General features: G+C 45.9%; 3 protein-coding genes across 3 annotated transcripts in view; 2 read left to right on the forward strand and 1 right to left on the reverse strand.

Annotated features, from left to right (window-relative positions):
- Positions 1-2,908, forward strand: part of NKAP (NFKB activating protein) — an 8,647-nt gene extending 5,739 nt beyond the window's left edge. Inside the window, exons 6-9 of the mRNA XM_069942802.1 lie at positions 332-447; positions 812-890; positions 1,059-1,208; positions 2,491-2,908. Coding sequence (XP_069798903.1) covers positions 332-447; positions 812-890; positions 1,059-1,208; positions 2,491-2,665 — 520 coding nt within the window. The 3' untranslated portion in view covers positions 2,666-2,908. The remainder of the gene's footprint in view (positions 1-331; positions 448-811; positions 891-1,058; positions 1,209-2,490) is intronic.
- A 17,613-nt stretch (positions 2,909-20,521) lies between these two features.
- AKAP14 (A-kinase anchoring protein 14) lies at positions 20,522-37,463 on the reverse strand. Its single transcript, XM_069986258.1, has 6 exons — positions 37,437-37,463; positions 24,252-24,387; positions 24,063-24,154; positions 22,003-22,182; positions 21,596-21,648; positions 20,522-20,728 (listed from the first exon to the last, which is right to left on the reverse strand). Exons 2-6 carry the CDS (start codon positions 24,379-24,381, stop codon positions 20,644-20,646), a joined length of 540 nt encoding a protein of 179 aa, XP_069842359.1. The 5' UTR covers positions 24,382-24,387; positions 37,437-37,463; the 3' UTR covers positions 20,522-20,643.
- Positions 31,987-40,817, forward strand: LOC138802690 (putative defense protein 3). Its single transcript, XM_069986259.1, has 5 exons — positions 31,987-32,275; positions 37,273-37,385; positions 38,459-38,574; positions 39,593-39,657; positions 40,647-40,817. Exons 1-5 carry the CDS (start codon positions 32,077-32,079, stop codon positions 40,769-40,771), a joined length of 618 nt encoding a protein of 205 aa, XP_069842360.1. The 5' UTR covers positions 31,987-32,076; the 3' UTR covers positions 40,772-40,817.
- Positions 40,818-72,089: the final 31,272 nt, after the last annotated feature.

A 72,089-nucleotide genomic window follows, 5' to 3' on the forward strand; every position in this document is an offset into this window, starting at 1 on the left:
TTTTGCCCCCACCTCTGAATCTCACTTCTAATCATACAGCAAGGAATACCTGGAGGATCCGAAGCAAACATCCTCAGTGCTTGTACAGGGAGTTTTGTCTCAAGTGTCTCTTTTTAAAGGCTAGGTTCACACTATGTAAAAACAATGGCCATATTTCATAACATTGGTTCTAGCAAAATACTGCTATTTCCTGACTTGTTTTTTTGTTATGAATAATTCATTGTTTTCCTCAGAGTGATGATATACTGTGTTCTTTATGTACGTCAAAGAGGAGAGGTTGACCTGAATGTGACTTTACATACTTAAATATTAAGTATAAATATATTTACAGAAAGAAATCAAAGAAAAAGAGGAGCAAGAAAACAAAAAAAGAGTCGAGTGATTCAAGTAGTGAAGAATCAGATGAGGACCTGACGCAGGAAGAAGATGCTTGGGTGGAGAAAACAAGTAGGTGTTTTAGATCAGATAAGGATCTTGACATTTTACAAAAAAAAATCAAAAAGGGGTTGATGTTGTCTTATATTTCCTCGTTCCTGGAAGTACTTTTGATAAGTCTGGGCTCTACATTTTTCCCAAAAAATATGCTAAGATAACAGAATTTGCCATTTAGTTTCCATAGTAAAAACTTCCATAGTAAAAACATGAAAACTAGTATAAAATTAAATATTTTTACCAGTAAAGTATTGTTTTTCTGACACACCCGACTCACAAAAAAAAAAGTGGCTTTGTACATTTGACTTCATTTCTTAGCTAATGTGTATAGGCTGGATGTGAGACAAATAGTAAAAAGTATCATTTTATTTCCCCACAGAGGTTAATGTTGATGACATGGAACTTGTTGGACCTGAAGCTCCGATAACACATTTATCCCAAGATGATAAACCCTTAAAGTAAGCTTATATTTTATTTAGGAGTTTGATGTTTAGCCTTTAATCATGGCAAAGAAAAAGTTGGGCTAATTTTTTTGTTACACATCTATCATATAACATATGTCACTCAGTAATGACAGGACTTTTTTCATACTTGATGTTCTCTATTCTGTTTCATTTTTTAAACAGCTACGGTCATGCTTTGCTACCTGGTGAGGGTGCAGCTATGGCAGAATATGTAAAGGCTGGAAAGCGTATCCCAAGGAGAGGTGAAATTGGCCTAACAAGTGATGAAATTGCCTCTTTTGAGAAGTCTGGCTATGTCATGAGTGGAAGCAGGTATGTATTTATATATTTCTCAAGATAATTTTATATTTCTATATAAAATATTGCAGCATAAGGGCATTTGTAATCTAGTTACAAGTCACCTGTGTATGGTGGTGGTTTCTGAGGACACATTCTGAACTGAGCTTCATTCATCTCTATATGCCATGAAATAATAAAGTGACATTTTATGATGAAGTTATATAGAACATGTCAGGTGGACAGAGAGCCATCCCTAGGCTGGGCCCTTCCCGGAGGGATATCTGGCTAGTCCTGTGTTTCAAGACTCTTAAATGAGGCTCCACAGGCTTTTTCGCATGTTCATGTTTCCCAGGGAGCAATGCATCTAGGATTTCACTGTATTGAGCGCTTTAACCAGCAGCCGGCAGTGTTATTATTTGGCTGGTCTCCTTGAGATCAGCAATCTGTTTCTCTTAAGGTTCACAGAGAGTCCCCAGGATCTGACAGGTGAGGAGAACAGTGTTTTGATGCTCTGTTCTGCTCTGTGTCATGCTGCAGAGAACTAAAAAATAACTTAAACTGGTGGGCACTATGGCTGGTATCCAATAAAGGGGTTGGCCACTTTATAGTAAAATTTGTTAGTGTACAGTATTAGTAACTGTACTTTCAGACTGCAGCTCCCTGTGTACCTCACAGAGTTAAAATCATACACCCCTCCTTCAGGCTGTGCTGCCCTGCTCTGTGGTGAGTCTGTCCATAAGATAGCCGACATGGAGAAGCATGTGACCATGCCCCACCCATCAGTCACATGCTTCTCTAAGAAAGCCATCTTATGGACAGAATCACCACAGAGCAGGGCAACACTGCCAGGAGGAGTGGAGTCTGATATTGGCTCTATGAGCTACACAGGGAGCTGCTGTTGGTATATACAGTGAGTACAGTTACTAATACTATACACTGAACTATTTTACTATAAAGTGGCCAACCCCTTTAATGGGGGAAGGGACATGGAGGCTTTCAGCCATGCTTTCTGCGCCCTCCTCCCACTGCACTCAGGCTGTCAGTCAAGCCTGAATAATGGGAGGAAGACACAATGAGCATGACTGGAGCCACCATGTCCCCTCCCCTTGTGAATGTTTCCCACTCCAGTTTCCTCACCTGTCTGTGAGCCATCTGGGACCTGACAGTTGAAGATGATAATGTTTTAGCATAGTAGATCACAATTAACATATATTGCTATAGACTGGCTAGTTTGCACAATGTCTTGATTATTTAAGAAAAATTTAATTTTCTAAAATTGTAAGTTTACCTAAGCTACTATTTTGCTGTCTTTAAGGCATCGCCGTATGGAGGCTGTGCGTCTGCGTAAGGAGAACCAGATTTATAGTGCAGATGAGAAGAGGGCATTGGCTTCCTTCAACCAAGAGGAGAGGCGTAAGAGAGAAAATAAGATCTTGTCAAGTTTCAGAGAGATGGTTTACAGGAAAACCAAGGGAAAGGAAGACAAATGAGAACCTGAGTGTGCAAGACTTCACAGTTTTCATTGTACCTGGAGTCCGTTTCAGAGCTGATCAAGAAAACACAAAAGTGGAGCTTTTTTTTTTTTTTTTTTCCAATGGGAACTTCATTACCACTTTGTTTATATGTAGACTCCCACAATTCTTTAATTTCTTCCAATTTTCTGTTCAGATTTATAATGGGAACAAGAGCTCTGTGTAATGTTTTTAAATAACTTATTAAAAAACTGTAAAATATTTCATGAACCACAGAAACCCTTTATTATTGTGTTTGAGAATCTGTTACTATGACATGTCAGAAGATGGCATCAGTAGTCCACAGCGGTCCCCTGCCAATTACATCAATGAAAGAGCCTGGAAAACTTATACCGCTGGCTTCTACTCTATTGTGTCAAAGTTTAAACATTTCTTCATCTGTAAACTGCCTGTGCTGCAGCTCCATTGATGTCAGGAGAGGTGTGAATAGGAAAGCAATCAGCAGGTTTGTACATATGAATTTGCTGTTGTGTACCTATAGGAGATGAGATGCAGATTCCAGTGCTGTTCTTATCTTCCTTGTGGAACTCTTTTGGGGTATTTTTTTCCAAAGGAAATATGTAAATCTGCTCTTCTGGTGCTCTGGGGGGCATACTCTGCACCACCCTGCCCACCCATCAGCTTGTTCATTGCCTCTTACTTATGTATATTCATCTATGCATAAGTAGCGGCATCTCCCTCCTTGGCCCAAATCTCTAGCTTGGTGCCATACTGGTGCTGTTCTTGTATCAGATTTGGGGAAGGAGGCAACTCTACTTATGCATATATGAATATGCACAAGTATGAGGCAATGAACAAGCCGAAAGGTTGGTAGGACAGTGCATTGAGGGGCTGGGGAACATGCCCAGTGCACCAAACAATCTAACTTACTTCCGTTGGCTAAAAATACCATAAAACTGCTCAACCGAGGTAGATAAAAAGACAGTGCTGGAATCAACATCCGCCCCCCTACAGGTACATAACAGCAGGTTCAAATCTACAAACTTTATGCTATTTGGCATTTAAGTTCTTGGCACACAGCATTGCAGCCTGTGGTGGATATCGCGCACCTATCCATGATGGGACATATGTCAAGTATTTACTGCAGATTTTTCATGCAGATGTTGCATTTTAGAGGCGTTAAAAAAAAAAAAGTGCCCTAATAACATTGGCATGAAATACTGTATAATCCCATCTGTTGTCCGCCTGGTAGCTGCGGACACGTGCTGGACCACGGATGTGTGAAAGGATACAGACCCCTGCATTCAAGATAGGGGATTAAGGCCATATAATAGCTCGCTACTATTTTTTGAATAGTTCCACATTCTGCCTGTATCTGCGGACCCACAACTATAGACAGAATTAGTGAATGTCTGAAAGGGGCCTTAGGTAGTTGAACAGAGATGTTGTTGCACCCTATGTTTATACATTTCAGTAACATTAACCCTTTGAGGACCGAGCCCAAAATGACCCAGTGGACCGCACAAATTTTCATTTTTGCATTTTTGTTTTTCCCTTCTAAGAGCTCTAGCACTTTCAGTTTTCTATCTACAAGGCCATGTAAGGGCTTGTTTTTTTTCAGGAATAGTTGTACTTTGTAATGGCATCTTTCATTCTACCATAACATGTATGATGGAACCTCAAAAATATAATTTCTGGAAATATAAAAAAATGCAATATGGTAACATTTGGGGGGTTCCTGTGTCTACATAATGCACTATACGGTAAAAGTGACATGATACCATTATTCTATAGGTCAGTCAGAACACAAGCATATGTAGATTTACACAGATTCTCTAATGTTATATATTTTTTTTTTATGAAATCCTTTTTTTTTTTTTTTTTTTTTTGCAAATTAATAAAATGGCCCTATTGTGACGCTTATAACGGTTTTATTTTTTCACCTATGGGGCTGTATGGGGTGTCATTTTTTTGCGCCATGATCTCTAGTTTTTATTAATACCATATTTGTGTAGCTCGGACGTTTTGATCACTCTTAATTTTTTTTATATATATAATGTAACAAAAAATCTGTAATCCTGGCGCTTTTTTCCCTCTTTTCGTTTACACAGTTCGCGATAACTATTGTAATATTTTAATAGATCGGACAATTACGCATGCCACGATAATATATTATGTTTATTTGTTTATTTTTATATGTTTATATGTCCGGAGCGTGCTTCATAGCAGCATAAACACCCAGGATGTACAGTTATGCCCTGGGTTGTCTGGTGACAGACTTCCATGGTGTAACTGTACGCCCAGGGTCGTCTAGGGGTTAAAAGAAACTCAACTTGCTGGGGCACACATTTTAGTATATATGAATATATATAGTTGTTGTTTTTTTTTTTTTTTTTTTTATGGGGAGTATTTTAATAAATTCCTTGTTACCAAATGCTTCAACAGCGTTTCCATGGCCTGTCCCTTCCCTCGCCAATCCCTAGAGGCACATGTGGTGGTCTTGCCCAAACCTGGCAAAGACCCTAAATATTGCAAAAACTACCGCCCTATCTCCCTTATCAATTGCGATCTCAAACTTTATGCCAAGGTATTGGCCTCTCGTTTGAGCCCCCTCATCTCTCAAATCATCCATGTTGACCAGGTCGGTTTTGTTCCTGGTAGGGAGGCAAGGGACAACACCCTTAGGACGCTCTCGCTACTGTCATGGGCTGGCCGTACGGGATCTCCCTTGTGCTTGCTCTCCATTGATGCTGAAAAGGCTTTTGATAGAGTGCATTGGGGATTCCTGCGGTCGGTCCTGGCGGGGGTGGGGTTGGGCCCGCACTTTGTGGAAAGAATCATGGCGTTGTATTCTTGCCCGTCAGCCCGGGTGCGGGCCAATGGCGTACTCTCTAGTCCGTTTGCAATCCACAACGGTACGCGCCAGGGCTGTCCCTTGTCTCCCATGCTTTATATCCTCACGATGGAGCACCTAGCTGTAGCCCTTCGGCAGAATCTAGCGATCAAAGGGGCGATATTTGGGCAGGATCACCACAAATTGGCTCTCTACGCAGACGATCTTCTTCTGTACATATCTTCCCCCATCACTTCTCTCCCCTCTATTCTACAGGAATTCCAACGGTTCGGTGACCTTAGTAATTTCAAGGTTAATCTGTCCAAAACTGAGGGTCTTAACATCTCAATCCCACCCAATGTCTTTAGCACGGTCAAGGCCTCCTTCCCCTTTCAGTGGCGGGAGGACTCTCTCATCTACTTAGGTGTTAGAATCCCCTCTGCTCTTAGCTCTCTCTTCTCTTTGAATTACACCCCCATGCTGAACAAGGTCCTTTCGGAGATGTCCTCATACTTTTTGAAACCGGCTTCCTGGTTTGGGCGGATGGCTATTGTGAAAATGGACATTCTCCCCAAACTACTGTACATTTTCCAGACCGTCCCCATTGTTGTGCCGGTGGCCTTTTTCAGGACTCTACGTCGAGCTGTCTCGAAATTTGTGTGGGGCAAGAGCAGGCCACGGATTAAACATGCAGTTCTCACGCAGTCCAAATTTTTGGGCGGCATGGGTCTGCCTGATTTGCGCTTCTACCACGAAGCGGCGGTTATGCGTGGAGTCCTGGACTGGGTGCACTATAGAGGCATGAAAAGGTGGGTAGACGTGATGTTTTCTTTGTGTCCGGTTAGCCCCTCCGCTCTCCCCTGGATACCCCCCGGGGACCGATCCGTTCTTCCAGGCCTTCCTTTTCTAGTGTCACATACACTCTGCGTCTGGGATAGATGGGTCACTAAACGGGGGTTATCCACTGTCCCTGGGCCGCTCTCCCCAATACTTCAAAACCCGAAATTCCGGCCCGGATGGCAGGCACATACGTTCCTGCTGTGGGACCAGTTTACATGTCCTAGAGTACGGGATTGCATGACGGATGGAGCTGTATCATCCTTGGCCTCCCTTCAAGCCCAGTCTACAAGGGGCCTGCTATCCTGGCTGGAATATGGTCAGTTGGTTTCTTTCATCCGGGCCCTCTTTCCGCGGGGCACCCCCATACCTGCGCTCACTGATTTTGACAACCTGGCTGTCTCTGCTTCTCCGATCCCACATTGCATTTCGGTTATCTATCAGATCCTGATCAGTACTGTCAGTCCCGATAGAGCCCCCTTCTTTGCTAAATGGGAAGCCGACCTTGCTGCCTCGTTTGATGCTCAGTCTGTCCGGAAGATGTGCGAACTGACTCATGGTATCTCAATGTCTGCTAAGGCTAAAGAAAAAAACTACAAAATCATCTCTCGGTGGTATTACTGTCCGGTCACCTTGCATAAAATGTTCCCTGAGACATCTGATCGCTGCTGGCGATGTCTGGCGGACGCTGGTGACATGTTGCACATCTGGTGGGCCTGCCCGGGAATCCATGATTTTTGGGACAAGGTCTTAGGAATATATAGCGCATATTCTGGACAGACTGTCGTCAACTCGCCTCAGTTAGCCTTGCTGTCTAAAATTCCCGGCTCTCTTTCTAAGGCCAAAAAGGGAATCCTGCGACATTTTCTGACCGCTGCACGCTTAGTTATCCCCCGACATTGGAAATCCCCCCTTGTGCCCACCATAGCAGAGTGGATAGGTGAACTCAGGGACCTTGGCAGAATGGAGGAATTGGTGGCTGAGGCCCATGATAGATCAGACAAATTCGAAAAAGTGTGGTTTCCTTGGCGCCTATACATGGACTCTGAGGAGTTTCTGGCTCTTATACGATAGCCCCTGGCGTGCGGGGGCTCTGGGTTTTAAGGCTGCTAAGCTGTACCGGCGATGGTGTCCATTCCCCCACCCCATGCCCTCTTCTTCTCCCTCTCCATTTTACCCTTATCTCTTACCTTCCTTTCTTACATTCTCTAACCTTTTTCTTGGAGTTTGCACTTCTATAGTTGTTATTTTATGCTGTTTTCTTATGGTGTCCTTGGGCACCCTGCCTTGTTCTTATGCCTGTTGACGGTTTCTACAAATTCCTTTTGTTATACTGAAAATCTGACACCGTGTGACTTGCAGGTCACGTTTTGTTGCTTGATTACTGAACCTGTATCTGTTACCTGTGCACGATTGTCAATAAAATCAGATTACACATAAATTCCTTGTTCAACATGACAGACTTGCTACCTCATGTTTCTTGATCCTTCTTGCCACACACTTTCCAGAACAGAGAGAGATTTTAGTTTGGGACCCTGGCCAGTCTTTTGTTGAAAGCAAGTCAATTAAAAGGGTATTCCGCTTAAACATAACAATTTCATATGTTGCTGCCCATGGTGAGACCAAGAATTTATTCCATACTTATTATTATCTATTCAATCTCCTTCCCCCAGTTTTGAAACTGTATGTGAGCTCTTTCTGCCCAACTCCCCCTCTCTTTCCGAGACGGCTGATGTAAACAAGTTAACATTTTGGATGTTAATGTGTTTTCCCTGAGTCCTATCGGCAGCACAACAGATGGGGGATGTCTCCGCCCCTGTGAACCCATGGACAAGGGAATATTTTAATGAGTTAAAATCAAAAGCTCCACCCCCTCTAGTATAAATACCCCCCTCATGCATCCACCCCCTGAGTAAATTTTAAAATACATTATAGGGAGGGGAGTCTTGTGCTGCCAATAGGACTCAGGGAAAACACATTAACATCCAAAATGTTAACTTCCCTATCGTCCTAATTGGCAGCACAACAGATGGGGATATTTAGCAAGAAACGCCCCTTATAGGGAGGGCTCTGTGCCGAAACAGAACTTAGCATAGATCTAGCAAACAATGTTTGCCTAGAAATTAAAGAATTGATTCTATAATGTTTTATGAATGAGTGGAGTTGACCAGGTCACAGAATTGCATATTTGGTCTAAAGGAACGGAACACCTTTCCGCCCATGAAGTGGACACAGCTCTCGTAGAGTGTGCCCCGGTAAATTCTGGAGGTTGTTTTCCTGTCGTTGAATAGCTCGAATTAATGCATTCGCATATCCAGCATAATATGGAGGGCTTTGATGCCTTCTTGCCCTTGTTACGTCTTCTTTCCTGAAGGAGGAAATTCTTTGTAGATACAACTTCAGTGCTCTGACTATGTTAAGGGTTGAAAAGTCTTCTCCGTCTTCCAAAGATTCTGGAGCAAATTGTGGTAGCACAATGGAATGATTTATATTGGAGAAGGAAGAGTATTTCGGACGGAAGTCCGGTAGGTACCTCAAAATCACCCTTCCTTCCAAAAAGGTAGTGTATGGCTCTTTAGCTGCTAGTGCTTGCAGCTCCCCTACCCTCTTGGCTGTAGTCACTGCTAAGAGAAAAGCCACCTTTAGCGTTAGTTTCTTAACCTCTACAGAGTCCAGAGGTTCGAATGGTGGCTTACATAGCTGCTTCAGGACCAACCCGAGGTCCCAGGTAGGCACAGGCTTAACAACAATAGGACGCAGTCTGGATATTGCCCTTGTGAAGTCTTTCACCTCCTTTATCTGAAGAAGTCTTCTATTAAGGAAGGATGACAAAGCAGCTATTTGAACCCGGATGGAATTGGGTTTAAGTCCTTTGTCAAACCCATCCTGAAGAAAATCCAGAATCTGCGCCACTGTAGGATTTTCTGGATGAATCTGCTTTGTGTTAGCCCAGCTCTGGAATATTCTAGAGATCCTTCTATATGAATTATTGGTTGCTTCACTCCTAGAGTGAGTAAGCGTTTCCAATACCTTTTGAGATAGCCCACCCGCTCTCAGTATGGTCCTGTTAGTCTCCAGGCTGTCAGATTGAATGCCTTGAGACTCTGGCAGAGCTGGTTGCCCTGGGACACTAGGTCCCTCCTCACTGGTAATTTCCAATATGTCCCTCTGCTCATGTTCAGGAGCTGTGGAAACCAGCATCTCTGCTATCACATTGTGCAAGCCTTTGATATGGACTGCAGATAACCTTGTTATCCTCCCTTCTGCCCATACGAAGATCCTTTCCACTTCTCTCAGGAGTGTCTGGGATCTCGTGCCTCCTTGTTTGTTGATGTTACAAACGCACGCAATGTTGTCTGAACGCACTTTTACCGCCTTGCGATAAAGTATGTGCTCGAAATGAGTTAGTGCCTTGAAGATTGCTCTTAACTCCCTTATGTTTGAGGAGAACTCTTTCTTCTTGTGTCCAGGAGCCTGAAATTTTCATTTGTTGAAGATGGGCTCCCCAGCCTGTCCCGGAAGCGTCTGTAGTTAGGATTTCGTAGATCAGATCTTTGAGATCCATTCCATCCTTTACCTTCCGCCACCATCTGAGAGACAGTCTTGTGTTTACAGACAGGACATGTAAGTTGTCTAGTGTGGCCAGGTCCCTGTTCCACACTTTGAGAGTTTCCTGCTGAAGTCTTCCTAGGTGCCACAGCGCCAACGGTACTGCTTCTGCTGTTGACGAAAGGTGTCCTAACAACTTCATCAGGGTCCGTAAAGACACCTGGCGTGGAGGAGATAGAAATTGACAGCCCTGCTGGCTCTTGTTCTTCTTCTGAGGAGAGAGAAAGAGCTTCATCTGGGTCGTATCTACTACGAATCCCAGGAAAGCTTTGACTGTTGCAGGCACGAAGTCTGACTTGTCTTGATTTACCACCCAGCCTAGCTGATGGAGGAAATCTAAAACTATGTTGGTTTGCGTGCTTAGGAGGTTAGCTGTTGGTGCCATAACGAGCCAATCGTCTAGATAAGGGACTATCCTTATCCCCTGAAGTCTCAGTACCGCCACTATTGATGAGACCATTTTTGTAAAGACGAAAGGCGCTGTGCTTATCCCGAAGGGCAACACCTTGAACTGCAGGTGTTTGATTTGTCCTTGTAGGGGCAAGGCAATCCTCAGGTATTTCCTGAGGAGTGGTAGAATGGGCACATGGAAATAGGCGTCCTGGAGGTCCAGGGACGCCATGAAATCCCCTGGAAGAATTATGGATTTTATGGTTTCCATACGGAACCTTTTGGTGGCGATAAACTGATTTAGGTACCGGAGGTCTATTATCAGCCTCCATTTTCCCGACGGCTTCGCAACCGACAAAATAGGGGAATACACTCCTTTTCCCCTTTCTAGTGGAGGAAATTAAATGGAGGACTTGCTGCTCCAGAATTTCTCCTCTGTCACCATCTAGTCATTTTGAAATGAAAAACCTTCCTACGGGAAGGGGTTCTAACTGAAGAGAATATCCATACGGATAGTACTTATACCCAGGGATCCTGAATTGTAGATGCCCAGGTTTCCCAAAAATTTGTAAGCCACCCGCCTACTGGAATCTCTGTAGTCAAAAATCGGGCTTCTTTGTGCCCTCCTTTGCCACCTGTCTGGAGGTGCCTCTTCTATGGGAAAAGGTGCCTCTATTGGAATATCTGGACTGCCTTCCCCTTTGTGGGGATCTCCCTCTTTTAAACTGCCTCCGAGCTGTAGGTAATTGAGGAAGGGACTTTCCCTTCTTATCCGACAGCTCCTCCATAAGGGAATCCAACTCTGCACCGAACAACCTCCCTGGGTGATACTCAAGGTTGCAGAGATGGTACTTGAATGGGTTATTCCCCGTCCATGGCTTTAACCATAAAGCCTGTCCACCTGCAGTAAAAAGGGCCATTGTTCTGGATGCCAGCCTAATCTTTCGGGAGGAGGCATCACAAAGAAAATCAATAGCTAGATTGATTTTCTTAAATTGTGAGACAATCTCATCTCTGTTCACTCCCTTCTCTATGTCTTCTTGAGACTTAGCTAGCCACCTCCTTAGTGACCTAGCTACCTCAAAGTAGGACACCGAAACCAACGTTTGAGCGGCAGCGGCTGAGTATGATCTCTTTAGGGCCACCTCTACTCTTCTATCCATTGGGTCCTTCAAGCTGGACCCATCCTCCGCCGGTACTATGGTGCGTTTTGAAAGCTTTGCTATGGCCACATCTACTTTTGGTGGAGCCATCCAGTACTTGGACTGCTCCTCCCTCACATTATACATCATCTTGAATCTTTTACTGAGGAACGCCGATCTCTCTGGCTTCCTCCATTCTTCCTGGATGATTTCCATAATTTTGTCCTCCAGGTAGAAAGCTCTGCCCCTGGAGGTGGATGGTGCTTCTGCATTTTCAGCGGGACTAATTTCCGCCAACACAGCCTTTACCAGCTTCTCAATCCTGTCAACTGGAAAATAATTATTTTCTGGTCTGACCTCCTCTTCTTCTGATGCAGATTCTAAAGCGGATGATCCGTCAACTTCATCAATTACAATCAGTTCCTGATCTGAATGTGACTCCGGAGGAGAAGAAAGGCTCCTACGTGCTCTCTTCCTTGGTCTACCCCTCAGGGAGTCCTTCAATTTCCCAATGGACTGCCAAATGAAGTCCTTCAGCCAGACTACGACATCTTGAATGGAGGGCTCGTCCCTGCTTGGTAAGTTGCTGCGACAGTCTTGGCACAACATTGAATCTATGTATCTATGGTAAAAACACATTACATTGCAGCTACCTATAGACCCTATTGGTATATAACTGCGAGGTATAAACCTCGACGCCACACCGGATACAGGATAAATTCTTGTTTTTTGAAGTGGTTTTGTGTCCAAGAGAACCTCTGCCAGATTCCAAGGAAGACATCTATAACACATATGTGGCATTAAAATATACTGTCAAGAATATCCCCAGCGTGTCCATCAGAGTGTCATTTACCTTGCTTGTAGAGTTTCCTCTGCTAAACTTTCACCAGAATAAGGCTAATCAATGAGAGCTGCGACACAGCATGCAATACAGCAACTGGGAACGCCAAACAGCGCCTTGCCAAGTAAAGCACCTGGTTTAAACAGCCTCTTTTGGCGCCGACTCCGCCTCTACTCTCGCCCACTTAAGGGAAACTTAGCACCCAGGTCACAGGCCTGTACTACGGGGTAACTTTTTAATACCAATACCGGTGATGCAGCGCTGCCGCCAACATTCTCATACCTGTACCATGCAGTCCTGCGCCTCGTGCGGCCTGTGATGTGCCGGGGAAGCCTCCGTTCCGGGTAACGGAGAAACCGGAAGTCGTCCTCTGACCCTGTGACGTCACTTCCGTCCATATGTCACAATGAAGATGGCCCGCTGCTACAACGAGCCGCGCGGTGCGCCCGGTCTTTTCAATCAAACCTGTAAAGGAAAAGCATCCCAGCTGAACTAGTAAGTTACAGCCTGGGAGCGTAAACATGTGGGAGAGACATGCTGAAACAGTCAGTCTCCCCCCCAGAGTTGTTTCCTAATCCTGAGCACAGCTAAGAGAAGCTGTGCACCCAAATCTATGGATTACAGGACAAGAAAAAAACTAGTTATACTAGAGGGGGTGGAGCTTTTGATTTTAACTCATTAAAATAATCCCTTGTCCATGGGTTCACAGGGGCGGAGACACCCCCCTTCTGTTGTGCTGCCAGTTAGGACGATAGGGAAGTCCCTGGTATACTTTATCTGCAACTTTGTAATGCTAGGAATGTTAATCTGAGGTCAAGTTGCTGATCAACTCACTGTCATTAACCCTCCTGCCATTACAAAAAAGCTACAAAGTTGCAGATATAGCCGACCGGGGACTTGTTTACATCAGTCGTCTCAGACGGTAGGGGGGGGAAGGGGGAGAACAAAGTTCATACACACTTTTTGTGTTCTCAGCCGAAAAGAGCTAGGGGAAGGAGACTTGACTTCAGTTTGGGTGGGTTTTTTGGCTCAACTACTGTAGCTGTAGCTGGGTTTTCTCTGATCCTGGATCACCTCATTAAAGGGATTGTTTTAAAGACACAACCCCATTTTAAATGGTAGCTCATCACTTCTGGTCCGGCTTCTCTAACTCCTGCTAACTACAGCTGTTATTGGCCATTGTAGAGTAAATACAGCATCACACGTTGGCTATTCAGTTAGAGGGGGTTACGTTCCAGAAACAGCACCACTTTCATCCTTAGTTTGTGTGTAGTATTACATCTTGGTTCTATTGCAGTGAATGGAGCTATGTTGAGGACAGGTGTGGATGCTGTTTTTGCAAGAATACTGCTATAATTTTCTAAACCTGACAAACCCCTTTAACCCCCTAACGACATCGGGCGTACGTATACGCCCCCGCAGGGTGGGCTTTAACGCAAACGGGCGTATACGTACGCTCGATGTTTCCCCGATCGCTGTGTGTTCACACACAGCGGTCGGGGAAGATGGTCTGCTATAATGTATAGCAGGCCATCTCTGCTCGTCGGCACGGGGGGTGATTAACCCCTCCCGTGCCGACGATCGCTGCTATATGCTGATCAATACAGATCAGCATATAGCAGCTGAAAACAGCTTTCCGGGTCATCGGTGACCCGGTGGCCCGGAAAGCAATGGCGATTGGTGCAGTCCGAGATAGCACCAATCGCCATTAGTGTCCCCAACAAAGATGGCGCCGATGCCACCCCCACGATCGCTGTGGTAGGCCGGCCAGTACATGCCGGCCCATCACGGCGATCATACTGTAAAAAACAGTGTTGCTGAGTTCTGCACCCCTCAGCTAGGTAGCTGAGAGGTGCAGAACAGGTGTGTGTGGTGCAGGTGTACCATACTCACCTGATCTGGCCGTCCGGAGCGAAGATCTTCGGTCCGCGCCGTCCTCGCGTCTTCTTCGCGTCGCTTCCGGGTTCGTTCGTCCAGTGTCGGAAATCTTCGGAAACACTCGGGTCTTCGTGTTCGGCGGGCCTCGGTAATCTCCGGCAATCTTCTCTCTACTGCCCCCTAGCGGCTGATCAGTGAATATCATTCACTGATCAGTTGCTTTGGGTTAAAAAGATTATTATTTTTTTTCCCCAATTATTTTTTTAAACTTTTTTTTGCTTTTTGCGCCCTAACGCCGCTGAGTACTGATCAGCATCGCACGTAAGTGCGCCACTGATCAGCAACTCCTTCTTTTTGGCGTAGGAGCGTTTTTTCCCCCTATATCCTACCGCCACTGTCTGCTGATAAGTGCCGCACATAAGTGCGGCATTTATCAGCAGCTCCTTTCTTGGCGTAGGGATATTATTTTCTTACTGTCAAAAAAACTTAAAAAACACAACATTTCACTACACTACATGAAATAAAGTTTTACAATAAACATTTACATACCCCATATACTAGTCCCCGTATAAAGATGGCCCCCAGGGTGTTTTCGGCGTCGAACGCATATGCTATTATTGCCTCCAACACGAAACAGCCAGTGAGAATGAATGGGGGAATCCTTCTTTCCTCCATTCATCCTCATCATCATCATCATCATCCTCATCATCCAGTGACGTGTCTGGGGGTAGCGTAGCGTACGTCTTTTCCGCCAGTACCGTCCCAATAAGAGATCACGGTATGGCGTGAAATTCTACAAACTCTGTGACAGTACCTCAGGGTACTCTTACAGATTTAGGGTAGGTGCATACTGCGGAATGGCGAAGGATAACACTTTGTGCATTCCGCAGCTAGCACCCGCCGGCGGACTGATGCAGGCGTGCGTTTCCGCCCGTGTCATAGACTCCATCCTATGCACGGGCGGATTCCGTTGTCCGTCCAAAGAATGAACACGTTCATTCTTTGGACAGAGGGCGGAATCCGCCCGTGCATAGAATGGAGTGTGACACGAGCGGAGACGCACGCCTGCATCAGTCCCCCGGCGGGTGCACGGATGCACAAAGGGTTATCCTTCACCATTCCACAGTGTACATGTACCATTACAGTGTATGAAGGAAGGGACACCCGAATCCAGCCCCAGATGCCCCCAAATGAACCCACTCCCCCCCTCCCGTCCTCAGAGTTAGTGGGGAGATCGTCCGGGAACTGATCTTCCCACTGCTGGATAAAGGTTACCACCTGTACGGGGATAACTCTTATACCAGCACCCCCTCCTCTGGTCTCTCGCTGCCCGAGCTACTGTAGCTTGCGGCACAATCCGAAAATATCAGAAGTAGTAATAAAGCCCTAATATTTAGCAGCCATGGAGCGGACCCAGCGCTTCTGGATATGAAGGACCCCGGATCGCACCAGGACAACATTTTCCAGGTGACGTCCCCCACACTGGAAAACAGGAGACCCCAGAAGAAGTGCAGAGTGTGGCGTAACAGGGGGATCAGGAAGGACACCATATTCCAGTGTGACGCCTGTCCTGATCACCCCGGCCTCTGCATACTGGATCGCTCCAAGGCGCACCACACGTCATTGAAGTTCTACATTATCTAAATTCTGTCCCTTATTCCTATTTCAGGGGTCACGTTGATCCAGGGATTATTCTGATTGCCATTATGGAGTCGGGAAGGAATTTTTCCCCTGTGATGAGGCTACTGTCGTGTGCCTCACGAGGGTTTTTTGCCTTCCTCTGGATCAACACAGGTTGAATTTGATGGACACCTGTCATTTCCAACCTTATAAACTAATAATTGGCCTAATACCCCCAAATAAATTAGAATTGTCCCTTTTCCCCAGCTAAGTAGGTATGGCCTCCATTCCCATTAGAGGATGCCATGATGCAATTACAGAGCCTCCATGCTGCCGGGACAGAAGAAAACCCCCACAAGTGACCCCATTCTGGAAACTACACCCCATAAGGAATCTAACAAGGGGGGCAGTGGGGATATGGCCCCCTGGTGACGGGCACATTTGTGGCGTGAAAATAAAAAAAATTATTTTTTATTTTCACGGCACATGTTCCACATATGTGCCCATCACCAGTGGGGTCCATATCCTCACTGCACCCCTTGTTGGATTCCTTATGGGGTGTATTTTCCATAATGGGGTCACTTGTGGGGGGTTTCTACTGTCCTGGCAGCACAGGAGTTTTGTAAATACGACATGGCCTCCATCCTCCATTCCAGCCTCTAAATGGCGCTTTGTCCCTTTGGTGGCTTGCCCTGTGGGGTATTTTCGTACTCAGGGGAAACTACCCTACACGTTTTGTGTTCACTTTCTTTTTTAACCCCTTGTGGAAAAGGAAAAAATCAAGGATAGACCAACATTTAGTGTAAAAAATGTTTAATTTTTACACTAAATCATTGATCTTGTCTTGATTTTTTCATTTTTACAAGGGGTTAAAAGATAAAAAAAAAACACTAAATGTGTAGAGCAATTTCCCCTGAGTACGGAAATACCCCACATGTGGACATAAAGCGCCATGTGGGTGCAGGGTAAGCCTCCAAAGGGAAGGAGCGCCATTTGGTTTTTGGAGGCTGGATTTGGCTGGAATGGATTCCGAGGGCCTTGTTGCATTTAAAAGGCCCCTGTGTTGCCAAGACAGTTGAACCCCCCCCCACAATTGACCCCATTATGGAAACTACACCCCTCAGGGAATGTAACAAGGGGTGTAGTGAGCATATGGACCCCACTTGTGACGGGCACAAATGTAGAACAATATGGCGTGAAAATTAAATATTACATTTTTTACACTATAATGTTGGTTTAGCCTTAAATTTTTCATTTTCACAAGGGGTTAAAAGAGAAAAAAACACACAAAATGTGTAGAGCAATTCCCCCTGAGTCGGTAAATACCCCACATGTGGACATAAAGCGCCGTGTGGGTGCAGGGCAAGCCTCCGAAGGGAAGAAGCGCCATTTGGATTTTGGAGGCTGGATTTGGCCAGAATGGATGATGAACGCCATGTCACATTTACAGAGCCGTCGTGCTGCCAAGACAGTGGAAACCCACCACAAGTGACCCCATTTTGGAAACTACACCCCTCAAGAAATCTATCAAGGGGTGCAGTGAGGATATGGACCCCTTGATGACGGCCACATTTGTGCCGAGAAAGTGAAAAAATGAAAATTTTCCCTTTCACGTCACATTGTTCCACATTTGTGCCCGTCACCAGTGGGGTCCATATGCTCACTGCACCCCTTGTTAGATTCCTTGAGGGGTGTAGTTTCCAAAATGGGGTCACTTGTGGGGGGTTTCCAGTGTCTTGGCAGCACAAGGGGTCTGTAAATGCGACATGACCCTTGAAACCCATTCCAGTAAAATCCAGCTTGCAAAGGCCAATTGGCGCTCCTTCCCTTTGGAGGCTCGTCCTGCGCCCGCTTGGCACTTTATGTCCACATGTGGGGTATTTCTGTACTCGGGAGAAACTGCGCTACACGTTTGGTGTTTTTTTTTTCTTTTATCCCCTTGTAAAAATGAAAAATGAAGGCTAGAACAACATTTTAGTGTAAAAAATAGAATTTTTCCTTTTTTACACCACATTGTTCTGAAAATCTGCGAAGCACCTGTGGGGTCCAAATGCTCACCGCACCCCTTGTTACATTCCTTGAGGGGTGCAGTTTTCTAAATGGTGTCCCTTTAGGGGTGTTTTTAATGTTTTGGCACCCCAGAGCCTCTGCCAACCTGAAGTGGTACGGTCAAAAATAACCAAATATAACGGAGGCGTTGAAATTCACTGGGCGCTCCTTTATATCTGAGGCTTGTGGTTGCGTCAAATAGCGCAATAGGGCCACATATGGGGTATTTATATAAAATGCAGAAACGGGACAATCAATATTGGGGTGCATTTCTCTGCTAATAGGTTTATCATTATGAAAGATATTGGATTACAATAAAATCTCTGCACAGAAAATAAAAATTTTCAAATTTCTTACACACTTAGCTTTTATTTCTGTGACTCCCCTAAAGGGTTAAAACACTTTCTGGATATGCTTTTGCAGAGTTTGGGGGGTGCAGTTTCTGAAATGGGGTGCTTTGTGGGGCTTTCTAACATACAGGCCCCTCAAATACACTTTAAACCTAAAGAGGTCCCTGAAAATATCTGATTTTGAAATTTTACAGAAAATTTGGAAAATTGCTGATAATGTTTTAAGCTTTCTATTGTCTGAAAAAAATGAAATATAGTTTAATAAATGCTGCCACCATAAAGTAGACATGTGCTAATGCTATTTAATATATAATTTATGTGGCATAACCATTTTCTGTATAAGCAGGAAGGTTTCAAAGTTGGAAAAATGCATTTTTTCACAATTTTTCACGTTATTTTGGTGTTTTTCATAAAGATTCGTTATGATTATCGACTCCATTTTACCAGAAATGTGAAGTACAATATGTCACGAGAAAACAATCTCAGAATCAGCCGGATAGGTAAAAGCATCCCGAAGTTATTAATGACTAAAGTGACACAGGTCATATTCATAAAATTTGTCTCTGTCCTTAAGGCCATTTCAGGCTCTGTCCTTAAGGGGTTAAAGGTGTCTCTCTATTCTGGCTAAGGGTGGGGTCAGGTACAGAGGGCCTTATATGACAAAAATAAATGGACACTTGAAGATGCATCAAGATCTGCACTTATCGCAAATCTGCAAAAAGTTGCAAATTTTTGTGCAAAGACTACCCTTACACAAAAATTGTGTGTTTGCACCCCATTCGTCATGTGGGTGGAGAAGGGGGCAGGGGTGCCTCTCCGCGTTCAGATTTTATTAACATAGCATCTCCAATAGGAAAATATCAGGCAAAATATCTACGCCAGTTCAGAAACCAAGGAAAATTGAAAATAAGTGCGGCGCAAAAAAGCAGGGTATTGATGCATCTGCCCACAGTCTACAAATCATAGTTTACCAATTTGTAGCAAAGACAGAAGTATCAGAGAATAGTGACCTTGTTGTCTATATAAAAACAGATAGTATATAGAGAAAGAGAGCAGGAGAAAATAAAGATGGTATGAGCAACAAAGATGCCTTTTCCCAGAGACCATGATAAAGCAGAAAAGCCAATATTTAGGTTTTCGACAGGGGATCGAAAGGGGGCCGAGTCCGCTGATCAGCCATTTGGTGGCGGTACTACAATAGGAACGAAGCCAGAACTAGTTGAATCCATTCCCTTTGTAGCAGCAGCGCCAGTGTACTGTTGCCTTAGCTCCTATTGAAGTGAATAGAAGCCGAGGCTGCAGTCTAGGGGTGCTGTGTGTGGATAGGCTATTATACAGCCTTGCTGTTACAAAATGTTCATAAGATTATTTTATTTCAAATACAACACTGGTTTTACACATATTACAGTATTCCCATCTCCATATGTATGACCTATGTACAGAATATGCTAGAAATGTCTTATAGATGCCACCTGTGGGACCAGCACCTATCACAAGTACATGGGGACTGCCTGGCCCATAAAGTCAACTTACCATGACCAGAGCTGATCAGAAAGTCCAAAACAGCTGATCTGGATTTTATGTGTATGTAACTATATAGAGTTTAGGCTAAGTTCACACTGCGTTTTTGCATCCATTTCACTGTATCCGTTTCAGTATGTTTAATTTTAACGTAGAGAAAAAAATGTAGTCAACCATGTCTTTGTATACGTAAAAAAAGTATCAATTTGTTATTATAATGTGAGTCAAAGAAAAACGGATCATGCAGTACAGCATACAACAGCATCTGTTTTTACCATGTTAATTGGACAGCAAAAACGCAGTGTGACCCTGGCCTAAATTTGAGTTGTATAAACAGTGTAGTGCTATGATTCTTGCTGTTAACGTAACTCATAAGGTGAGACCCACATCTATCCTGTGGGTGTGCATGTCGAGATGGTTACCCCTTTAATGAGACCCACATCTATCCTGTGGGTGTGCATGTCGAGATGGTTACCCCTTTAATTAGACCCACATCTATCCTGTGGGTGTGCATGTTGAGATGGTTACCCATTTAATGAGGATGTGCCAGCTTTTCTGGGATCTCTGAATACATGTGAAGTCCATGGTAAGTCACATATTACTGCACATATTTTAGTTGTGTGCCTTGATGTACCAGGATTGAAGTTACCTGGTGGCTCTAGTCTAGTCTGACAATGTGATGTTACCATTCTTTTTCAATATGGTGCACAATCTACCCCTGGCAGGCCCTCTTTATATCCCATATATAATATTGTTATCCTTTTGACTTTCTTTGGTTGCAACAAATTCAAAAACATTACAAGAATTTTCAAGTCCGAGTGGTTTCCAAACATATGCATTTAAGGCTCCAACCTATATACTCACATATGTTTTATACAGATGATATGCTTTGGCATGAAGGTGTTTACTATGACTGGTGCAATAAATTAAAATGTGATGCTGCTCATCATTATCAGCTTGCTTTCTATAATGTCCTTCAGCCACTTCTCTCTGAATCTTGTCTCCCCAGGCCTGTGGAAAGTAATGGAAAGAAATAAACATGTTTTTAAGGGTGTGTTCACATATATCCAGTCATCCTAAGCCACATCAGATGCAAGGAGCTGGATGCATTGTACGCAGTTCTCCCCCTTGATAAGGACCCCCTTTCTGATGAAAGATTGTGGTCCCTGGGGTAAGACCCACATCTGCCAAATATTTATGCCATATCTTAAAGCAACTCTGTACCGACAATCTGACCCTCCAAAACCGTTTGTACCTTCGGATGGCTGCTTTCAATTCATGATCTGCCCTGGGATCTGTTTGGCAGGTGATGCAGTTATTGTCCTAAAAAACAACTTTTAAACTTGCAGCCCTGTGACCTACGGGCGTGGCTTACAATATCTGTGTCCTAACCTTGCACCACCCAACCGTCCCTCCTCCCCACCTTCTTCATCATTAGGAATGCCACTGGAACATTTTCTCCATGCTGAACATTGCACAGGTGCCTTAACGATCCAGCCTATGTGCCGGGCTAAACAGGCGGGAAATAGGAGACAATCTGCCTGGAGAATTCCTAATGATGAAGAGGGTGGAGAGGAGGGACAGAGAGGTTGTGCCAGCCTAATGCATACACAATCTAGGCCACGCCCTTTGGGCACGAGGCTGCCAGTTTAAAAGTTGTTTTTTAGGAAAATAACTGCATCACCTGCCGAACGGACCCCAGGACAGATCTTGGATTAAAAGCAGCTTTCCAAAGGTACAAGTGGTTTGGGGGGGACAGATTGTGGGTACAGGGTCGCTATAAGAATATTCTATAAGGTGGGTATAGATCTTTATAGCTAGCCTTCTGAATGTTATATGTGCAAATTCCACCCCAAAGTACAATTATTAGATTTATACCTGTGAATAAGTCTGTTGGATTCAAAGACAAAGAAAACTTCAACTGGTAAAGTCTGGAAAACAAAGAAAAGTCAAAAGATCAATTACTTAAAAACTAGCAGTGTTTAGCGTATATACTGAACTGTTCAGGATAGGTCATGTTCTTCGAACCTGAACCCTCCACGATGGCTGGAAAAGTTGGATACCACCCTAGGGAGTCCTGCAACCCTAGGGCAGCATCCAACTTCTCCAGCTGACAGGAGTCCAATGGCCAGAGTTTGGGTGCAGAGAACGTTGCCAGAACAGTTATGCAAGTTCACTCAAAACGGATCACGTGCCATTGGGGAAAGGTGCCTAAAAAACAGGTAGATTTAGATCACCATATGCTAACTTGTCTCTTATCACATGTGGCTTAGCAGTAGACTTACCGGGGGTTTGATTTTGGAAATCTTTATGGTGAAGTAGACACAGGCAGTTGCTCTGGGAATTGGCTTCCTACAGGTTGGGATACTCCATCTCATTCTATAATGGAACAGTTTATTGAACTCGGTGTCTTCTTCTCTCAGGAAATCTGTACAGTACAACCAGCTCTTATGGAATTCCCATGTCTGTTCACAACAAATAAGCTAACTGTAAGTATTAATGACAAGGCATGTTGTGGGTTCTGTGATAAACTTCTGGACATTGGGCACTTATTACTACACCTCATAGGACTACACTTTGTGCTACTCTAACAGCCACTATCCAAAACTTCAAACTATTATGCCAACCATTATACCAACAATTAGGGATTTTATAAGGCAAATCATCAATAACTTTAGCACAAAGCCATGATAGCTGGGCACTAACACAAAATACCAAAATGTGCGGACTCTTTGACATAATGACACACTACATATTCTTCTATTACAATTAATTAATACTGTAATAATCTTACTGCACATGTCAATGACACCCCTGCTTTTCTTGGCCTTATTGTTATAGTTACTATTACTATTTTTGTTACAAGTTGGTGCAGATTTCTCAAACTGTGTAAAATTTTAATTGGTGTAATCCACCTATAGCAACCAATCACAGTTCAGCTTTCAGTTCTGGTAAAATGAGAGCTGATCTGTGATTGGTTGCTCTGGGCAGTTTACTTTATGTGCTCATATTGCCATACGATTTATTTATTTATTTATTTGCTGAAGAATCAATAATTTCCCTTTCCCCTAAAGCGGCACTATCAGCAGGTTCTTCCCAGAGAAGCTGCTGATATGCCACAGTAACCGTTTACATTAGCAGAAGATGTCCATTAGTTACACTTCTCTCCTCCCCAGCATTGCTTATAAAATTGCTAAATGCTCTTATGCAAATTACTAGCATAGGAGCATTTAAGGCGTTGCTCATAGCCGGAGAGAGCAACACCACAGTGCACCCAGCCCGCCCCCTCCCGTCCACCATTCATATTCATAACTGCATAGTGGGCTGTATACAGGACAGCTGCGCAGGGAAACAGTCCCTTCGGAGACTGGCTGCTTTCTGCGCATGCGTGATTCCCCCGGGCCGTTGCCAATCCACCTGGAGGTCCCTCAAGACGTAAGTCTATCTTATACTCGCGTCTTGAGTGACCACTGGGAGGATCTGCAGCGGCCCAGGGGAATCGCGCATACGCTGGAAGCAGCCTGTCTCTGACGGCAGGGGGCGGGCTGGGCGCACCGCGACGATGCTCTCCGGCCATGAACAACGCCCTAAATGCTGTTATGCTAGTAATTTGCATAAGAGCATTTAGCGATTTTATAAGCAATGCTGGGGAGGAGAGAAGTGTAACTAATGGACATCTGGTAATGTAAACGGCTACTGTGGCATATCAGCAGGTTCTCTGGGAAGAAGTGCCGCTTTGATCACAGGAAGTTAGGGAGTAGGGATCACTGCCAGGAGCCCACACCTTACCTGACGTCCCGCTCAGCCAGTCATCGGCCATGGCGGGACAGCACACTGATTGACTGAGCAGAATGTCAGGGATCCAGAGAAACAGTCTGGAGCGCGGACAGGTAATGTATTAGCCCGGCAGTTGGTGGGTTAACTGGCCTGGGGCTATATTCTCGCAGTGGAATGAAAATCCGGAAAGAGCCATAAGGAATGTGTGAAATCCGCTGCCATGCGGTACATGTAGAACTGGCCCTATATCGTATTACTTATGCCAGTGTGCTTTTTACTTGATTTAACTCAAGTTGGTTACACTAAGTTTTATTTTTAAGTATTGTTCACTATGTCGGATTATTTGTCTATATACTTGTTGCCATTAAATGTTACTATGTCATAGGTGCCCATACTGCAGTATAAGTGTGGGGACAGCACAAGGGTCACACAGCTAATCTCTTGAAGGGGTTACAGTTCTGTCACAGTATATATGGTCTAGTTGCCATCCATGCCCGTCCCTGTGTACAGTAAAGTATTTTGCTACTACTCATAGCCTGGTTATATATCTTGTGTCGTGTAATTTTACCAAGACATATTCTTCAATGTGCTTCTTGCCCAGCTCCACAGTGAAGTCCTGACATAAGGGCCATGCAATGTTCTTCACTTTATACTCATTCCCTGAAACAAGACATTATATATAAGTATATACTGTATGTATTACGACACTGATCTATAGTTGTCTTATATGCAGCTGAATGGAGCTGGATCACAGTACCATTAACCGATTCCTCTCCTTGCCCTCTCTGTAGGCTTCTCAGGCTTTCCTGTGCATTTCTCATGGCTGTTTCCACCAGTTCGCAGGCTTTTTCTTTAAGAGCCGCAATGTAGATTTCCTCAGAATCCATTTTATCCTGTTATGAAACAAAATGACTGAGTATTTATAAGTCTACTATATAACGTAACCACTCAAATTAAATCTCTAATAGTTATATTAAGAAAAACGCACCCACCGCTGGAAGGATGGTATAGCTGTATGCACACAATATGGTGACAGTGACGTGTCATTTATCCTGACATCATGTCCATTCCTCAGGTGATCTAGTAATGGGACTTGGGGCCTGAGGGGTTTGCAGGCCTTGTATCACAGTTGCTGGGGGGGGGGGGGGGGGGGGGGGGGGTCAGCAATCCTATATGCCCTTCCCAGGGTAAAAGCCTCGTCAGATAGCCCTATGCACAGGGAAGGCGAGCGCCAATCTGCTAGATCAGCGTTCACTTACTGACTGTATTACATGACTCAATAATCATGTGTGCGGGGCTGCACAGGCATTGTTAGCGATGTCTGTGCAGCCCTTGCTTTATACTGAAAATATTAAAGATGCCTTCCTCTCCACGCGCCCTCTGTCCTCCTGCTGTGTCTCTGGATCCCCCCCTGGCCATTGCCGCTATCTAACCTGTCTCAGCAGTAACAACCCGCTCAGCCAATCACTGAAGCAGGAGAGCGCCACAGCTGTCAATGTCAATGGGGAACCCACAGACATGGAAGGAGGACACTGGGGGAGCTTGGAGATATAAGTATAGCTACATCTTTCCTCAGCCATCAGCCACACATCAGCTATTACACAGAGCAATGCGCGGCCGGCCGGCAATGATTTTTACACTTGTTGCAAGACAATGATCAGTTGATGAGCAAACAATTGCTCGCTCCTTGGCTGATTGTTGTCTTTATAACATAGAGCGATGTCTGCCTAATTCTGGCTGATTCAGCAGATAATCACTACGTGTAACAGGGCCTTATTTAAACTGGAAGTTATAGAGATTGGTAAATTACTTCTATTTAAAAAAAAATCTCAAGTCTTCCAGTACTTATCAGCTGCTGTATGTCCTGCAGGAAGTAGTGTATTCTTTCCAGTCTGACACAGTGCTCTCTGCTGCCACCTCTGTCCATGTCAGGAACTGCTCAAAGCAGGAGAGGTTTTCTATGGGAATGCTGCTGCTATGGAGCATTCTTGTCATGGACAGAGGTGGCAGCAGGGAGCACTGTGTCAGACTGGAAAGAAAACAGTAATTTACAAATCTATATATGGTAACTCTCTGGTACCAGCTGATTTGAAAAATAAATCCCCTTTAATACAAGACTTGGGAAGCAAACTAATCTTTCCATATGAAGCCTTGCTACAACTTTGTCTGGATTATTAGAGCCTACTATATTGTTCATTACACGGTGAAACATTACAGCCAATGCTGATGGATGTGACAATATCATAGACAATATATCACCATTGCCATATCTTGTACACCAACCTGCTGCATTTTCCCATGTGGATTGTGGACAATATTTTTTATGCAACTATGTTGCTTTCTTAAAACTGTATACAACTATGCATTAATCATAAAGAAGGCAACTGGATACAATAATGGAATCACAAGAACTCTCCAATTATCCTATTATTGGTTAAATCAGCATAAAATACATTTTATCTTAATTTTATTTAGTTATGATTTTAACTTATGCGAAGCATGCAAAACATACAGATGCAATGTAACATAATCTGAATGACTCCATTATCACTAACTATATGTGTCAATTGCCATGACATCTAGTTTGCCCCCTGTATGTATATGTGGTGCCATAGTCATTCCACTGTCATTTCTATTTCCCTTTGTCTCATGGCAGTGCAGTCCTAGAGCGGTGCCCTTTAGCATTAGCTTCAGGCATGAAATACAGATGTATCAGACATTATTACTATGTGCATCTGCATCATGTGCATTGTGACAAGGCGGTGAGATAAGAAGTGATACATAGATGAAGCATTGGAATATCACAATGATGTATCATGGACAATGCTGATCTCAGCTCTGCTACATCCACCTTGTGCTGCCCCATAAGAGAGAGGACTATTCAGAACAGCTTCATACTGTGGCAGAACCTGCAAGAAAAGAAGCACCTACCAGGGTTGTCTCCCAGCTTGCTGTAAGTTGTGTGACTGGGGATAGAGCACAGTGTTTGGGCACAGCTGTAGCTATGGAGACCTGAGCAGCAACTAATGGCAGGCAGACTGCAGGCTCTGCTATACCGGCTGTCAGTCACTGGGTTGGCTCTGCTGCATGCTGACATCATGGCTCTGCCCCTTCTCATCTGCTACATTACATACATGTAGCTGCTCAGGCATTTGTCACTTACACCTTCTAGAATAATCATTCACAAGAACAGTGCATACAGCTGTGAGATTGTAATATTAGAATGCGGAATGTCTGGAATAGAGTTTCCACTGATAGAGATGATATTATTATTATTATTATTATTATTATTATTTAGCCTTTTTTGAGCTTGTCCTTTCTCCGTTATTTCAGTTTCAGGCAATGATTTATCACATTTTTGCACAATTTATGATGAATTTGCACATTTTTTTTTGCTGTGTGGTTTGTACCCCACCTATTGAGAAGTGTGGGGTAGCGCAGAAATCTGCGACTTTATTATGGCACATGATAAATATGACACGTCCACCTGCACCAAGCAAGCCGTGCCCACTATGCCAGACAAAATGAAACAGTGCTGAGCATTACACACAAATGGTATACAGCCTTACCATGACTACTATACACTTACAGGTCCTGTCTAAGGCTAGGTTCACACTGCGTTTTTAGCATCCGTTTAACGGATCAGTTTTTTGCAAAAAACGGATGCATTTGTGTGCATCCGTTTTTGATCCGTTTTTCCATTGACTTCCATTATAAAAAAAAAAACGGATCAAAACGGATGCACGGATTTTAACGCACAATAAAGTACTGTTGACACCACTTTTTTGACCGCTAAAAAAACCGGATCCGTTAAACGGATGCTGAAAACGCAGTGTGAACCTACCCTAAGGTTAGCATAAACTAGTGACAGAGACTAGCAGCAAAGCTTCATCAGAGCACGGGACATCATGAACCCTGAAGTTTCTGACATGTACGATGGTGGCGGCAGAGATGCCTATGTCGCCCCTTACTGCTGTCTCTCAACATATAAAAGTATATAAATAAAAAATTACATTATTTTAACGAGGCTATTTTACAATAACATATTTTAAAGAGTATCTGCCATTAAAAAAAACTGTAACATGTCAAAAGTATTGATCAGTCACTGTCTGAGTGTTCAGACGACGACCGATCAGGAGGACTAGTCGGGAGAAGTCCACATGCCGCACAATGTCTCCCAGCTCTGTGCTATCTGACCCAGGTGGACACATAATGACACTGAGTTAGGAGTAAATGTGCGGTGCATAGACTCCTCCTGGCTTGTTCTCCTGAACTGTCAGAGTCCAAACACTCACAACCAATCAAAACTTTTGACATGTCAAAAGTTGTTTGGTTTTTATTTTTTTTATGACACACATTTTGGTAAAATAACTTTATTAAAGCAATGTATAAAAACATATATTACATATTGTTACTCCCCCTTGTAATGTTCCCATTCAGGAATGGTGACCCCTTTATGGCCTCACTAAAGGTATGGTGCACCCATAATGTTAACAATAGTGTCCCTTAGTTTCCCTAAGGCTCCATTCACACATCTGCAGCAGCCCCTTTATTGACTCTATTCTGTAATGTTACTCCCTTCATGCCCCCAGTCAGTATTGCTGCTATCTTAGTGACCCACCAGCCAGTAGTTCTACCTAAGTCTGTAGTGCTGCCTCTTTAGTTCCCCTAGCCAGTAATCCTGTTCCATAGTGCCCTTAGCCGTAAGTGCTGCTCCTTTGGTGGACGCCAGTCTGTAATGCTGTCCCCGTAATGCCCCCAACCAACAGTAATGTCCCCCAGGTGTTTAATATTTCCCCATATTGCCCCATCACTAATGCTGCACCCTTAGAACCCTCAGTGTGTAGTGCTGACCCTTTTAGTGCCCCAGTCTGTACTGCTGCCTTCTTAGTACCCAAAGTCTCTAGTGCTGACCCCATTAGTGCCCCAGTCTGTACTGCTGCCTTCTTAGTACCCAAAGTCTCTAGTGCTGACCCCTTTAGTGCCCAGTCTGTACTGCTGCCTTCTTAGTACCCAAAGTCTCTAGTACTGACCCCATTAGTGCCCCAGTCTGTACTGCTGCCTTCTTAGTACCCAAAGTCTCTAGTACTGACCCCATTAGTGCCCAGTCTGTACTGCTGCCTTCTTAGTACCCAAAGTCTCTAGTGCTGACCCCTTTAGTGCCCAGTCTGTACTGCTGCCTTCTTAGTACCCAAAGTCTCTAGTGCTGACCCTTTTAGTGCCCAGTCTGTACTGCTGCCTTCTTAGTACCCAAAGTCTCTAGTGCTGACCCCTTTAGTGCCCAGTGTGTACTGCTGCCTTCTTAGTACCCAAAGTCTCTAGTGCTGACCCCTTTAGTGCCCAGTGTGTACTGCTGCCTTCTTAGTACCCAAAGTCTCTAGTGCTGACCCCTTTAGTGCCCAGTGTGTACTGCTGCCTTCTTAGTACCCAAAGTCTCTAGTGCTGACCCCTTTAGTGCCCAGTGTGTACTGCTGCCTTCTTAGTACCCAAAGTCTCTAGTGCTGACCCCTTTAGTGCCCAGTCTGTACTGCTGCCTTCTTAGTACCCAAAGTCTCTAGTGCTGACCCCTTTAGTGCCCAGTCTGTACTGCTGCCTTCTTAGTACCCAAAGTCTCTAGTGCTGACTCCTTTAGTGCCCCAGTCTGTACTGCTGCCTATTTAGTACCCAAAGTGTCTAGTGCTGACCCCTTTAGTGCCCCAGTCTGTACTGCTGCCTACTTAGTCCCTAAAGACTCTAGTGCTGACCCCTTTAGTGCCCCAGTCTGTATTGCTGCTTTGTTAGTATCCCAGGTCTGTAGTACTCACCCCTTAGTGCCCTCAGTCAGTGGTAGCTGCACCCTTGGCACCCCCAGTTAGTAGTGTCCCCACTAAGTGCTCCCCAGTCAATAGTGTGGCCCTCTTTAGTTCCCCCAAATCAGAACTGTTGCCTTTTTTAGCATTTCCCAAATACCTATCCCTGTTCCCTTGATACCATTCTGTATTTCCTGCGACCTGCAGCTTGTAAGATACTGCAAAGAGTTTCTGAAAGAAATTACATTGAACTACATTGTGCTGGCCTCTGCAGAGATATCATGAGAAATCACCAGAAGTGGCTGTAGCCTATGTGTGTGGCGAAACAGGATCTGACAGCTTCCTGCAGCTGACAGTGGGCGAAAGGAACCAGGACTTACACCTGGGTGCTTACAATGTCCCTTTTGATCCATCTCTCCTCTGTCCTTCCCTCTACCATTAGGAGAGAGTCAGAAGGCCCCCAAACATATTGTATGCTTGTCAGTCCGGCAATATTAGCAAATTCAGCCTACATGTATCTAATGTGTACGGCTTCTTTTTTTTTATAGCTTTTTTACAATTGCGATGGGCAAATGTTATCTATACATGGATGCCATAAAATAATTCTGTATTGGGTCTGATGAGAATTATATCGGCACAAACCTTTACCCAGTAAAAAAAAAACAAAAAAACTAGCATTGTTCATTCTTCTCTTTTTCTATTTCGCAATGTATCTCACAGTTTTCTAATTTCACTTTTTAGCTACGTGTAACCAAAAGCACAATGCTATAAGTATGATGAGCTTGTGACAGGAAAGGAATGAACGTCTATGATTGATTATAATGGTTCAGAGCACTCATAGAGTATGCCTTATATGTTTTAGTCACAGACAAGATGTTAAAGAGAAGTCTTTCAGCATTTCTTGTACAGGTAGCATGATAGTTTATGTTGCTTATGTGCTAGTGCACTTATCACACTCTTGCTCATCTGCTGCTCTCTTCTCCACTGATCTCCCCCTGCTAGGAGCTCTACTGCTGCATAGCACTGACTCCCAATCTCAAAAATAGAAAATTGGCACCAATTTTCTTCATCCCCAGTCAATGTTTTGTCAACCCAAAACATAGGGTTTAGGTTCGCATTTAAGTGTTGGAAACTGGTCATTCTTTCTGTCCTATGTCTAGGGCCTATTTGAGATGTACCTTATCCATGGGACACCATGTGTCCTTGTTCTACTTGATGGCAAGTGATTACGTCTGTCTTGTGGATGACCTTTCCTATGTCTTTTTGTGATATATACAAAAACATTTGTGAAAAAATTTAATACATATATATTAAAAAAAAATAGGTCAGTGTACAGTATTAGTAACTGTACTCACTGTATATACTGACAGCAGCTCCCTGTGTACCTCATAGAGCTAATATCAGACTCCCCTCCTCCAGGCTGTGGTGTCCTGCTTTGTGGTGTTCCTGTCCATAAAAAAGCCAACATGGAGGAGCATGTGACCATGCCTTGCCCCCAGTGTCCACCACTGAGCCTGTATATGTCTATGGAGGACACAGGGAGCAGGGCATAGTCACATGCTCCTCCATGTCAACCATTTTTTTGGACAGAAACAAAACACAGCAGGGCAGCCCAGCCTGGTGAAGGGGAGTCTGATTTTAGCTCTATGAGGTACACACAGAGCTTCTGTTAGTATATGCAGTGAGTACAGTTACTAATACTGTACACTGACCTATTTTACTATAAAGTGGCCAAACCCTTTAAGGATCCATCTTTTATTGCTCTGTGCCTAAACAATAGGGTTCCTAAGTTCCTGTGAGAAGCAAAGACATTCTACAGTTCTGACCACTCAGTTTTTAACCCAGCTTGTTTCCTGACCCCTATTTTTCGCCTGTCCTGACCCTCTAACCATTTACAATTTCAAGTGAATTTTTGCCCTGTCCTGAGCTTGGCCCATCTACCATTTTTAAGCAAATTCTTCCTATCCAGACCTCAGCCTGTCTGAACTTCATGTCTCATCTTCTGCCTTGGTACAATGCTTTGAATTCATCAGCTGTTGTTAATGAAGACATCGGCTGATCATTCTCACTATTACATGGATTCGGCCGATTATTGCTCCGTGTTATAGGGCCCTAAGGCACGGACCTGGGGATTTCCTGCCGCAAAGTGCAGATCCTTTTATAGGGGTTAAAGGAGAAGTCAGGCGAAATTTTTTATTAACGTATTGCATTGTCCCCCAAAAGTTATACAAATCTCCAATTTACACTTATTACGGGAAATGCTTATAAAGTGCTTTTTTCCCTGCACTTACTACTGCATCAAGGCTTCACTTCCTGGATAATATGGTGATGTCACGACCCGACTCCCAGAGCTGTGCGGGCTGTGGCTGCTGGAGAGGATGATGGCAGGAGGACACTGAGAGACACAGGGCACTGGAGGGACACTTCATTTTCTGTATTCTAAAATTGTGTATGAGGAAGCTCAAGTGAAAGTGTAAACTACCAATGCCTGTGAGAATGTATATTAACATATCAGCCCTTCCCTTACAACATACATCTTGTGTTCTGGACAGTGAGTCTGGATCTGCTTACACATTACATATTCAGAGTGTGTCAGCAAACTGGCCAACAAATCAGCAAATCATCAATTTCACAGAATCGAATGAACTCCACAACAGATAGTAACTCTTGTTGTATAACTGCAACAAATTGGTGAATTGTGACTATTACAGCCAAATCTCAGGGGGTGTTTATTAGGAAGTTGTGTCTCCAGCATTCTGCAGTCTGTAGACAGATTACTCTCTGACACCCAAGATGACACAAGCTAAATTGTCCGTCCTGCTGGTGCTGATGACCTGCACAACAATGTCATTTTCTTACCCAACTGGGGCGCCAATATCTGCTTGTCAGACAATGATGCCTGGTCATGTTGGTGTCTATCCACAACCAAATCCTGCACCTTATATTATGAAGATCAACTCTAGTTTCTACCAAAGTGGCAAAGCTATACAAGGTAAGAGTCCAAAACAATTACTTATCGACATGATAAAGCAATATAATGTGCTAAACTAACCAATATATAAGATGTTTGGGGGGGGGGGGGGGGGGGGCTAAAATATGATATAGCCTAGGTTCTCCAACCTTAGGTATTTGTAATTCAGGGAGTGACCACTGCCTTTTATTATCAGATTTTTATATATATATATATATATATATATATATATATATATATATATATATATTTATTAACATATACAAATACATACAAATTCAATAGATCATCATTATTTGACATCTAGGTGTATATACATTTTTCCTCCCTCCCCCCCCCCTCGGGCTTGGTAACGTTACTCCCCACCTCTCTTGTAAACCATCTCATACTTATTATACAGTTTCACCAACTCTTTCCACCCCTTTACATGTAGTTTTATTGCAGAATTCCAGTTTCTAACAATCAGCAACCTAGCGACGAACAATCTTTTGTTTATAATTTTTTTTTCTTTACTCTATTGACATTTACTAGTTTTGTATCATCTCCTAATATTGCCAACATTGGGCAAGGCATAATTTTTTCCTCCACCTCCCTCCCAATTTCCTCCAGTATTTCCCTCCAAAGCTCCTGCAGCGCTGTAGCTTTGGAAGGATCACTGCTCTGGCTAAGGTTATTCTCTCCGCTTTGGAACAAATTAAACTAGTCCACACATCTACTTTGTTGCTGATTGTTTTCAAAACTGGGAAGGTGTTCTTTTCATGATAATCCTGCACTCTACTGGTAACCTCAATACCAAGGTACCTAAAGCTTTCCATAATTCTCATTCTACCTCCCCCCATACCACCACCTCTCCTCAAATCCTCCGAGATAGGGAGTAGTGTTGATTTACCCCAGTTGATCTTTAGGCCAGAAAAGTTACCATACTCTTCTATAACACTTATAATATTACCTATTGATTCCCTAGGGTTACTGACAAAAAGCAGCATGTCATCTGCAAATAGACTGATTTTATCTAGACGTCCCCTCACCCCGAAACCCCGTATACTATCATCCGCTCTTATTTTTATGGCCAGTGGTTCCAGAGCAAGGATAAACAGCATCGGGGAGAGGGGACAACCCTGCCGGGTTCCCCTACTCGGCCCAAACTTCTCAGAGTGGACCCCATTTACAATTACCCGTGACTGGACGTCCTCATAAAGCAATTTCACCATGTTTATATATCCTATCCCTAATCCGAATCTCTCCATAACCTTCCAAAGGAAGGCCCACTCCACCCTGTCAAAGGCCTTCTCAGCGTCCAATGACAGGATGGAGTGGGATCCCCCCCCCCTCATCTGTATGTTGTGAAACAATCTAGCAATATTATGTGTAATTATCCGCCCCGGAACAACCCCCCCCCTGATCTTCATGCACCAGCTCCGAGATAACTCTCTTGAGACAGTTTGCTAGGGCTTTGGCATACAATTTGATGTCCACATTTAGAAGGGATATTGGCCTGTAAGCTCCAGCCTCCTCTAGGTTTTACCTTCTTCCCTGCCTCCTTCATTGAGCTCGGGAGCTGACCTGTTTCTAATGCCCCTTTCAGGACCCTACATAACGCTGGGATTAAAACCTTCCCATACCTACGGTATGTCTCAAAGGGTAAACCATCACTGCCTGGCGATGTGTTTCCCTTAACCTCCCTTAGGGCCTGTTCCAACTCTTCCACCTTTAAGGGTTCCTCCAACACCTCCCTCTGCTCTTCCGACAACGTAGGGAAATTAATGGTATCTAGATACTCTACCGTATCCTCCTCCTTGACGTCCCTTTCTGATCTATATAATTCTTCATAATAATTAGCAAAAACCTCTCTGATCTCATTCTGCGTACATACCAATCTTCCCTCATTATTCCTTATCGCTGAGATTGCCTTTCTTCCTATCTGGCCTGATATAATGGCCATCAACCGTTTACTCGGCCTACTCCCATGAAGATATTTTTCCCTACCAAGAAAAAACAACTTATTAAGGGCCCTCTTTTCAAGAAGTAGATCATATTCTTTCTGTGCATCTAACCAATTGGTTTTATTCCCTTCCCTAGGGTTTTCTAGATATTCCCTTTCTGCTCGTATTACCCTCTCTTCCGTCACCCTCCTTTCCCCCTCAAACTGTTTCTTTGTTCTCACTATCTCTTTTTTAAGCAAACCCCTCAAAAAGGCTTTTGTAGTATCCCATACCACACTATCCGATGCTGTCCCCCAATTTCTATTGCGCATCTCCCCCAGCTCCACCCCCAGCTTCTCCTCTCCCCCTATTAACTTAAACCAATGAGCGTTCATCTTCCAACCACCATTACCCCTTTCATTACCCGTCAATATTTCCACACATAATGGGCCATGGTCGGACACTGCACGGGATTTATACTGAATATCCTTTATGTATCGTAAAAACTTTTCATTGGCCAGGGCCAAGTCAATTCTTGAGCTAGTTTGGCATGTCTTATTAAAACATGAAAAAGCAGCTTTCTCAGGGGTTCTCTCTCTCCACACATCCCTGAGACCAAATTCCCTACACAGTTTACTCAATGGTGTAATTGCGGGTATATTCCTCACCACTCTCACTCTTAGTCTGTCCATTTTCTCGTTCATAACACAATTCATGTCGCCCATGATCATAAGTGGCAATTCCACCCACTTAGAGGTCCTCCCCAAAACCTGGTTTAGGGTGGAGGATGAGTACGGAGGCGGCACATATACAAAAGCAAGAATACACTCTAAACTACCTATCCTACAGTGCAAAATTATATACTTCCCCTCTTTATCTATCTCTTCATCTAATAGCTCCCATGATACTGACTTGTGAACTAAAACTGATAAACCCCTTGAAAAAACTGAATAAGTAGCGTGATATTGAGCAGACCACCAGGGTCTGTTTAAATATAATAACGTGTCTTTTGTGAGATGTGTCTCTATTAAGCAAATGATACTTGGTAAATAATTTTTAACAACTTCAAATACAATGTGCCTCTTAACCCTCTCGTTTAACCCCCTTGTGTTCCAAACCACTACTATTGTACTCATCCCCCACCCCAGTCCTCTATTTCTACTCCTACGGGGAGACTGGGGAGGCCCCAACTTAACACATCAAAGAGAGAAGAAAGAGAAGGGGACAAAAGAAACGGGGAGAAAAAAAAAAAAAAAGGGGAAAAACAGAAAAGGAAAGGAGATAGCGAGATTTCCAAGACATAACTTTCTTCTACCAGCCCAAACCCCCTCCCACCCCTCCCCCCACCATCACCCCCTCCCACCCCTTCCCCCACCCCCCTTCCACCCACCCCCATCATCCCCCCACCCCCCTAGAACCTGCCCTACTACTTCCATAGAGGGCTGGTTCCTTTACCTGAGTTTTCTCCACCCGGCGCGCCCTCCCCACAGTTTAAATACATCATCACATTATTTCTTGCCCTGGGTATCTAACCATCTCCCCGCTTCCTCTGGAGTATTGAAGAACCATGCTTTCCCTTCCATCATAATCTTTAGCTTAGCTGGGAACAGCAGAGAGTATTGTATACCAGCTACACACAGCCATTTTTTCACCGTATTAAAGTTCATTCTGTCCCGTCCAGTCTGGGCTGCAAAATCAGGGTATATTGATATTTTATGCGAGTTGTACAGCACCTCCCCAACTTTCCTTGCTCTAAGGATTATAACATCTCTGTCCCTGGCGGAGAGAATTTTTGCTATCATAGGCCTGGGGTGGTCCCCTACCACCACACGGTTCCCGGGGATTCTGTGCGCTCTCTCTACCTCGAACCCGGGGGAGAGATGTTCACCAAATTGCTGTTTTAACCACTTAGATACAAATTCAGTTGGTTTTCCCCCTTCTTCCTTTTCCGGCATACCGATGATCTTCACATTGTTCCTTCATGACCTATATCGTTTTCTCTCTCAGCTCTCTACTGCTGCTCTCCAGGAGCCCAATTGTTTTTTTTCATTTTCTGCATCTCATCCTCCACTACACTGATTCTATTCTCTACCTCACTGCATCTCTCCTTAATTTTCCCCATATCCTCTCTGATGATGGAAACTTCTATTTGGATAGATCCTACCTGATTTGTCAGTGTTTCCAATGAGGTGTTACACTTATTCACTGCCACTAAAATTTTTTCTAGTGCTTCACTGTTCTCCATCTCCACCTGTTTACTTTGAGCACCACCCGAACCTCCTCGTACCTGTCGGCAGGTCTCGGCTTCGCCCGTGCAGTCTCTCACTCCGGACCCCGCTCCTGGCTCGGCTCTCTCTGCAGCTCCCGACCTCCTTGTGCGTTCGGCTGGCCACGCCTCCCACACGTGGGCGCCCGAGCAGCACCTTCGGCTCTCGGCTTTACTCTCGGGTCGGCGTCTCTTCCTCTCCACCGCTCACTGCAGCCTCGGTCCCGGTTATCACAATCGTTTACACAAGGGGCTGAGTCTCTCACACCAAGCCCCCTGCTAAGATTGCTCTTTCTCCCGAGCCGGCAGCTCTTCCCCTCTGCACTTCATACAAGGACTGTGGCTCAGTAGCATCAGCGTGGGATCCAGCAAGCACCCAGGGTCTCAGGTAACATAGCGCACCAGGTGGACAGGAGAGCTCACCTTAGCTCCTCCTCTTCCTCCATCCACACCCCTTTATTATCAGATATTAGTACCATGTTCACCAATATGCCAACAGCTTTTCCAGTAGATGGAACTTACTTAGTTGTGAATTTATTGTTATTATTTACATAATTTTTCAGTTAATTGAAATGAAGCAAGGTCAAATGTGTTTTTGGTAGCTCTTAGGGATGGTCCGAACCTGCCGAGGTTTGGGTTCGTATGAACCCGAACGCTCGGCAGCAGATTCCTGCTGTCTGCCCACTCCGTCCTCCTGCTGGATCCACCCGCTTCACGGAGCGGGCAGACAGCGGAAATCATTACCGAGGGTTCGGGTTCGGACCATCCCTAGTAGCTCTACTATAGATGATCAGTTGTTATCGTTTAATTAAAGGCTTCTTTGTTTGTAGTTCAAATAATGGGCCCTCCATATAGAGGAATCTTACTGGAAGCCCGGACATATTCAAAGACCACATTGTATGGGACATGGTTTCCACCTCCAAATAATACCAAGATACTGCCGGTAAAATAATGTTTGTTAAGTACTAACAGTTGTAATACATGTCCAACTCACCTTGAGTGCAATGTAGTTTTTACATAGCTCCACTTGTTAAAAAAAGGTTGTCCAGGCAAAATTAAAGGGGTTGGCCACTTTATAGTAAAATAGGTCAGTACAAAGTATTAGTAAGTGTGCTCACTGTATATACTGACAGCAGCTCCCTGTGTACCTCATAGAGCTACAATCAGACTCCCCTCCTCCAGGCTGGGCTGCCCTGCTCTGTTTTGTTTCTGTCCATAAAATGGCCGACATGGAGGAGCATGTGACCAGTCCCTGTCCCCTGTGTACTCCATAGACATATACAGGCTCAGTGGTGGACACTGGGGGCGGGGCCTGGTCACATGCTCCTCCATGTAAGCCATTTTTTGGACAGAAACAAAACAGAGGAGGGCAGCCCAGCCTGGAGGAGGGGAGTCTGATGTTAGCTCTATGAGGTACACAGAGAGCTGCTGTGAGTATATACAGTGAGTACACTTACTAATACTGTACACTGAGCAATTTTACTATAAAGTGGCCAACCCCTTTAACTTGTCCCCTATTCAAAGGACAAGTAGGGGACAAGTAAGAGATCACAGGGGTCCGACCTGTGTACCCCCAGCCAATTAACGTATTGGGCCCCCAGCTTTTTTGTTATGAATACAGTCCCGGATACAGCATGTGACCAGCGGCTCTATTCATTCCTGGAAAGAGCCAAGTAAGAGCTGAGTAAACCCTTTTTCTGATTACTCGGCTCTTTCTGGCAGCTCCATAGGAATGAATAGAGCCACCAGTTATGTGCCATACTTTTGGCTGTATTCATAACAAAGAAGTCGGGGGCCCCCTGCGGAGATTGTGGGGGGTACAGAGATCTGACCCTCCGCGACCTTTTACTTGTCCCCTCTTATGTTATTAGGGGACAAGTTACTTTTGCTTGGACAATATCTTTACGTCATAGCCAGCCATGTATTTAGGCATATGTGTACTAAACATGCTGTCAGACCTTCTAATGATAGATGATGTGCATATACTAAAAGTTCACAATTTTTATTTGGTTTCAGTGTCCTGGAAATCTGGTTGGTGCTATTACACACTCTAACACCAACTTAAAGGACGAGACCACTACATATATTTGGATGCCACCAGATTCAGACTGTCCGAATGTCCTGTATATCATGTAAGTAACAAGCAGTGGAGGTTGATAATTTAAAAAAAAATACAAAAATCTTTTTTTATTGAGTATGATCACTAACCTTAAAGGGAACCATTCACCCCGTGGCCCCCGGCAGAAACTGACATACAGTGACATAAAGGTCAATATACTTATCACATCGCTCCCGGTCCCGTCCCGAATCCCGTTGTTGACACGGAGAAATCACCGATTCTTCTTCTCGCGCCCATTATGGTAATGAGCTGAGATGAGTCCAACGTCCATAGGAAACGACGGACGAGTCCAACTTATTCATGAGGTCCTCTTCTCGTCGCCGCCCATCCACGCCTCCTGGAACTTGATTGACGTCTTCAGTCTTCTGACGAATTCCCGCTCAGGCGCCGTTGCAATAGTCTCGTCACCTCTTCTGCGCCTGCGCGGTAAACAGGAGACGTGCTCGAGACAATCGGCGCACGCGCAGTAAACAGTGAAGCTGCGGAGCGGCTTCAACTGTGAACTGCGCATGCGCCGAAAACGAGTGTCACGGCGCCTGCGCGGGATCTGGCGAGAAGAAAGAAGACGAGGAGGAAGAAGACCCGGCGTCAATCAAGTGTCGGAGGCGGGGAGAAGGATGGACTTCGGGCTCGGCAGCGCTCATTACCATAATGGGCGCGAGAAGAAGAATCGGCGATTTCTCCGTGTCAACAACCGGATCCGGGACGGGACCGGGAGTGATGTGGTAAGTATATTGACCTTTATGTCACTGTATGTCAGTTTCTGCCGGGGCCACGGGGTGAATGGTTCCCTTTAATCATACTTTAAAAATACAAAAAGCAACCAAAACATAAAAAAATATAGTGCAAGTTGTGTAAGCCGATTTGTCACTTGAAGTAATAACATGCTTATATAGTATAATGTATGTACTATCAATGGGACCTATGTGTAATGATCTGATTTGTTTTAACCTCTTTTATCTTATGGGTGTAGCAGGGCATATTCTATATACATATGACCATAGATCGTTTTTTAACTCATGTTTACTTAGAGCCACAGTGGCGGAGGCGTATAATATCTACTGGCTTGGAGTCAGGTCGGCTTTGATCAGTAAAGGTATGTGCATATTAATATAGAAAACTATATGTTAAAAGAAACATACAAAAGTTGGTGATAAAGTAAAAAAAAAAAGTCATTGGGTAGTAACTTCATTGATTTCTTGTTGTGACATAATCACTTATCAAGGAGTAAAAGATTTTCGACCCGGCAGAGCCAATGTAATAATGGATGACCCCTTTAATATAGGAACTGTCATGGAAATTAGCTGATCATTGTTTTGGCTCTAAGGCAAACAGCTAATTTGGCTTATAGAACTAGACCTTGCCTAACCTTTTCCCCTGCAGTGGCTTCTACTGAGAAAAGTTAGTATTTTATGCATCTAAGGGGCTAATCAGTGTTCTTATGGAGACCTGGGACCATAAGCAGGGCAAAGCTCCTTGGAGGGGGAGGGGGAGGGGGGGGGGTGAGTATACAGTTTTGCTCTCCTCCAAAAGGGGAAGAGTTGCCACCTATTGGTAGTAGTTTCCTGGTAAACCTCAACTTACACATTAGATGTGTTGGCTGAACAAGCGGACCATCTATAACTGCCTGCTGACTATCCTTCAATGGCAGGGAGGAGAAGGATAAGGCATGTTTGTGCTAAAGGGGTCTGAGAGGAGCCAACCCCCTCCATTCCAAACACATGAATGCTTGGCAGAGCTAAATGGTCATGTGTATGAAGGGGCTGGGCGAGAGAGCTGTCAGACACATAAATGTTCAGCAGTTATCCTATGTGTATTGATAGCTTACTACAATGCCTCACCCATAAAAGATCCTTAAACCATATCTATAAAATCTAAGTCAAATCAGATTCTCCTCCCAAAGTTCTCCTGACAGAATGACAGTAGCCACTGGACCAAGAGCAAGTGGATAGGTGGGTATAGGCTTTTCTTTTTTTTCCATTAGCCCAGAAAAGTCCTAAGTAATGTTTGTCTGGCCCAGAAATGATATTGCAATCCTGAATATACAGTATATTGTTATTTATCTTTTTTTTGTTTCTTCAACAGATCCAGCAACAACTTGCAGAAGCAATGGGATTGCTGGTCAGTCTAACCTTTTCGGTGGTGGAATGGCCTGGCATCCTGCCATTTACTCAATCCTGTGTTTTTTACTAGTATTTCTATTAGTATAATGTCACATTTTGCTACAAACAATGAATATTTCATCAGGTGAAGAAAGACGGAGGGTTACTTCTATAATTACACAAATATGGAAAAGTAAAGGCGTCTTATCATTTGAAGGGTACGTTTAGGGTAGCTTCACACGCACCGTATCGCTGCGTCTTTAACGGTGCGTTTTTAACAGTGCGTCTTTAACGGTGTGTTTTTGGTGCGATTTTTACATGCGAGTTTTGATTTTCTATTGAAAATCAAAACGTGCATGTAAAAAACGCACCGTTAAAGACGCAGCGATACGGTACGTATGAAGCTACCCTAATTCTGTAAAGCATCAGTGTGTTGTATGCTGAAAACAACAAGGGAGATTTATCAAACTGGTGTAGGGTAGCTTCACACGTATCGGATCCACAGTGGATTTCATGCTGCAATTTTGCAGCGAAATCAGCTGCAGATCCTGGTAGTGTAAAGTTGAATGGGTCACATACCTGCAGCAGCACTGTTTGGCTGCTGGGGACCAACGGGAGCCTCACACACAGCCGCGACACCAAGCAGGTAATGTATACTCCGGCAGGGGTTAAAGGGGCCGGGTTACATATCCGCAGTGGAATGAAAATTCCGCTGCGGATATGTAACCCCATAGACCTTCATACTACCAGGATACGCAGCGGATTTCGCTGCAAACTTGCAGGGTGAAATCCGCTGTGGATCCGGTATGTGTGAAGCTTCCGTAAATGAAACTGGCTCAGATCCACTTTTCATTCCTCACAGACTCTTTGGAAAATGAAAGGTGGAATCTGATAGGTTGCTAGAGGCAACTGAGCCAGTGCTACTTTACACCATGTTTGATAAATCTCCCAGCATTTCTATACAGCCCACATAGTTCTATACACTAGTGGCTCCACATCCACAGCTCCACTACAGCAAGTACTGGAGGCAGATTCTTTCATTATTGGGGTAGGGGTGGTCTGAAGAATGGCCACCAAAGTCACCCAACCAACTCACTGTAAAAATCAGTTATCAGGAAGACTCACTGGAAATAGCTGATGACCAAAAGATGCAACAAATATACACAATGACCTAAAAAAAAGCTTTATGGATCTGTCATGAGTTTTTGTATGTAAGAACACTTTCTGCTAGGTGCATGGATCCCAACAATTAGGGTCCTATTTCACGGGCCGAGGAGGGCCTAATCAACTATGTAAATGAGCAGCGATCTGCTAGTTCAGCGCTCGTTTACTGGGCCTATTCCACGGCCCGATGATCGTCGAGCGAGGGCTGCAGGGACATCGTTACCGATGTCCTTGCAGCCCTTGCAGCAATACATTACCTGTCAGGTCTTCTTCTCCGCTCTGTCTTCCTCCCCAGGTCCTGCACGCTCTAGCTTCAGAATGGCCTGACAGGCCACTCAGGCAATCACAGGCCGCGGCAGTCCCGGCCTGTGATTGGCTGAGCGCTCCGTCAGCTGACAGGCCATTCTGAAGCTAGAGCGCGCGGGACCCGGGGAGGAAGACAGAACGGAGAAGAAGACCTGCAGCCAGGTAATGTATGATGCTGCTGCTGCTTCTCAAATCGTCGGTCGCCCGCCGCGCACCGCTATTCAACCGTAGCGATGTGCGGTGGGGGAACGATGATTTTAGGTCTGGCCCTAAATGAACGATCAGCCGATGACACGATCATCGGCTGATCGTTCTCTCTATTCCACCGAGCGATAATCGGCTGAATCGGGCCGAATGGGGCCGATTTGGCCGAATATCGTTACTGTGGAATAGGACCCTTAGGGTATAAACCCACACACCATATATGCAGCGTATTTACTGCTGCGATACGCAGCAAACTCGCAGCAAAATCGCAGCAGATTAGATCTAAATAACTGAACACAGCATCAAATATGTACCAACAAATCGACTGTTTACACGGAACGATCTGAAAATTTTTTGCGAACGACGATCAACGATTTTGGAACATGTTGTAAGATCAAAATGAACGATTTTTTTGTTCGTCGTTTGATCGTTTGCAGCGTTTACAGGTACGATTATCGTTCAAATTCGATCGTTATCGTGCAAATTCGCACGATAATCGTTCCATGTAAATGCAGCATTTCCCTAGACAATCTCAATAACATAAGGCATCATTGTGCTGGCCTGTGCAGGGATCTTATCAGAAATCACCTGAAAATTCTGCAGCCCAAGAGCCTGCATGGTGGAACAGGGATCTGATAGCTTGTTGCTCTTCCATCATATATATTAGGATGCAGCTGACAGTCAGGGGCGGTCTTGGCATTTCTGGGGCCCCAAGCAAAGTTATGTCTGGCCCCCCCTAACACGCACTCCACAACAATAGACCGCTCTGTGCTGCCCCCAGTAGTATATACCCCTTGTGCGCAGCCGCCAGTAGTATATACCCCTTGTGTGCTTCCCCTCAGTAGTATATACCCCTTGTGTGCTTCCCCCAGTAGTGTATAGACGCCTGTGTGTTCCCCTAGTTATATATAGCCCCCCCGTGTGCTCCCCAAAAGTATATAGACCCCCTGTGTGCTGTCCCAGTTGTATATAAACCCCCTGTGTGCTGCCCCCAGTCGTATATACCCCGGGTGCTGCCCCCAGTTGCATATACCCCCTGTGTGCTCCCCCACTAGTATATAGACCCCCTGTGTGCTCCCCCACTTGTATATAGCTCCCCTGTGTGCTCCTTCAGTGGTATATAGCCCCCCCTGTGTGCTCCCCCACTTGGATATAGAACCCTGTGTGCTCCTCCAGTAGAATATAAACCCCCTGTGTGGTTCCCCCAGTAGTATATAGACCACTGTGTGCTCCTCCAGCAGTATATAGACCCCTTGTGTGCTGCCCCCAGTTAAATATAGACCCCCTGTGTGCTCCCCCAGTTATATATAGACCCCTGTGAGCTCCCCGTTATATATAGACCCCCTGTGTGCTCCCCCAGTAGTATATAGACCCCTGTGTGCTACCCCAGTAGTATATAGACCCCCTGTGTGCTACCCCAGTAGTATATAGACCCCCTGTGTGCTCCCCCAGTAGTATATAGCCCCCCTGTGTGCTCCCCCACTTGGATATAGACCTCCTTTGTGCTCCCCCACTTGGATATAGACCCCATTCTGCTGCCCCAAGTAGTATATAGACCCCCTGTGTGCTGACCCAAGTAGTATATAGACCCCTCTGTGAAGCCCCAGTAGTCTATAGCCCCCCTGTTTGCTCCCCCAGTTATATATAGCCCCCCTTTGTCTTCCCCATTATATAGCCCCACTGTGGGCTCCCCCCATTTATATAGACCCCCGCTGTGCACTCCCCCAGTTACACAGGCCCCTGTGTGCTCCCCCTCCCATATAGTATATAACACAATAAAACAAATACTCACCTGGATCCAGGCGTCTCCTCTTCTCTTCACTCTTGTGGCCGCGCTCCCCTTGTCCTGGCCCTGATGCTCCAGTGATGTCACTGGAGCACCGACACCACAAGGACAGAGCGGCCACTTGTGACCGCAGGGAAAACACTTCCTGTGGCCACAAGAGTGACTGACAGGAAGGGAGCCAATGGCTCCCGCCCTGTCAGTGCTGCTGCTGCATGTAACTGTGAGCGCTCATTACGAGTGCTCATAGTTACAGTTCAGATCACAACAGCGAGCGGGGCAGCGGCCCTGTCTAGCGGTCTTGAGCACAAGAGAAGAGCGGGGCGTGGGGGCCCCAAGCGATTGCTTGGGGTGCTTGGTACCAAAGACTGCTACTGTACACGACTATAGGCTTCACTACAAAAATAAAAAAAACAAGAGTATTATGTACAATGGAGTTGTGTCTTTATTTAAGAGGAAAGAGCTCTCATTGGTGCATGAATCACAAAGAACAATAACCCCTTGAATACTACAGCTGTGAAATACACAGATTTATCATATACATACTAGCGACATCTAGTGGCAAAACTTAGGTACGACTTCATCACCACATTTACTTAGAGTACAGGCTTTTGCGAAGGGTGTGTATACCAGCAACACCGTGGTGGGACATCACATCTTGCATATGCTGACCCCCTATATTTGACCCACATGGCTGACCCTGAACTTGTGCCACTTGCCAGAGTCTGGACCTAACTCCACTGCCTTGCTGGCAGGCCACTACTTATACTCAGGCCACTCTTGAAAAGCGACCTAGTTAAACCGATTGGGTAGCACAGTGGGCCCCCACACCAATTGATGTGTTACAAACCCTGTGTAGTTGCCTCCTACGTATTCAAAACATTGGGTAAGGGTCCTATCAGACATAATAATTCATACCTCCCAACTTTGGCTGAGTGTAAAGAGGGACATAGACATGCCCCAACCACATCCACGTCCCAAGACACCCCCAACAATACCCAAATACTTCTCCCACAATCATAGGGCAACACATCACTAATTCTATGACAGTATTTTATTCCATCTGTGCCAGCCCTACCCTCTCTGTGCAAGCCCTCTCCTCTCTGTGCCAGCCTTTCCATCTCTGCCCCCTCTCTGTGCCAGCCCTCCCCTTTCAGTATCCCCTCTCAGATCAGTCCTCCCCTTTCTGTGCCCCTCTCTGTGCTAGTCCTCCCCTCTCTGTGTCAGTCCTCCCCTCTCTGTGTCAGTCCTCCCCTCTCTGTGACAGCCCTCCCCTCTGTTAGTCCTCTCCTTTCTGTACCCCTTTTTGGTGCCATCCCTTCCCTCTGTGCCAGCCCTCCCCTCTGTGTCCCTTCTGTGTTGCAGCCATCCCAATCACTGACAGCTGGTACCCGCTGCAGATGACACAAGCACAGCTTCTCTGTGCCTGTGTCATCCAGAGAACGGTAATTAACTTTGCATAGGATTGTCGGGCATTGGATGCAGCAACATTAATTAACACAGGGCAGCAGTGGAGGTGGTGGGTATTGTGGGTCACTGTGTGTGTTCTGGGACAGCACCCCAAAATTGGGAATGTCCTGACGTATCTGGGCTGTTTGGTAACTTTAATAATCTTCGGCCATCTGTGGCCACAAATGAGTGACGCTCAGTGAGATCAGCGCTCTTTGCAATGCCCTAAGACAGCACAACTTATTGAGCAGCAGGAACTCCTGATTGATCCCTGTATAGTTTGTGCGGCCATTTAACAACATTGTTATTGGACACACATCACCTGTTTACACAAGGATTAGATCTTCTTGATTTTCATGCTAGTCCATACACTCGCAAGAAGTTATAAAATCATAAATATAGATTACAGAGCCTAATAATATATGATGAGATGGGACTGTCATCACTATACAAACAGTGCTGCATGCTTTCCATGGGTCTCAAACATTAAAGGATGTGCCCCCCCCCCCATTTATAATATAGCGCCACATATGAGTATTGATCGCTGCTCCCACTCCTTCTTTTCTGATCACACCTTCCCCTTTAGGCTAAAGGCCCTATTCCACGGAACGTTTATCGGCCGTTACGGCCGATAATCGTCCCGTGAAATAGAAGGCAACGATCAGCCGACATCGTTCATGTTGGCTGATCGTTGAAGTCGTTTGTCTTTCAACATGTTGAAAAATAAAACGACTAATACAGCAACAATCTGCTGCCGTCGCTCCGTCGGCAGCAGACGCTGCTGTATGCTATGGGCTGCCCGGACGATCTAGCGATCACCCGGGCAGCACTGAGAGCTGAGAGCGCTCGTTTGCTCCTTAAGTCGGCCCGTGGAATAGGGGCTTAACCCCTTAAGGACCGGGCCTGAAATGGCCTTAAGGACCGGAGTAAATTTTATGAATATGACCAGTGTCACTTTATTCATTAAAAACTTCGGGATGCTTTTACCTATCCGGCTGATTCTGAGATTGTTTTCTCGTGACATATTGTACTTCCCATTTCTAGTAAATTGGAGTCGATACTTATAACAAATCTTAATGAAAAAAAACAAAATAGCGTGAAAAATTGTGAAAAAATGCATTTTTCCAACTTTAAAACTTTTTTGCGTATACAGAAAGTGGTTATACCACATAAATTATATATTAAATAGCATTAGCAACATGTCTACTTTATGTTGGCAGCATTTATTAAACTATCTTTCATTTTTTTTAAACAATAGAAAGCGTAAAACATTAGCAGCAAATTTCCAAATTTTCAGTAAAATTTCAAAATCAGATATTTTTAGGGACCTGTTCAGGTTTAAAGTGTATTTGAGGGGCCTGTATGTTAGAAAGCCCCACAACGCACCCCATTTCAGAAACTGCACCCCCCAAACTCTGCAAAAGCATATCCAGAAAGTGTTTTAACCCTTTAGGGGAGTCACAGAAATAAAAGCTAAGTGTGTAAGAAATTTGAAAATTTTAATTTTCTGTGCAGAGATTTTATTGTAATCCAATATTTTTCATAATTATGAACCTATTACCAGAGAAATGCACCCCAATAATTATTGCCCCGTTTCTGCAGTTTATAGAAATACCCCATATGTGGCCGTATTGCGCTATTTGACGCAACCACAAGCCTCAGATATAAGGGAGCGCCTAGTGAATTTCAATGGCTCTGTTATATTTGGTCATTTCTGACTGTACCACTTCAGGTTTGCAGAGGCTCTGGGGTGCCAAAACCTAAAACACACCCCTAAAGGGACACCATTTAGAAAACTACACCCGTCAAGGAATGTAACAAGGGGTGCGGTGAGCATCTGGACCCCACAGGTGCTTCACAGATTTTCCCAACAATGTGGTGTGAAAAAAGACAAAAGTATTTTTTACACTAAAACGTTGTTCTAGACTTCAATTTTTCATTTTCACAAAGGGATAAAAGGAAAAAAAAGACACAAAACGTGTAGCGCAGTTTCTCCCGAGTACGGAAATACCCCACATGTGGACATAAAGTGCCAAGCGGGCGCAGGACGAGCCTCCAAAGGGAAGGAGCGTTTGGAAGCTGGATTTCACTGGAATGGATTTCAAGGGCCACGTCGCATTTACAGAGCCCTCGTGCTGCCAAAACACTGGAAACCCCCCACAAGTGACCCCATTCTGGAAACTACACCCCTCAAGGAATCTAACAAGGGGTGCAGTGAGCATATGGACCCCACTGGTGACGGGCACAAATGTGGAACAATGTGACGTGAAAATGAAAAATTTCATTTTTTCACTTTTACGGCACAAATGTGCCCGTCATCAAGGGGTCCATATCACTGCACCCCTTGTTAGATTCCCTGAGGGGTGCAGTTTCCATAATGGGGTCACTTGTGGGGGGTTTCCACTGTCTTGGCAGCATGAGGGCTCTGTAAATGCGACATGGCGTTCATAATCCATTCTAGCCAAATCCAACCTCCAAAATCCAAATGGCGCTCCTTCCCTTCGGAGGCTTGCCCTGCGCCCACATGGCGCTTTATGTCCACATGTGGGGTATTTACGGACTCAGGGGAAATTGCTCTACACATTTTGTGTTTTTTTTTCTCTTTTAACCCCTTGTGAAAATGATAAATTCAAGGCTAAGCTAAAATTATTATGTTAATTTGTTTTCCCTAAGACCCATTGGCATCACAACATATGGGGTAAATTCGCCCCTGCGAGCCCCTGGGACGAAGGAATATTTAATGAAAAAATAACAATTAAATTTTAATCCCCTCCTCCATGAGGTATAAATAGGCTCCACCTCCCCCTAGACCTCAGTCTAATTATAAAGAAACATAAAACACAGGGAGGGAGTCTTGTGATGCCAATGGGTCTTAGGGAAAACAAATTAACATAATAATTTTAGCTTCCCTTACGTCCCATTGGCATCACAACATATGGGGAATTAGCAAGCATTATCCCCAATGGGCGGGTTATTTATTACGTCCGCATTAAGAACAGATCTTGCAAAGGTTGTTCTTGACAAGAAAGAAGTATCCAGCCTGAAATATCTCACAAAGGTAGTCAAAGACGACCAGGTAGCTGCCTGGCATATGTCCTCAAGTGGCACAGCGGCACGCTCTGCCCAAGTGGAGGCCACAGCTCTAGTAGAGTGAGCCCTGGTAAATTCTGGTGGATCCAGATCAGCAGAAGAGTAACATAAGGCAATGGAGTCACAGATCCATCTGGATATTGAAGGTTTTGAAGCCTTTCTCCCCTTGTTCTTTCCTGTGAAAGGGATAAAGAAATTCTCGTCTTTACGAAAATCACCTACTCTATGTAGATAGATCTTGATAGCTCTGGATACGTCCAATAAAGAAAGATCCAAGTCTTCTTTAGATGATCCAGTAGGAGAAAATACAGGCAATACTATTGGCTGGTTGATGTTGGCAAATGAAGCCACCATAGGCAGGAATCCTGGAAGGAACCTAAGGATAACTTTGTCTTGGGAAAAAATCACGTATGGAGGTGCGGAGCCAAGGGCTTGAAGTTCTCCAACTCTCTTAGCAGAGGTAATGGCTAGTAAAAGAGAAACTTTCAATGTTAACATGAAGTCTACTTACTCCCAAGGCTTAAAGGGAGGAAGACACAGGCGTCTCAACACAAAGGATAAGTCCCATGGGTCTACCTGCTTTACCAGGTAAGGCCTAGTCTAGCCTTAACAAAATTCTTTACCTCCCAAGATCTGAAAGAAACGTGAGTTTAGGTGTGCAGAGAGGGCTGCTATCTGCACCTTGATGGAACTAGGTTTTAATCCTTTATAGAAGCCTTCCTGTAAAAACTTCAATGACTGTGGAGTAGAAGGTTTAAGTCCATCAATACTCCTGCTTGCACACCAATCTTGAAAATCTTCCAAATCCGTGCATAAGATTTATTTGTAGTGCAACTACGAGCGTGAGAAAGAGTATACTATACCTTCTCAGAAAAACTAGAGTCCAATACGGTCCTCTCAGTCTCCGAGCTGTCAAGCTGAGGCTGGAAAGATTCCTGCACAGATGTTGACCCTGGAATATTAGATCCGGATGCAGAGGTAATCTCCAAAATTCCCCTCTGCTCATATTCATGGGCAGGGTGAACCATGACCCCTTCGGCCAGAAGGGAGTTATTATTATTACTGACGACTGATCTAGACTGATCTTCGTCAAACTGTGGGAATCATGGCTATGGGAGGAAAGATATACGCCAGCAGGTATGTCCATGGTCTTGTCATTGAGTCCACTACCGTGGCATTGTCTGCCCTGTAAAGGGAGCAGAAATTCCTCAGTTTGGCATTGCTTGCTGATGCCATGAGGTCTCTCTGAGGAAGCCCCCACCTCTGGGTTAACTGAATAAACACTCTCCTTGAGAGAGACCATTCCCCCGGTAATGTCAGGCCTCGACTCAGTCAATCCGCCAATATATTGTCGACACCCCTGATATGAATCGCAGAGAGTCTGGTTATTCTGGTTTCTGCCCAACAGAAAAATCTTCTCTACTTCCCTGAGGAGAGAAGGGGATCTGGTACCTCCCTGTTTAGGTACGCCACACAGGTCATGTCGTTCATCCGGATTCTGACTGCTCTCTGTAAAATAGGAGGAGAAAAATGAAGAAGAGCTAGGTAAATCGCTCTAAGCTCCCTCACGTTGGAGGGCAGAGCGGATTCCTGTTGACTCCAAGATCCTGCAGTCTTGATGACTGTCAGATGAGCTCCCCAACCTGTTCCTGAAGCATCTGTCGTGATGGTTATCCAGTGTGGTTCTGAAAATAAAACTCCATGTTTGACTTGTCTCCACCACATTAGAGAATGTCTTGTTTGAGTCGATAGAACATGCATCGCATCCAAGTCCTTCAGTCCTCGGTTCCATACTGTTAGTGCTTCTCTCTGAAGAAATCTCATGTGCCATAACGCCCATGGCACCGCGTCCGCAGCTGAGGCAAGGAGCCCTAGAAAGCGCATTTATGTTCTTATGGATACCTGACGAGGAGGAATTAGGAATTAAGTCTGATTTCTCTATGTTGATAAGCCAACCTAATTGTTGAAGTATGTCCTGGACATAGTTCAACTGAACTCTCAGAAGATCCTGAGTCTGAGTCATAATCAACCAATCATCCAGGTAAGGGATAACTTTATCCCCTGTAAACGGAAGCGAACCATCATGGTGACACTACCTTTGTGAAAACAAAGGGTGCGGAGGTATTCCGGATGGAAGGACTTTGAATTGTAAGTGTCTTACCTTCCCCTGGATTTGGATGGCGAAGGCTTTCCTGTGAGCCTTCAGAATCGGTACATGAAGATATGCATCCGGTAGATCTATGGTGACCATAAAATCTCCCTCCTGGAGGATAGATTTTACCGATCTTATGTTCTCCATGTGGAACGTCTTCTTTACGATGCACCTGTTGAGATATCGCAAATCTATAATAAGCCTCCAATTTCCGGATGGCTTCAGCACTAGTAACACTGGGGAGTAAACTCCCTGACCGATCTCTGATAGAGGAACATCCTCTAGAGCCTCAATGGAAAGGAGGTAAAGAATTTCTGTCTCTAGGACTAAGTGTCTTTCTGGCTTAAGATTTCTTGACAGAAGAAATCTTGGAGGAGGAAGAGATGATAAATGAAGGACATAACCATTTTGAATAATATTTAACACCCAGTGATCTTTTCTTAATTCTTCCCAGGCAGGGAGAAACAAACTCAGACGTGTTCCCACTGGACAGCTTCTGCGTCAGAAGTCTGGTTTCTTGTTGGTGTCCTTATTCTGTTGCTTCCCAGAACCTCTTCTGGAATAGTTTCTTCCTCGACCTCTGTACTGGTATCTCCCTTTGCCTCGCTGAGATTTTGCTCTGCGAAAGGAATCACCGCTCTTATAGGACAATGGTAGGGACTTCCCCCTCCTTGTCAGACAATTCCTCCATTAATTTATCCAGCTCAGAGCCAAACAGCCTACCTGGCTGGAACTCCATATTACAGAGCTGAATTTTGGAGTTAGCATCTCCAACCCAGGGTTTTAACCATAGCGCCCTTCGGCAGGGGTTGAGAGCGTACTAGTTTTTTTACGCTAACCTGGTTCCATGAGATGCATCATCGCAGAGGAAGTCAATGGCCATAATGACCTTTTTTAAGGAGCGAAGGACCTTGTCCCTGCTAGCTCTACCTTCCAAATTTTCCTGGACCTTGGTCAGCCATCTTCTTAGGCTTCTAGAAACCTCAAAAGAAGAAATGGAGACTGCCCCTTGGGCTGCCGATGCCGTATATGATCTCTTGAGGGCTACCTCCACCCTTCTATCCATCGGATCCTTAAGATTGGATCCGTCCTCCGCAGGCAGCACAGTACATTTTGACAGTTTGGCTATGGCCAGGTCCACCTTTGGAGGCTCAATCCAGTCCTTACATTGTTCTTCCTTGAGAACATATAAGGTCTTAAACCTCTTGCTCAAACCCGGAGCCTTTTCCGGTTCCTTCCATGCCGCCTGTAACATAGACAATGAAGTCTTACCCACAGAAAAAGCCCTAGGCTTTTTTGAGGAGGACCAATCCTATCCTCTTCTATTTCCTCAGGGTGTATTTCAGCTTGCACAGCTTAGCAGAGCTTGTGAATTCTATCAGCTGTGAAATACCCCCTGAATAATTCTTTCTCATCTTCAGAAGTAGAAGAGGTTTCAGAAGAAGATGATGAGTTAACTTCATCAATCACAGTAAAACTGAAAATGACCATAATCCTACAGCCATAAAGTAATATACTCAAAGGCTGGGAGTAGAGAGAGAAATACTCCATTTGGTCTTTAACTTAGGACACGGGCGGCGATTCTCATTAGCCGCTAAAGTCTTTTGCACATAGTACTTGACCCATACAACTACATCCTGAACATCAGGCTCCTCATATGTTTAGTTCTGCATGAAGGACAGCGTACTTAGGCATTATAAATATTTTTAGGCATTCATAAATATTTTTATGAAAGAAAGGATGAATCTTATCTGGAAAAAATGATCCTCCTACGGTATCCATAGCCGTCAGGTAGTGGAGTCTCACACTCGGCACATGAAGTGCTTCCTTAGAAGGTCTTTTACCAGCAGCAGGACTGGTCTTCATTTCAGACATCTGCAAATAATCAATGTATTACAATACATATAAACCACTAGCCTGGCTAGAGTGATATCGGAAAGAGACACTAGGTGGCAGCAACACTTACTTTTAAGTATATAGAAGAGAGATCACAGCACTTTGCACTCAGATGTTTTCTATTAGATCCAAATGAGCCACAGAAAATCCTTCCAGAGGAAGACAGCCAGACCTAGAGGTAGCAACAGCTTACCTTCTGCCTTGAACACACAGCTAATCTGGCATGCAGAGAGCGCGCGCCGCTGCCGGCCCCCGGAAGTGACATGACGCTGATGCCGCAGTGCTGAGATGCACGCAGCGCCGATGCGTTCCACAGTCGAATGCGACTGGAAGAAAAGCCAGCGGCTCGGGTGACACGCAGAGTGCGTTCCAAGACGCACCAGGTAAGAAAAACTTAAAAGCTAAGACCTGCAGAAGCAAATATCAGGATACTACCTGGACACCGGCTCCAGCGGCATCCCAGCAATCATTACCTGGAGAGAAAACCTGAATGCAACAGGTTAACAAAGCATAAAAACGGAGGAGGGACAAAGTCCCCTAGGGCTAACAGCAACGAAGTAAAAAAAGACTGAGGTCTAGGGGGAGGTGGAGCCTATTTATACCTCATGGAGTAGGGGATTAAAATTTAATTGTTATTTTTTCATTAAATATTCCTTCGTCCCAGGGGCTCGCAGGGGCGAATTTACCCCATATGTTGTGATGCCAATGGGACGTAAGGGAAACCAACATTATAGTGTAAAAAATTTAATATTTCATTTTCACGCCACATTGTTCCACATTTGTGCCCGTCACCAGTGGGGTCCATATGCTCACTACACCCCTTGTTACATTCCTTGAGGGGTGTAGTTTCCATAATGGGGTCACTTGTGGGGGGTTTCAACTGTCTTGGCAACACAGGGGCCTTTTAAATGCAACATGGCCCCTCGAAATCCAATCCAGCCAAATCCAGCCTCAAAAAAACAAATGGCGCTCCTTCCCTTTGGAGGCTTACCCTGCACCCGCATGGCGCTTTATGTCCACATGTGGGGTATTTCTGTACTCAGGAGAAATTGCGCTACACACTTAGTGTTTTTTTTTACCTTTTAGCCCCTTGTGAAAATGAAAAAATCATGACAAGATTAATGATTTAGAGTAAAAATTTAAAAAAAATGACACTAAATGTTGGTCTAGCCTTGATTTTTTTCCATTTCCACAAGGGGTTAAAAAAGAAAATAAACGCAAAACGTGTAGGGTAATTTCCCCTGAGTACGAAAATACCCCACATGTGGACATAATGTGCCTTATGGGCACAGGGCAAGCCACCAAAGGGACAGAGCGCCATTTAGAGGCTGGAATGGAGGATGGAGGCCATGTCGCAATTACAAAGCTCCTGTGTTGCCAGGACAGTAGAAACCCCCGACAAGTGACCCCATTCTGGAAATTACACCCCATAAGGAATCTAACAAGGGGGGCAGTGAGCATATGGACCCCACTGGTGACGGGCACATGTGTAGAACATGTGCCGTGAAAATAAAAAATACCATTTTTTTCATTTTCACGTCCCAAATGTGGCCGTCACCAGGGGGCCATATTCCTGCTGCCCCCCTTGTTAGATTCCTTATGGGGTGTAGTTTCCAGAATGGGGTCACTTGTGGGGGGTTTCTACTGTCCTGGCCGCACAGAGGCTTTGTAATTGCATCATGGCATCCTCTAATGGGAATGGCGGCCATACCTATTTAGCTGGGGAAAAAGGACAATTCTAATTTATTTGGGGTTATTAGGCCAATTATTAGTTTATAAGGTTGGAAATGACAGGTGTCCATCAAACTCAACCTGTGTTGATCCAGAGGAAGGCAAAAAACCCTCGTAAGGCAGACGACAGTAGCCTCATCACAGGGGAAAAATTCCTTCCCGATTCCATAATGGCGATCAGAATAATCCCGGGATCAACGTGACCCCGGAAATAGGAATAAGGGACAGAATTTAGATAATGTAGAACCCCAGTGACGTGTGGTGCGCCTTGAAGCGATCCAGTATGCAGAGGCCGGGGTGATCAGGACAGGTGTCACACTGGAAAATGGTGTCCTTCCTGATCCCCCTGTTACGCCACACTCTGCACTTCTTCTGGGGTCTCCCTTTCTCCAGTGTGGGGGACGTCACCTGGAAAATGTTGTCCTGGTGTGATACGGGGTCCTTCATATCCAGAAGCGCTGGGTCCGCTCCATGGCTGCTAAATATTAGGGCTTTATTACTGCTTCTGATATTTTCGGATCGTGTCGCAAGCTACAGGGCAGCGAGGGACCGGAAGAGGGGGTGCTGGTATAAATGTTATCCCCGTACAGGTGGTGACCTTTATCCAGCAGTGGGAAGATCAGTTCCCGGAAGATCTTTCCACTAACTCCGAGGATGGGGGGGAGGGGGCATCTGGGGGCATCTGGGGCTGGATTCGGGTGTCCCTTCCTACATACACTCTAAGGGTACGTGCACACTGCGGAATGGCGACAGATAACCCTTCGTGCATTCCGCAGTTGGCACCCGCCGGCGGACTGATGCAGGCGCACGTCTCCGTCCGTGTCATAGACTCCATTCTATGCACGGGCGGATTCCGCTCTCTGTCCAACGTATTCATTCTTTGGATGGACGACGGAATCCGCCCGTGCATAGAATGGAGTCTATGACACGGACGGAGACGCGCGCCCGCATCAGTCCGCCGGTGGGTGCCAACTGCGGATTGCACAAAGGGTTATCCTTCGCCATTCCGCAGTGTGCACGTACCCTACATCTGTAAGTGCACCCTGAGGTACGCTCACAGAGTTTGTAGAATTTCACTCCATACCGTCATCTCTTATTGGGACGGTACTGGCGGAAAAGATGTGTCTGGGGGGCAGCGTACGCTACGCTACCACCAGATAAGTCATTGGAGGATGAGGATGATGAGGATGAATGGAGGAACGAAGGATCCCCCCATTCATCCTCACTGGCTGTTTCGGTGTCGGAGGCAATAACGTATCCCTCTGACGCCGAAAACACCCTGGGGGCCATCTTTATATGGGGACTAGTATATGGGGTATGTAGTGGTGTAGTGTCAAACTTTATTCAATGTAGTGTAGTGTAATGTAGTGTTTTTTACGTGTTTTTTTACAGTAAGTATAAAAAAAAAAAAAACTACGGCAAAAATGGTGTTGCTGATAAATGCCGCACTTATGTGCGGCACTTATCAGCAGACCGTGGCAGTAGGATATAGAAAAAAAACACCCTACGCCAAAAAGGAGGAGTTGCTGATTAGCAGCGCACTTTCGTGCAATGCTGATCAACACTCAGCGGCGATAGGGTGCGGAAAATAGAAAAAAAAAAATTGAAAAAAAAAACAAAAACTTTTATTACATACTGAACATCCCTGTAGCTGCTGATAAGTGTATTACACATATCAGCCGCTAGAGGGCAGCAGAGCGGAAAATCCCGAAAACCCGACGCTGGAGCCGAAAATAGCCGAACGTGACGTCACTGAAGAAGCCGAAGACCCGAACGACAACACGAGGACGCCGCGAACCCGGAAGACGCCGATCAGGAGCCCGGGAAAGGTGAGTAATGTACGAATACCTGCTCTGGACCCCTCAGCTACCTAGCTGAGGGGTCCGGAGCAGGTATTTATAACTTTTGGGGACTTTGATCGCCGTGAACGGCCGGCCGATAGCGGCCGGCCGTTCACGGCGATCGGGCCGGTGGCACCTGGCCACCATTACTTTTTACAGTAATGGCGGTCGGTGCCGTCCTCGGACAGCACCGACCGCCATTTTTTCCGGGTCATCGGGTTACCGATGACCTGGAAATGTTCCGATCGCCGCTATTGGCTGATCTGAACTGATAAGCCAATAGCGGCGATCGTCGGCATGGGGGGGGTTAACAACCCCCCATGCCGACAGGGAGAGATGGCCTGCAGTGTATTTCTGCAGGCCATCTCTCCCGATCGCATGCGGCCGGTCCGCGGCGCCTTCTTAAAGGACCCGCGTACCGGTACGTCATGGGTCCTTAAATGACAGTGATCCATGACGTGCCGGTACGTCATGGGTCCTTAAGAAGTTAAAGGGGCACTCCCCCCAAGAGCTAAAAAAATGAAATGTTCCCAAACCTAGCTGGCCTTACTCACCAAGTCCCTCTGAGTATTTTGAGCCGTCTCCCATCTTTCTAGCTGCTGCCGTTCTGCTGCTAGCTGCTGCCGTGCTGAGTTACACGTTTTTCTATCTATTTCCCATCATGCAATGCTTATGCCTGATGATGGTGAAGTAGCAGAGCTGAGACAATGAAGGAGATGATGACAGTGTAGCAGAGCTGAGATGGCGGTGTCAGTGTAGCAAAGCTGAGTTGGAAGTGACGTTGTAGCAGAGCTGAGTTGGGGAGACGGTGTAGCAGAGCTGAGTTGGGGGTGACATTGTAGCAGAGCTGAGTTGGGGATGACGGCGTAGCAGAGCTGAGTTGGGGGTGACGGCGTAGCAGAGCTGAGTTGGGGGTGACGGCGTAGCAGAGCTGAGTTGGCGGTGACGGCGTAGCAGAGCTGAGTTGGCGGGGAATGCGTAGCAGAGCTGAGTTGGCGGTGACGGCGTAGCAAAGCTGAGATGGCGGTGACGGCGTAGCAGAGCTGAGTTGGTGGTGGCGGCGTAGCAAAGCTGAGTTGGCGGTGGCGGCGTAGCAGAGCTGAGTTGGCGGTGACGGCGTAGCAGAGCTGAGATGGCGGTGACGGCGTAGCAGAGCTGAGTTGGCGGTGACGGCGTAGCAGAGCTGAGTTGGCGGTGACGGCGTAGCAGAGCTGAGTTGGCGGTGACGGCGTAGCAGAGCTGAGTTGGCGGTGACGGCGTAGCAGAGCTGAGTTGGCGGTGACGGCGTAGCAGAGCTGAGTTGGCGGTGGCGGCGTAGCAGAGCTGAGTTGGCAGAGACGGCGTAGCAGGGCTGAGTTGGCGGTGAAGGCGTAGCAGAGCTGAGTTGGCGGTGACGGTGTAGCAGAGCTGAGTTGGCGGTGACGGCGTAGCAGAGCTGAGTTGGCGTTGACGGCGTAGCAGAGCTGAGTTGGGGGGGACGGCGTAGCAGAGCTGAGTTGGGGGGGGCGGTATAGCAGAGCCGCGGACGATTGGGGGGAGCGGAGCTTGCCACGGGCGATCGCGGGGGCGGAGCTTGCCGCGGGCGATGGGGGGAGGAGCTTGCTGCGGGCGATCGCGGGGGGTCGGAGCTTGCCGTGTGCGATCGCGGGGGGCGGAGCTTGCCGTGTGCGATCGCGGGGGCGGAGCTTGCCGCGGGGGGGGGGGGGGGTGCAGCGGCTATGCCTCGGGTGAGTGAGGGATGCCACGGGTGATGGGGGGGCGGTTAGTTGTGGGCCGGGGGGCTGTGTGCTGCAGGTGAGTGCTGCCGGGAGGCTCTGGACACAGGGGGTGAGCTCTGGGCTGGGGGTGACCAGGTGACTGCTGTTAGAGAGGGATGCAGTCACAGCTGCGCTGATCACTGTCTCCCTCTGTAACAGTAGCCACACATCAGTGTTCTCAGTCACTTCACTGTGCTGGGACTGAGGACACGTGATGCCAACACGGAGGGTGGGGGCCAGGAGCAGGGAGCGTGTCGGTGTGGACTGAGGTCTGATGATTCTCTGCAATCCGTGGGGGTGAATGCAGCTGGATAACAGCAAAACTGTGCAGAATCCATAATAACTTTATATTGGAAAGATGGAAAGCTACGGGTGGGCAACGTATTAATGCAAAAATAATTTTGGGGGGAATACCCCTTTAAGTTCACACATCGTAAATTGACAATTAAGCAAATTGCAACAACGGACGTGATTAATTTAGAATTTACATTGTGCTGCACACAATGGAATCCTGACCAGAGTTTATACACATAGTATACGCTCCAGCCGGGATTGCAAGTGGCCACAACGAAAACTGACATGTCAGTTCACACAATGGAGAGTGCAGCTCCAGCCACACTATTCCATTGTGTGCAATGGTGAATTAGGATGCAGGCACACACGGATGCACCCCAATGCATCCCAATTCAATAGAAATTAAGGTTGTCTTACCAGTACTGCAGTAGCGGCCAGGCTAAAGTTCACTGACACCGGCCGTTCTGTGACACGGCCGGTGTCATACGCTGTGTGAACCCAGACTTAAAAGTGCATGGCTGCAAAAGATCAGGAGGAGTGGTTGCTGCTCTGCGGTCTCTAGGTATTATAGGAACAGGATAGACCCTAAAGTGTCCCTATCCTGTACAATGTATGGGGAAAGCATTTTATACACACACACTTACAATATAGGGCCACATATGTGATAGGCACCACCCTATGTTTGTAATGTGGCGCCACGTATGAACGTTAATAATGCATTTGTTTTTAATGCATTTTTGCCACAATTTTCCTGCAATTTGCAATAACATTGTGTTATTTTCTGCCAATTTCACCAAAATCAAGGCAAAAAATGCTGCTATTTTAAAGAAGTTTCGCAATTTGCAGAAAAATAGACAGAAAATCAAAAAAATTTAACAAAAACAGCAAGTGTGAACACAACTTTTTACTAGGAATGGGGGTTATTTGTTAGGCTTCATTCCCACTGAGCAAAACTAGCGGAATTTTGCAACGGAATTGTCCGCCGCGGAATGCCGTTAGTCTCCCTCTCATGTTCATTCTTCGGCGCGGACAGAGCAGGAGCGCGCGCCTCCCATAGACTCCCATTATGAGAGGGAGACTAACGGCATTCCGCGGCGGACAATTCCGCTAGTTTTGCTCAGTGGGAACGAAGCCTTAAAGGGGTTTTCCAGGGAAAAATGATTTTTTGTATTAGGAAAGGGTTAACCAAGGTTAACCCTTCTCTAATATACTTACCTGCCATTAGATGTCTGCTCTGGGAGATCCCTGGGACAGTCACGTGACTTGCTTGCTTCAGATCTTCTGTCTTCCTGTCATTCTCCGGACCGGAAGCTTCTCCTGTCTCTGCTTCTGGTTCGGTGACGTCAGCTGCACTGAGCTCTTCTGCGCCTGTGCCAGCCTCTCCCTCTTCTTATTGGCTGCAGAGTACTTGAGCCTGATTGGCTACACAGTCGGCTCTGCAGATGAAGTGTGAGGGGGACTTGTGAAGACGGAGGAGCTTGATTTCTGTCAGGCAGGTCCCAGCAGGTCTCGGCAGCAGCACAGGCAGTGTCTCTCCATCCCCAGAGTAAGTCTGAGTCATCCTGAGAGGGGAGAATGCTGTCTGCGCTGCTGCAGTTCTGATCGCTTCAACACTTGGTTCTGTGACATGATATACATAGAGCTGAAGCAGCTGGGGGAGGGGAGGAGGTCAGGACAGGGAAGATGATTTCTGTGTGACACAACACTGTTCCCTGACACATAAATCATCTCCTCTGCCGTCCTAACCCCCTCCCCCCCTCCCCACACACAGAGAAGCCGTCAGGGTAAACCTTCATATACATAGAGCTGAAGCAGCTGGGGGGAGGGGAGGAGGTCAGGACAGGGGAGATGATTTCTGTGTCACACAACACTGTTCAGTGTGAGAGAAGAGGTGAGGGGCACCAGCTATGTCATCAGGAACACTCAGCAACACCACAGAGGCACACAGCGTTTCCCCTACAGTAATGGATATCAATGCTGACATGTGCAGATACTCATTATGGAGAGTGAGGGACACTGTGGCTGTATGTGGGGGGCTGGCATGAGTCCTGTGGGGGTGGGGGCACAGAACTGGGGTAGTGATGATTTATGAGAAGCAGAACACTATTCAATCAGAAAGAAGAGGTCCACAAGCTATGAGAATGGGAGCACTCTTGGCAGCAGCAGAAACACCCACAGATGGCTTCTGTACCTCTTATTTCTGTGTTTTTTTCTTTCAAATAGAAATCATCACCACCTAGCTCCCCATCCCTTTTTTTATTTATTCAGAATTAGATCTATTTTATAGACTATTTCCCTCTTGTTTCAACAGCCTACTACTATGGTGCAGTGGTGACAGGTTTACCATGCAAACTGACCAGGGTTCACATCCCATCAGAGTACTTTTTTTTTTTTTTTTTCCAATTATGACCTGTGCTAGATATTATGGTGATTGTAGTTCCTCTACAAACAAGAAACACTGAGGGTAATATACAAACAAGATGAATTTTCTTAGAAAATAATGCTCTAATGACTGCTCTAATCTGACTCTATTGCTCCATGTATAATTGTATGCATGTATCACCTAATCAAAATAAAATCATATCATATCTTTTGTCCACAATATAATAAATTATATTTTATTCCATTGTGGCAAATAGATATGATTTTATTTTGATTAGGTGATACATGCATACAATTATACATGGAGCAATAGAGTCAGATTAGAGCAGTCATTAGAGCATTATTTTCTAAGAAAATTCATCTTGTTTGTATATTACCCTCAGTGTTTCTTGTTTGTAGAGGAACTACAATCACCATAATATCTAGCACAAGTCATAATTGGCGGGATGTGAACCCTGGTCAGTGTGCGCAGTAAACCTGTCACTTACCACTGCACCATAGTAGGAGGCTGTTAAAGCAAGAGGGAAATAATCCCAAAAAAGATCTAGTTCTATGATAAATAAATAAAAATAAAAAAAAAATATTTTTATCAGTTCATTATAATGCTACAATTCTACATGATTTTATTTTGGTTAGGTAAGAAATACATGCAAATTATCCATGCCAGTTTTTGAAAGAGGCAATAGGCAGTGTTAATAGTGTATGCAATGCCTGCTCACCCCAGCAAATTAGAAATCTGAAGTTCCCAGGGGTCTAGATTATGAATATATGATTATTGTATGGGCCCGTTCCCACTGAGCAAAAAGAGCGGAATTCCGTGACGGAATTGTCCGCCGCGCAATGCTGTTAGCCTCCCGCTCATAATGGGAGTCTATGGGAGCCGCATGGTCCTGCTCTGTACGCGCTGAAGAATGAACATGTTCATTCTTCAGCGCGTACAGAGCAGCAGCGCGCGCCTCCCATAGACTCCCATTATGAGTGGGAGGTTAACGGCATTCCGCGGCGGACAATTCCGTCACGGAATTCCGCTCTTTTTGCTCAGTGGGAACGGGGCCTATTGTTTAGAACAATCCGATGAAGAGGTTTACCCTTGAAATGTATTGATTTTACCTAATTTTAATAAAGGTGTATAGCAATTTACACTACGACTCCTACCATCCATCGGACTACCACCGACCGGTGGCTGAGCCGCTCTGCACCAGGTCTTCGGGGATTCCACACATGGTATGTAGATGAGTGAAACTTTCCCTGAGCCAATCAGCCTTGAGACAGGGGTACATGGTTTCTGGCCAGCAGACCACTGTTCTGTTAAAATGAAGTTCTACAGCTGTTATTTGAATGGACACACTTTTGCCAAAACCATAGACACATTGTTACCCCCTCTCATAATGAATGTCAATGCTAATTGGCTGCCCATCATTGACATTCATTATGGGCATGGAGGGATGCTATAGCTGCATGTGGTGTAGCCTTTTATATAGCTACAGCTGCTGGCTGGAGTCCTCTCTGTGTTTGGGTGTATGTGGGTGGAAGGATGATCGGCCACAGTTATGGCTATACCCTGATCACTGTGTTCCTTCTGTCCATAATGAATCTCAATGCAGATTGGCTGGCTCGCGCTGTTTTAGCCGATCAGCATTGATATTCATTATGGCTGGGGACAGTGGTAGAATCTGATCGGTTGCTTTGTGTCAACTAAGGCCCCCTTCACACGTCCGGAAAAACCATCTGGATTTCCTATCAGGAAATCCGGACAGATTTCCGGACCTATAGGCTTGCATTAGTCACGGAAACCCTTCTGGATTTTTCCGGAAGGGTGTCCGTTCCGGAAAATAGGACCGGATTTTTTAGATCCTGTCCTATTTTCGTCCGGAAATCCGACACGGACGCCCCCATAGAAGTCTATGGGAGCGCCGGAACCACGGACACTTTCCTGATGCACATCAGGAAAGCGTCCGGGGTTCCGGATTGTTTGTGCACCCCCACCGCCGTAGCCCCATCCCCCAGACCTCACCGACCTCCTGCTGCGCCGTGCTGCCCTCCTCCCTCCTCCCATTCACTCTGCTGCTGGACCCCCCGCTCTGCCCCCCCCACCCCCGGACCTCAGCGCCTGGTGCCCGACTTCCTCCCCCAATTCCGCCTCCGGACCTCAGCGGGTGGACCCCCGTTATGCCGCCGCTTTCCTCCCCGGCCACCCCGGAACTCAGCCCTCTCTTCCCCCCCGATCTCAGCCGCTGCCCGGCAATCCCCCGCCCCCCCCCCCCCCCCCCCGACCTCAGTGGTGCCGCCAGACCACTCCATTCTGCGCCCCAACTCCCCCCCCCCCCCCCCCCGGACCTCGGCCGCCCGACCCCCTGTACTGCTGATCGACCCCCCCAACCTATGCACGAACCCCCCCCCCCCTACACACACACACACACACTTATACTCACCTCAGCGCCTGACCGTCCCCCCTGGACCTCACATGCGATGACAGAAAGGAGAAAAGAAGAAGAGCAGCCAGAGCAGGATCGAGGACAGGTGAGATGACACACTACAACCCCCACCATGCCCTGCTGACAGGTCATGATGGGAGTTGTACTTCTGGAGCCTGTGGCCATCCAGGTTGCAGAAGTACAACTCCCATCATGACCTGTCAGCCAGGCATGATGGGAGTTGTAGTTCAGCAAGCTGTGACCATCCGGTTTGCAGAACTACATCTCCCATCATGTCCTATTTTTTTCTTCTCATCAGGAAATCCTGAAGGTTTTTCCTGATGGTTTCCTGAAGGTAAAAACGGATTACTGTCAGGAAATCCTGATACTTTCCTGATGACATTTGGGGCCTCCTGATCAGGATTTCCTGACAGTCAAAACTGACACGGACGTGTGAATGGGGCCTAAGCCAATTCTACTTTACACCATGTTTGATAAATCTCCCCCCTAGTGTGTGAGTACTAACAAGCAGTGTTACAGTACAAATGCTTTGCTTCTCATAGCAAGCACTGCTTTCATTTTTGCAAGGCTAATTACTATTGAAAGCTAAGCTGCAATCAGTTGCTATAGGCAACAAAGGAAAGTACTACTGTAAGACTGCACCACTTCCACCTGTATGTATGGAGAGGGAGGGGGAGGAGTAAAGAGATGTTGAAAGAGAGTGTGACCATCACATACAGAGTAAAACAAACAGTAGCGCGTAGACACACTTACAATATAAAATTCAGCTTACTAGTGAATGGTACATAAACGGAATGATGGAGCAAAAAAGGTTGTGCTAAATATACATAAAGTTTACTTCAGACAAAATTACATACTTAGATACAGTACAGTAAAGCAGAGTGGGATAGGAAAAGAACAGTATAACAAAGGTATTAGGAACAATCAGTACATAAAAATAAAACATTACCATGCTGTGGAAGTGTGGTATTTTATCATGCACAGCTGCAGTGTCAGCAACTGTATATGTGATAACCAGTGGCTTGTGGTGGGAGGAGCCTGAGGCTGCAGTTCATGAGGTATTTGATTAGCTTGTTATACACTGCAATTCCAACTCTGGCCACTGGGTGTGCTGTGTATGTAAACAAACTGAGCAGCTTGTAAACAAACAATACAAGATATAAAAAGAGCTTTTTCATCTCATGAGAAGCTGATAGAGAAGAAAAATGTATATGGGGAGGTTTGTCTTGACTTAGGCAATCATGCTGGATGATTTTTGAAAAAACATAGAAATCCTGGAAAACCCCTTTAAGCTTTCTAATGGTAAGAGTCTCTTTGTTGCCCATAGCAACCAATCACAGCTCAGCTTTCATGTTCCCAGAGCAATGTGAGAAATGAGAGCTGAGCTGTGATTGGTTGCTATGGGTCTCTTGCTATAAAACAGCACAATACATTTCCCTTAGTAGCCCATAGCAACCAATCACAGCTCCCCTTTCACTTTACCAGGGCAAATAATATGTGAAAGCTGAGCAATGATTGGTTACTATCTGGAAACAAGGATAAATCTACTGAGACCCCACCGGGTGTTTTTGTCTGGGCTGCGTATACTCCTACAGCCAGTGGAAGAGGGAAGAGCTGGAGAAGGAGAGTGACCAGCAGGGGGCGCTCCTGTGTGCCGTCCACCATGGTTGTAGTTCCCCTTTCCTCCTTACCTCATACATTAACGGTGTACGGCAGAGCGGCCATCTTTGGGGGGGGGGGCAGAGCTGACAGGTACAGGGTAATCTGCCATGATTAAGGGGTTCTAACCCTGCAACGCGTCGGTGTGTTTTTATCTTTTATTACTATTTTTTTTTTTCTTTTTTGTGATGACCCAATAAAGCTACCATAATTTTATTGAAGCCGTGGATGGAATTTTTCGTTTCATGGACTTTCCGGGTTGCGGCCCGCAATACAGCCAGAACGTGCTTCACTTCCAGGAGGTCCACACACACCTGCGCTAATTGTGGCTATCAAGGGTGAGCTGACATATTCTCCTTTTATGCAGGGTAAGAGAGGTGGTGTATGGTGTTTTTAGTGTCCCACATTATCATTATTACACACTTACACCCTTGCACACCTTACTACAATGTATAGTGACATAGAATAGTACACATTTTTGGCAACAAGAAAAACTTTTATTAAAGTTATTAAATTATTCGCTGTCGGCTGTAGGGATGTCCCTCGGAGCGTGCTGTGGTGGTGGCGGCGGGGAAGCCGCTGAGCACTTTCTTGGAGATGATGGCCAGGCATTTCCTCCTCGGTACTGGTGAAGCATCGCAGATCAGTCTGATGCTCTGTAGGAAGCCGATCAGCATCCCGCTGTGATTGCTTGCAGATTGCTGGTGCTGATGGTGGAAATCTACGTGATCCGCTCACCGGCAGTAGTAGTGGTGATCCAGGTGGCTGTGGTCATCCAGATCTCCAGGAAGCTGGTGAGGGTGGTGGTCCAGATGATCAGATCTCTTGTGCTGCAGATCCAGGTGATGAAATCACAGGCGGTGGTGATCACACTCACTCGCTCTACAGCAGCTGTGATCCAGGTCAGCAGGTCACTATTAGTGAAAGTTCAGCTCAGCAGGCGGCTGGTGGTGGATATCCAGCTAAGCAGGTCAGTGAAGGTGGTTGCTGCACTTTGAAGATGGCTGGTGATGGAAATGAGGTCACAGGTGGTCATATTCCAGTTGGGCAGGTCTTCAATGGTGTTGTTTGGACTCTGCATTTTGATGGTGCTGGAGTTGCTACGCTGCAGGTTGGTGGTGGTGGAATTGGGCCTCTGCAGGTTGGTGGTAATCTTCCAGCTGGGCTGCTCTCTGATGGAACTGCAGGCCCCTGGTGATGTTCCATCATTTCAAATTATTCGCTGTCGGCGGTAGGGATGTCCCTCAGAGCGTGCTGTGGTGGTGGTGGCGGGGAAGCCGCTGAGCACTTCTTCGGATATGATGGCCAGGCATTTCCTCAGCTCCTCGGTACTGGAGAGACATCGCACGATAAGTCTGATGCCCTGTAGGGCGCCGATCAGCATCCTGCTTGTAGTGTTCATCCAGGACAACGCCTCACCCGCAGTTATGAGCCAAGCGCACCTGTTGCAGCGACTGGTCAGCCAAGTGAGAAGCTGGAGGGTTGTGGTAATCCACACCAGCTTCTCACTTATGCTGCTCAGTGCGGCCTGCAGATCGCTGGTGGTGACGGTGGAAATAAACGTTGTCAGCTCACCGGTGGTAGTGTTGGTGATCCAGGCGGCTGTGGTCATCCAGATCTCCAGGAAGCTACTGCGGGTGAGGGTGGTTGTCCAGGCGATCAGGTCTCTGGTGCTGCAGATCCAGTTTATGTAATCACAGGTGGTGGTGATCACACTCACTCTCTCTACAGCAGCTGTGATCCAGGTCAGCAGGGCGCTATTACTGAAAGTCCAGCTCAGCAGGCGACTGGTAGTGGATGTCCAGCTGAGCACATCACTAACAGCAGTTAGCCAGCTAAGCAGGTCAGTAAAGGCGGTTGCTGCGCTCTGGACATGACTGGTGATGGACATCAGGTCACAGTCGGGCAGGTCTTCAATGGTGGTGTTTGGACGCTGCAGGTTTCTGGTGGTGTAATTGGGCCTCTGCAGGTTCGGGGTAATCTTACAGCTGGTCTGGTCTGTGATGGTACTGTTTGGCAACTGCAGGCCCGAGGTAATATTGTCCCAGCTGAGCGGGTCGCTGATGGAATTGCCCCAGCTCAGCGGGTTGATGAAGGGTTCAATCATGCTGAGTGGTTGTCTGGTGGAAAGACAGCCGACCAGGATTGGAACCAAATAGCACAGGAGGTTGCCAAAAATGGCAAGCTCCCTGTCAATCCTCTCCTCTCTCTCCATGGACTGACGAAAATCGAAAACACTAGAAATGACTATCAGTATACACAGGCAGAAAGCAAGGTAGTACCAACAGTGTGATCGCTAGTGAGTCCCTAAGAACAGAGATCCTGGGGCTTGGCACCTTCTTTTATAGGGCCCTTGGATGACATCACCAATCATGTCACTTACGTGATGTCACTGCTTGTCGTAGTGATGTCATGAGCATGCCCAGACACGTTGTCAGGTTGTTGTTTCAAGTTGTTGTTGTTGTTGTTGTTTACAAGTCAATGGAAAAACCGGATCCAACCGGTTCCAACCGGATCCAACCGGATGGCACACAATTGCATCGGTAGTTGCATCCGTTTTTTCCATAATATGTATACGTTAAACGTATAGGATAAAACGCATTGTGAACCTAGCCTTAGCCATGTCACCCACTTTACAATGTCAGATGTGAAATAGGCTTTTATGGCCTCTCAGAATGATGTAGGGTGAGTTCAGACATGGAGGATATGTTGCAGATTTTTACAGCCCAATACATGATGGCATAGAGCTCCCAAACAGTAACAGGACCCTCTTTGTGCCCCCCATCTGTAGGTGAGCTGCACCTTGTGCTTCAGTCTGTAGCTAGCCCCTCTCTTGGTGCAAAATAACTTTGCACTTAAGAACTGTGACAATGCCCCCCGTCACTGCATCCCTAGATAAATTGGGCCACTGTCCTCCTAAATCATTGTTTTCCAACCACTGGCTCTTCAGCTGTTGCCAAAATACAACTCCCATCATGTTCTGCCAGTAGTGCATGATGGAAGTTGTAGTTTTGCAGCAACTGGAGAGTGAGTTACTTGTTGGAGAACACTGGATTAAATAAACAGTTTTCCTAAATCTTTCTTTCCCAGTCAGTGACTTTTCAGCTATTGCCAAACTATAACTGCCATTATACCTTGCCAGCAGGGGTTGTAGTTTTTGCATCAACTGGAAAGTCACATGTTAGAGAGCGCTGCACTAAAGAAACTGTCCCACAAGTGACTGTTTCCTAACAAGCGACTGTTAAGCTGTTGCCAAAATACACCTGCCATCACGTTCTGCTAGCTACTAACAGGGCCCCATCACGTGCCCAGGTAAGCCGGGTGCTGACGCCGGCCCTGTGACTAGCGGTTGTACAACTCGTCCACATGCTTGTGTATGCAGCTCTCTACCTGCTACGGACCAGACAGATTTCCTTGATCTTGGCGTCCTGTATATCCACCCTCGTTGAGTATACATTACAAGGCGTATGCAGCCCTGAAAACCCTGAGGACCCCAGGGAAATAGGAAAAATGGCATTTCTAATATGTTTAGTCCTTGCTTCACATCTTTAAAAAATAGTTTTTAAATCACCTGGTGTCAATAAGTTAAACTTTTTTGTAACCTATTTTTGTATAAAAAAAGTCCAGTACTTATCAGCTGCTGTATGTCCTACAAGACGTGTTAGCGGATTAAATGTAACTTGTGCCCAACCTGGGCCCCCAGTGTGGCTGAACCACCCCGCTAGCAGTGGCACAAGCTACAACTATACAGACTAGGATATGCACAGCTCAGAGAAATAATGGATTGGGTGCACAGTACCAGTACATGAGAAAACTTGGACCATAGAAAAAGAGCAATAGGCATGTACTATAATGGTACACCGGCACACCAGAATATTAGATATATAAAAGTACTTTATTGAATCAGGTACAAAGATACAAATAAGAGGGTCCCCATTAAAAACATTTAAAAATCCCAAAAATACTCCAGGGAAAGCACAAGGTATAATGCTATCCAAGGTGGCAACCCCATGTACAATACATACAATATCCCTGTTATATACAAAAATACAGCGCAAAAAGATATAAATGTATCTATAAAGCAAAGCACCATAACACAATAACACAACAATAGAGTAATAGAAGTAGATAGTGGTAGAAGATGAGATCAATATGTGGCTATGAAAGAAAATGACCAAGGCTGTATATCACCATATAATGGGAACAGGGATAGATTGGGGTGCCGACCACAGAGCCCCACGCGTTCCGTCCGTACCCTCGGACTTCCTCAGGGGTCCTTGCTTCACATCTTTAAAAAATAGTTTTTAAATCACCTGGTGTCAATAAGTTAAACTTTTTTGTAACCTATTTTTGTATAAAAAAGTCCAGTACTTATCAGCTGCTGTATGTCCTGCAAGAAGTGTTAGCGGATTAAATGTAACTTGTGCCCAACCTGGGCCCCCAGTGTGGCTGAACCACCCCTAGCAGTGGCACAAGCGCAATATTCTTCCGGTAAAGGAGGACACAATCCAGCCCTGGACCGTTACTGAAATACAGAGAGGTGGGGAGCAAGCACAGAGAGGCATTACAGGCCTAGGCCCTGCTAGTGATGTCACGATACCAGCTTTTTTATTTCGATACTTGGATACCAGTTCGATACCTCAAAAAAAAATACAAATATACCTCCTTGTGCACAACAACTATCATAGCCGCAGTCCGGGGGGAGGGTCCCCAGACTGCGGCTATGATAGTTGTTGTGCACAAGAAGGTATGCTGGGAGTTGTAGTGCACAATGAGGTATGCTGGGAGTTGTAGTGCACAATGAGGTATGCTGGGAGTTGCAGTGTTGCAGCAGCAGCCTTCCAATATAACAACAACTCTCATCAGCAGGGTTCTTGAGACTTGTAGTCCTGACAGACCCATACTGTGCATGTTGACATGGCTGCAACTGCACGCAATGACAGCACCCTCCTCTCCTGACATCCTCTTTGCTGCTGTGACCTCCCCTATAAAATCAGCACACGCCTCTCCTGACATCCTCTGTGCTGCTGTGACCTCTCCTATAAGATCAGCACCCTCTTCTCCTGATATCCTCTGTGCTGCTGTGAGGCCTCTATAAGATCAGCACCCTCCTCTCCTGACATCCTCTGTGCTGCTGTGACCTCTCCTATAAGATCAGCACCCTCTTCTCCTGATATCCTCTGTGCTGCTGGGACCCTGTAACCTTCCCTATACGATCAGCACCCTCCACTCCTGACAACCTCTGTGTTGCTGTGACCTCCCCTATAAGATCAGCACACTCCTTTCCTGACATCCTCTGTGCTGCTGTGACCCCTTTATAAGATCAGCACCCTCCTCTACTGACATCCTCTGTGCTGCTGTGACCTCTCCTATAACATCAGCAACCTCTTCTCCTGACATCCTCTGTGCTGCTGGGACCCTGGGACCTTCCCTATACGATCAGCACCCTCCACTCCTGACAACCTCTGTGCTGCTGTGACCTCCCCTATAAGATCAGCACACTCCTTTCCTGACATCCTCTGTGCTACTGTGACCCCTTTATAAGATCAGCACCCTCCTCTACTGACATCCTCTGTGCTGCTGTGACCTCTCCTATAAGATCAGCAACCTCTTCTCCTGACATCCTCTGTGCTGCTGGGACCCTATGACCTTCCCTATACGATCAGCACCCTCCACTCCTGACATCCTCTGTGCTGCTGGGACCTCCCCTATAAGATCAGCACAATCCTCTCCTGACATCCTCTGTGCTGCTTTTTCCTCTCCTATAAGATCAGCACACTCCTCTCCTGACATCCTCTGTGCTGCTGGGACCCTGTAACCTCCCCCTATAAATTCAGCACCCTCCTCTCCTGACAACCTCTGTGCTGCTGTGACCCTGTGACCTCCCCTATAAGATCAGCCCCTCCTCTCCCGGCAGGCCACGCAGCCACTGTCTAAGGTTTGGGGGCAGTACACATAGCTTCTCATTTGCAGTCCAGGCAGTGTCTCCCCCCCCCCCCCCGGTTTCCTCCCGGGCCATCTATGCCTCCTGTGTGTACGCTCCCTCTCTCTGTGCCTCCTGTGTGTGCGTTCTGTCTCTCTGTGCCTCCTGTGTGTGTGCTCCCTCTCTCTATGACTCCTGTGTGGGTGCTCCGTTTCTTTGTGCCTCCTGTGTGTGCGCTCCATCCCTCTGTGCCTCCTGTTTGTGCGCTACGTCTCTCTGTGCACCCTGTGTGTGCCCTCCGTCTCTCTGTGCCCCCTGTGTGTGCCCTCCGTCTCTCTGTGCCCCCTGTGTGTGCCCTCCGTCTCCTTGTGCCCCCTGTCTCTCTGTGCCTCCTGTGTGTGCGCTCCCTCTCTCTGTGCCTCCTGTGTGTGCGCTCCCTCTCTCTGTGCCTCCTGTGTGTGCGCTCCGTCTCTCTGTGCCCCCTGTGTGTGACACCAGGGGGCGACACAGAGAACATGGCCGGAGCTCAGATAGGTAATTTAAAAATAACACTTTTTGCACGTTTGCTGCTTCCTGGATGTACATATTAAAGGGTGTCTCTGGAGAAAAATGTTTTTAAATAATCTGGTATCAGAAAGTTATACAGATTTGCAAATTACTTCAATTTAAAAATCTCAAGAACTCTTTCAGTACTTATCAGCTGCTGTATGCCCTGCAGAAAGTGGTGTATTCTGTCCAGTCTGACACAGTGCTCTCTGCTGCCACCTCTGTCCATGTCAGGAACTGTCAGAGCAGTAGCAAATCCCCATAGAAAACCTCTTCTGCTCTGGACAGTTCCTGACATGGACAGAGGTGGCAGCAGAGAGCATTGTGTCAGACTGGAAAGAATACACATAGAGGAAAGTTAACAATACATCAGTCCATGAGTGCCGTCTATGGGAATTATAAGAAGAAAAGATCAAGGAAATAAGGAACATGGCAGTTTTATTTGGGATAGAAACAAATAAAGAAAAGGTTTAATAAATATTTTGACCTTTTTTTCCTGCATTTCCCTTCTGGTTCTAATAGCCACAAATCTGTAGTTTTATATCAGCGCAAGTAATAGGGACATTCATTTCTAGCCCAGATCTCAGTGATGTCCTAGAAAAACTTGTACCTGCTATATTACAGCCCATAGGGAAAGAGACATTTCTCCTGATAAACTGCAGACCTGTGTTACTAATCTATAACTATACAGTGGTACCTTGGTTTAAGAGTAACTTGGTTTAAGAGCATTGTTTTAGTTTAAGAGCTCCCTGTACTGGGTGAGAGGGCGATTTGGGGAGGGCCATAGTCTGCATAGCGGGGTCTACAGCCCTGC

The sequence above is a fragment of the Dendropsophus ebraccatus genome, chromosome 10 (assembly GCF_027789765.1).
Source record: "Dendropsophus ebraccatus isolate aDenEbr1 chromosome 10, aDenEbr1.pat, whole genome shotgun sequence".
In the NCBI taxonomy this organism is placed as follows: domain Eukaryota; kingdom Metazoa; phylum Chordata; class Amphibia; order Anura; family Hylidae; genus Dendropsophus; species Dendropsophus ebraccatus.

What these genes read in the sequence shown, in the direction of transcription:
- AKAP14 (XM_069986258.1), bottom strand. Translation starts at nt 24,381, where the DNA reads ATGGATTCTGAGGAAATCTACATTGCGGCTCTTAAAGAAAAAGCCTGC. An exon ending in ACATTGAAGAATATGTCTTG is followed by an intron (nt 22,183 to 24,062) that starts GTAAAATTACAC and finishes TGTTGTGAACAG; the next exon opens with ACATGGGAATTCCATAAGAG. An exon ending in TCCAACAGACTTATTCACAG is followed by an intron (nt 20,729 to 21,595) that starts GTATAAATCTAA and finishes TACTTTCCACAG; the next exon opens with GCCTGGGGAGACAAGATTCA.
- LOC138802690 (XM_069986259.1), top strand. Translation starts at nt 32,077, where the DNA reads ATGACACAAGCTAAATTGTCCGTCCTGCTGGTGCTGATGACCTGCACA. An exon ending in ATAATACCAAGATACTGCCG is followed by an intron (nt 37,386 to 38,458) that starts GTAAAATAATGT and finishes ATTTGGTTTCAG; the next exon opens with TGTCCTGGAAATCTGGTTGG. An exon ending in CCGAATGTCCTGTATATCAT is followed by an intron (nt 38,575 to 39,592) that starts GTAAGTAACAAG and finishes ATGTTTACTTAG; the next exon opens with AGCCACAGTGGCGGAGGCGT.